A 68122-nucleotide genomic window follows, 5' to 3' on the forward strand; every position below is an offset into this window, starting at 1 on the left:
CTCTGACGAAGCGGTTCTTTGCCCAGGAAACCTTTTGTCCCACAAAAGCTCATCACCTCATAAGTTATTTTGTTAGTCTTTAAAGCGCTGCTGGACTGCTTTTTTTGTTTTGATAGTATATAGACTAGCACCCCTCCCTCTCTGTTACTATTCAATGGGGAGTTATCCAGCAGGACGAGATCACATATGGTTTGCGATTTAGGTGTGAGTTGTTCATTGCTGGGCTTTTAGGACATTCACCGTTTAGTGACAATAATCAGGAGGGGTTTTTTAAACTGTGCAATTGTAGCGTTGGGAGCTACAAAGACGTCCTTAAAGAGCCACATGCGGCTCCGGAGCTGCAGGTTGCAGACCCCTGGCTTGGCCCATATGAAATGTGCCCTAATAATGCCAGAATGACACCGTGATGAACTTTGGAGTGCTGGGTCACAGTCGGCACTTACCCCCAATCCAGGCAAAGGAGTAACAGGAAGAGAACATAAGAACGGCCATACTGGGTCAGACCAAAGGTCCATCTAGCCCAGTATCCTGCTGCCGACAGTAGCCAATGCCAGGTTCCCCAGAGGAGGTGAACCGAAGACAACGATCAAGCGATTTGTCTCCTGCCATCCATCTCCCGCCTTCGACAAAAGGCTAGGGGCACCGTACCTTACCCCTTGCTAATAGCCATCTATGGACCTAACCTCCAAATATTTATCAAGCTCTTTTTTAAACTCTGTTAGAGTCCTGGCCTTCACAGTGTCCTCTGGCAAGGAGTTCCACAGGTTGACTGTGCGCTGTGTGAAGAAAAGCTTCCTTTTATGAGTTTTGAACCTGCTGCCCATTAATTTCATTTGGTGTCCTCTAGTTCTTATATTATGCGAACAAGTAAGTAACTTTTCTGTATTCACTTTCTCCACACCATTCATGATTTTATATATCTCTATTATATCGCCCCTCAGTCTCCTCTTTTCTAAACTGAAAAGTCCCAGTCTCTCCAGCCTCTCCTCATATGGGACCTGTTCCAAACCCTTAATCATTTTAGTTGCCCTTTTCTAACACCAATATATCTTTTTTGAGGTGAGGAGACCACATCTGCACGCAGTACTCAAGATGTGGGCATACCATAGTTTTATATAGGGGAAGTAAGATATTCTTTGTCTTATTTTCTATCCCTTTTTTAATTATTCCTAACATCCTATTTGCTTCACTGACTGCCGCTGCACACTGCGTGGATGTTTTCAAACTATCCACTATAATTCCAAAATCCCTTTACTGATCTGTTGTAGCTAAATTTGCCCCCATCATAACGTATGTATAATTGGGGTTACTTTTCCCAATGTACATTACTTTACACTTACCCACATTCAATTTCATTTCCCATTTTGCTGCCCAATCACTCAGTTTGCTGAGATCCTTTTGAAGTTCTTCACAGTCTGCTTTGGTTTTGAGTATTCTGAACAGTTTGGTGTCATCTGCAAACTTTGCCACCTCACTGCTTACCCCTTTCTCTAGATCATTGACGAATAAGTTGAACAAGATTGGTCCCTGGACTAACCCTTGGGGAATCCCACTAGTTACCCGCTTCCATTGTGAAAATTTACCATCAAGAGAAGCCTCAATGTTGGCCGTACGGCACAGTGAACACGGCACAAGGAATTCTGCGTCACGTTGTATCAGAATGAAGGCAGAGCATCTATCAAGGCCATGGAAACCTGTGCTGAGAAGCAGGGCGAGTGATGAAGGGAGATGGGGGGGGGACACTGGCCACATGACCCCCAGCCCAGGGGGAAGGGCCAGAACAATACATCCCTACCCCTGCTTCGCCTTCTTCCTGGCTTTTCCCTGTTCTTGCTCTGCTCTCGCCTGCCTCTCCCCGCTCCTGGGGGACAAGCAGAGCAGGGGCTGGTGCCGGCAGCAGGGGTCCCTCCTGGGGTTCCCACTAATTTTTCCCATCCAAGGGTGGAATAAATTTTGTTCTGCGCACGGAGGCGCGTGCGGTTGTGCACCATTTGAGACACACACCGGAGGCGCTCTGCACCTGAATCCCTCCTGGGCGGCCGCCCCAGTGCTCAGCTACCTGGGAACACTGGTCCATCCCACTATACTCCCTGGCAGCTCGCTCTGCGCCCCCTGACATATGGCAGTTTCCTTTGAATGAGCCTGGGACTGTCCCGCCCTTCCCCCCAGCAATGTGGCCAGGGGAGTGGAGCGGGCTGGGGCCACTGCTCAACTTCCCTCGCCGTGCTCCAGATTACGGCTGCCGGCACCGGACATCTCTGCACTGTCAGCTTTTGGCCAGTCCTTTGCCCTTCCCACCTCTGGCGTTTGGGGCATGTGCTCTCTTCCCACACATCAACAGTGCTTCGAAGTACAGGCTGTACCTCCCTCATCCAGCCGGCATCCCCAGGACCTGACTGGTGCCGGACGAGAAAATTTGCCAGACCATGGCAGGTCAATATTGCCAAGCAGCATTACCAACACTTCCGCTGCTTACTGGGCTCTTGGGCAACATTTGGGGCAAATTACAGCTAAATAAGAGCACTGACCACTGAGAGCCGGGACTGGTGGCTGTACACAAACTTCCTGGGACCACGGGAAACTTGGCCACATCCCTGATATGTGGTCGTCCGGCGAACTAACATCACGCCGGATTACGGAGGTCACCAGACGAGGGAGTTCCGGATTCGAGAGGTTCCACCCCATAACAATCCCCGTCTCCGAGTGCCACAAATGAACTCCCCGCAGAGTGACATTTGCTCTCCCGGGTGGGGCTGACCTACACAAAAGGAAGGTCTCATCAGTCTTCAGTTACCAAGCGCGTGGGCCAGGAGGACTCGCATGTTGCCAAAAGTCCGAAGTGGCACAGGGTGTTGCAGGAATGCACAACTGCTGTGGGGATGTGGATTCTCTGGGGAGAGGTAACAGCAAAAGCATACGCCCAGTTCCCTCCAAAGCCTCTTAAAGAGGGTCCTGCAGATACAAAGGCGATGTCCGCGTTCTCCTCTGCGCTGCAAATCTGACCCACAGATGTGGGCCCCTGTGGATATCAAGCTGACACCTGTGAATGTGCAGGTTCTAGATCAGGGGTAGGCAAGAACTGGGGGGGTGGGGGTGCTCCAAGATTTTGGAAATGACACTTTTCTCCAGAGGGGGCGTGGGGCCTGGGATGGAGTGTGGGTGCAGAGAAGAACTGGGGATCGGGGACTGGGGCGCAGGAGAGGGTGTGGGATGGAGCCTGGGTGAAGAAGAGGGCTGTGACCTTGGGCAAGGGATGGGGGTGCAGGGGAGGGTTCTGGCAGGGGAGCGGGAGATTGCAGGAGGAGGTGCAGAGTCCAGGAGGGAGTTGTGACCTGGGAGGTGGGGAGGGGAGAGGGTTTGGGTGGTGACCTGGGGCTGGAGTACCGGAAACAGGCTCTGGCAGGGAGGTGCTTATTGAGGTGGGTCCTGGCCACATCCCAGCAGGACGCTGAAGTAGGCTCCCTGCTTACTCCACCCTCCACGTGCCTCTGTGTGCTACACATCCCTGCCCGCCAGGGTGAGAGGAGACTGCAGGCTGTCCCCGCCCCCAGGCCAACCACGGCAGCTCCCATTGGCTGGAAACTGGCCAATGGGGTGCAGAGCATCTCAAAGGCACTACCAGCTGGTTTGAGCAGCCTGGGGGTCCTGGCAAGGCAGGTTGGCTTTGACCCTCAGGTTGTATCTCGCCAGCTCCTGTTCTAGATCCCAAATTTGCACGCAGAGCCACACACGTAGCTGCAAAGATGAGCTGCGTCTTGCCCGCCCGTGGGAAGGGTTATTTCTGTACCCCTGGATTTGCAGGGCTCCACTCTTAAAGCCAAGGGCGGATTCAAAGACCCCAGAATGAACCTGTTTATTGACATCTCTCCTGCTTAAGGTTACGCTCAGGGGCTTGCGGCTGTCAGTCCAGCTGGGGGTTGTATCACCAGTGAAACTGGCGGGAGAAAGCTCCCCTTGAGAATGGCTTAGCACGAGACAGGTGGGTGCCTAAGGGCACCCAGTCGGCGCTGCAGCAGCCTCCAGGAAAGGGGTGGGGCCTGGGGGAAGGGACGGGGGTGGGGCCTGGAGGGGGGAGGGAAGGGGGTGGAGCTTGGGGATTGGAAGAGGGGGCAGGAGGTGGGGCCTGCCCCTGTGCTTTTAAGCCCCTGTGTGGGGGGTGACTCAGCACATTGCCAGCTCCTGTTCGCTCAGGATAAACTCTTGCTGGTGCTGCAGCTGCAGGGGGAGCAAAGAGTGAGTGTGAGCCTGGAGTGCTGGTCTCTCCCCCCCCCCCCCGCCCCACACCTGCCCCCCATGTCCCAGAGCGCTAACTCTGTTCTCTCCGCAGTGCCCGGGCCCTTCACCATCACCTACTTCCCCGTGCGCGGTGAGTGTCGGGGACCCCTGGGCACAGCCGGCTGGGGCTGCCCCTCACTCCCGACCCGCAGCCCCTGCTAGCCCAGCCCTGCCCCCTCCCCGCTGCTCTGCCAGTGCCCCTCACTCCCTACCTGTAGCCTCCTGCAGCGCTTGGGGTCCCCCTTAGCCCCTGTCCCACTTAGCTCTGGGGTTGCCCAGGGGGCATGGGCGGTGGGGGGCTGTCCTGTCCTGTCCGTGCTCTAGGGGGGCTGGGCGCCCGGGGGCTGCCTGTGGGGGTCGCCCGGGTGTGTAGGGGCTGGAGACGGGGGGCTGGGTGGTGGAGGACGATGGGGATGCGTGTGCCCGAGCAGCTGCGGGGGTGTGTGTGCTGGAGGGGGTCTTTCTGCACCCTGGGGAGCTGTGTTGGGGGCTGTCCCTGCCTTGGGGACGTGGGGGGGGGGCGCTGGCCGTGCCCGGGGAGCTGGTGGGGGGGGCGCTGGCCGTGCCCGAGGAGCTGCGGGGGTGTGTGTGCTGGAGGGGGTCTTTCTGCACCCTGGGGAGCTGTGTTGGGGGCTGTCCCTGCCTTGGGGACGTGGGGGGGGGGCGCTGGCCGTGCCCGGGGAGCTGGTGGGGGGGGCGCTGGCCGTGCCCGGGGAGCTGCGGGGGTGATGGGGTGGCCGTGCCCGGAGTGCAGCGAACGAGGGCCGTCCCTTGGCACAGGGCGCTGCGAGGCCGTGCGGATGCTGCTGGCCGACCAGGGCCAGGAGTGGAAGGAGGACGTGGTGACCATGGAGGTGTGGCAGAAGGGAGAGCTCAAGAAATCCTGTGTGAGTGAAGCCATGTGCGATGGGGCGAGGGGACCCCACTGAGGGAAGAGATCCCCGGCTGGGGGAGTTGAGGCCTGTGACCTTGTGGGGTGGGGGGACCCCAGAGGATGTGGGGGGCCACAGCCCCATGACTGGTGGGGAGCAGCTTGGGGACCGGACCCATGAGGCCTGGGGAGGGGCATCCCGGCAGGGGGCTGGAGCGCTGGGTCCAAGTCCCCCCCCCCCAGGGCTGTCTGGTCCAGCAGGCTGTTGCCCCATGGCCTGTGTCAGTCAGAGACTCAGGACCCCTCACTCAGACCTCCTGCTCCCTGCAGGTGTTCGGGCAGCTGCCCAAGTTTCAGGACGGAGACTTAACCCTGTACCAGTCCAACGCCATCCTGCGGCACCTGGCCAGGAGCCACGGTAGGGCTGGGGGAGGGGTGGCCACACGGGGGGGGAGGGGGGGGCAGGCCGCTGGGGGGTGGCTGCCTGCACAGGAGGTGGCGCTTCTGTAGCAGTGCTATGGGGAAAGGAAGCCAGGGGGCAGGGCTGGGTGTGTGGGTCGGGGGGACTCACGCCTGTGGGCGGTGCTCTCGCTCCAGCAGGGCTGTATGGGGGGTGGGCAGGGCTGGGTGTGTGGGTCCGGGAGCGGGTTTCACCCCTGTGGGCGGTGCTCTCGCTCCGGCAGGGCTGTATGGAGGGGGTGGGGGCAGGGCTGGGTGTGTGGGTTCGGGGGGGCTCACCCCTGTGGGCAGTGCTCTCGCTCCGGCAGGGCTGTAAGGAGGGGGTGGGGGCAGGGCTGGGGGTGTGGGTCCAGGGGGGCTCACCCCTGTGGGCGGTGCTCTCGCTCCGGCAGGGCTGTAGGGAGGGGGTGGGGGCAGGGCTGGGGGTGTGGGTTGGGTGGGGCTCACCCCTGTGGGTGGTGCTCTTGCTCCGGCAGGGCTGTAGGGAGGGGGTGGGGGCAGGGCTGGGTGTGTGGGTTGGGGGGGGCTCTCCCCTGTGGGCGGTGCTCTCGCTCTGGCAGGGCTGTAGGGAGGGGGTGGGGGCAGGGCTGGGTGTGTGGGTTCCGGGGGGGCTCACCCCTGTGGGCGGTGCTCTCGCTCCGGCAGGGCTGTAGGGAGGGGGTGGGGGCAGGGCTGGGGGTGTGGGTTGGGGGGGGCTCACCCCTGTGGGTGGTGCTCTTGCTCCGGCAGGGCTGTAGGGAGGGGGTGGGGGCAGGGCTGGGTGTGTGGGTTGGGGGGGGCTCTCCCCTGTGGGCGGTGCTCTCGCTCTGGCAGGGCTGTAGGGAGGGGGTGGGGGCAGGGCTGGGTGTGTGGGTTCCGGGGGGGCTCACCCCTGTGGGCGGTGCTCTCGCTCCGGCAGGGCTGTAGGGAGGGGGTGGGGGCAGGGCTGGGTGTGTGGGTTCCGGGGGGGCTCACCCCTGTGGGCGGTGGTCTCGCTCCGGCAGGGCTGTAGGGAGGGGGTGGGGGCAGGGCTGGGTGTGTGGGTTCCGGGGGGGCTCACCCCTGTGGGCGGTGGTCTCGCTCCGGCAGGGCTGTACGGGAAGGACCAGCGGCAGGCGGCGTTGCTGGACATGGTGAACGATGGGGTGGAGGATCTGCGCCTCAAATATGCCCAGCTCATCTACCAGAACTACGTGAGCCAAAGGCCAAGTCTGCCTCGGGAGGGGGGTGGAGGTGGGGCAGCTCGTGCATGGGGACAGGCCTGGCCGGGAGGACGGGAGTGGCGCCTCTAGGATGCAGCCTGGGCCCTGTAGCTGTGAGGACAGCGTGAGTTTGCTGCTCAGAGGGCGAATGGGGATGTGGGTCCCCAGCACTGGGGCGGACCCCCCCTGTGGTGTCAGGAGGTCTAGCACTAGGATGGGGGGCTGATGGATGGGCCTGGTCATAGTAGGGGAAGCGCAAGGCCCTGACACCCTGTCTCCTGCAGGAGAACGGTAAGGCAGCCTACATAGAGGCGCTGCCAACCCACCTGCGCCCCTTTGAGACCCTGCTGTCCCAGAACCACGCCGGCAAGGCCTTCATCATCGGAGATCAGGTGGGTGTGTTTGGGGGCCCCCCAAAGTGGCTGGGGTGTCTGTCCGTCATGCTGCTTCTAGCCCAGGATCTCACTGTCCCTCGCCCCACAACAGATGGGTCTCAGCAGCAGCCTGGGGGCATGGCTGTGTGCTGACCCCGCCCCCTCTCCCCAGATCTCTTTTGCAGACTATAACCTGGTGGAGCTGTTGCGGAACCATCTGGTGCTGGCACCCGGCTGCCTGGCCTCCTTCCCTCTGCTGGCCGCCTATGTGGAGCGGGTGAGCGCCCGGCCCCGCCTGCGCACCTACCTGGAGTCAGCCGCCCACCGTGACCGGCCCATCAATGGCAATGGCAAGCAGTGACCCTCCTGCACGGCTGGAGGGGGTGTGGCCTGTGGCACAATAAACAGCGCCTGGACCAGCTTCCTGCCTACTGTTATGGGGGGCATTGTGGGTGTGGGTGAGTGGGGAACGGGAAGGTGCGCTTAAGGATGAGAGAGGAAACCCAGCTCATCACTGCAGTAACCTTAGGGCTCTGGGTGCTGTCCCGGCTTGAGGGTCATGCTGGAAGCTGGGTTTTGTGGGTAACAATGGCTGCTGTCCAAGGCGAGGTGGCGGGGGGGAAGGGTGTTACCCAGGCACATGGGCTACCTCATCCCAAAGCCCCTGGGCTGCTCTGCTCTGCGGTGTCCCAAGAGGGGTGCTGCACCTGGGGGAGCTGCAACCACCTTTGGGGTGGGACAAGCAGGAGTCACGGGGGACAGCATAGGGGTGCGGCCATGTGCTGACCCTGCCCCCTCTGCACGCAGGGGTGTGGCCATATGCTGGGCCCTCTCTCTCAGTGCAGGGGTGTGGCTGTGTGCTGACCTTGCCCCCTCTCACATCATGGGAGAGTGATATCCACCACCTGCCCCATTTTATCAGGCTTGACTTGATTGGGGGGGGGGGGACAGGCTGTGCTGCCAGGTGTGTGCCCACAAGCACCGAGACACCAGCCCTGAGGCCTGGCAAACTCACCTTGACAGGGGAGCCCTGGCTACTCTGTGGGGCTCAGGCCCCCAGCCTGTCCGCAGAGATATGTAGCAGCATTTTCACACCTGTATCACAGCCCTGGCAGGCCCCAGGGCAGCTGGCCGAACTGAGGCTTAAAGCATCAGTGGTGCTGGTCAAGTCACAAATAACAAGCCTGTCCCAAACCTGTCCCTGACTTCACCCCAAACTCCTTCACCCGACAGCTGTGTCTCTCACTTCCTTCTGTCCGCACTCCCCCACTACCTCCCAGCCCAGTCCTTCCTTCAGCCTTGTGGCTGCGAGGCTGAGAGAGCCTCCCTGGGGGCGCTGCCTGGTCGGGGCTGTGCCCTGCTAACTGGATTGCCCAGCGCTTCCCACGGTTTTGTTTTCCACTGATATGGGTTTGCCTGGATGGTCTTGAATGAACTGCTCAGGCAGGTAAGGGCCCTCCCTTCCATGCCTGCAAGGGGAGCAAACTCAAGCCTGTTCCCCCAAAAAAAGGGCAGCCTGGAAAATCTAGGGGAAACTGAGGCACACAGGGGCCTCATGGAAAAAAAAATTACAGAGAATTCTAACTTGGTCCCGTCTCTCTGTTTTCACGGTGAGCTGCCCCTGGGCAGGGCTGAGCCAGGCTGGACACCCGGGGGAGGGTGGGGAAGGGTAATGGTGACAGATGTAACCTGGGCAGTCTCTCTCTATGTGAGCGGGGCCCCTGCTGGGACAGGCCGGCCCCCACTCCCTGGGCACGTGGTCAGTGCTGGGAGCATGGGGGGAACAATTTCCATAGCAGGGCTGGTGCCTCCCCACCAGGATCCCATCAGCCCGGCCGTGCCCTGTGGCCCAGTCTGTAGGGTGCTGTATCTCCCCCAGCCAAATACGGGACATTGGGAATGACCACCATCCCAGCCAAAACGGGCTGGATGGTCGCCCTGTCTGGTGTGCCAGGAATAGGGCTGCTGCCCCGCCAGCGAAGCTCCTGGCTTCCCCGAACTGGGGGTGGCAACATGTTCCGCCGGTCCAGCTCCCGGCTGCCCCAGCTGGGGGAAGCCAGGTAACTCCAGCTCCAACTCCCCTGTGGCCACGGTTCATCCTCCCCAGCTCCAACCCCCCAGTGGCTCCATATCCAGCCCACCCAGCTCCGGCTCCAGCATCACCTGGGGAGCGGAGCATGAGCAGCGGTCGCACCCTGGGCTGACTCTGGAGCACGAGCTGCACAGCAGAAGTGTCCTGGGCAATGCTAGCAACTTGCTGCGGAAATCACAGACGCCTGCCCGTGCCTGACTGGCAGAGCTGCGTCCCAGCCCAGGCCAACGCTCCTCCCAACCGCACTGGCCTGGAGACCTGCCGTGGGCCATGCTGGGTGAAGGCGCTTGCGCCGTCCCGGCTGGGCTGGGGCAGTGGGAACGTACCCAGGAGACTCATGTGCTGCTGGGTGGGGCGTACATTAAACAGACCTGCTGGCAGCTTGGGCAAGGGGCAGGAAGGAGGCTGCAAGTGGGCACAGAAGAGCTGCAGGGGGGGCGGGGAGGGCAGCCTCCATATTGCAGCTGCTGAACCCTGCTCTGCCGTGTAAGGGCCTGGCTGGCCCTGGAGGACTCTGCTCCAGGGCAGGAATGTGCTGAGCAGGGAGGACACTGAGGCAGGGAAATGCACCTTAGGGTTGTGGCCAAGCCTGGGCCGGGCAGTTGTGCTACTGAACAGCAGGCCTGGTGGAGACAAGTACGCAGGGGCTGCGGGTCTCTCTGGAGACAATTTACCAGGAGCCCGGATGGCCCAGCCCTTCAGCGAGTTGGGTGTAAGCTATGGGGTGCAGGGGCTGTTATGAGCCCTGGGGCTGGAGTGCTGGACAGGACAGGCTTCTAGGGCCGGGGGACCCCCAGACTGACACAGGGCTGGGACTCTCCTTGGGTTCCAGAGGCTTAAGCTGCCTGGGACCCCTGCAAGTGGACCCCTGTGATGGAGTGGGGAGAGGGGGGGTGTGACAGGCAGAGCAGCTCCAAGCGGGTAAGGACGACCCCCTGGGGCTGTAACCTAAGCTGGCAGGTAACACCTCTGACCTGACCAAAGCGCAGGGAGGAGCTGAGCTGAGTTTGAACGGGAGGCGGCAGGTAGAAGCTGCGGGGGGAGAGAGTTGGAAGGAGCCAGCCTGGCTGGGGGGAAGCTACACCCCAGATGGGGCACCCCTCAGGCTGCTCTCCCCAGGATGGGTTGGAATGACTGTCTCTGCCTGCTGTACTGACACCTCTGTGCTGAGCTGTGCCTCTGGCACCTAATAAACTTCCTGTTCTGCCTGCAGATGGGGTGCAGAGCTTGGGGACCCCTGAACCCCATCACACCCCCAGGACTCCAGTGCGTGGCCCAGAGGCAGAGGTGGATTAGGATCCTGGGCTGGAGCAAATAGGGGGACCAGGCCCTGTCCTTCAGCACCACAACCTGTGCCTCTATGGCCCTGTCCGTGGCCCCACTCCCATTCCACCCCTTCCCCAAAGCTCTGCCCCCAGGACCACCCCCTATTACTCCTTTCTGCCCCCCTCCCCCAGGTCACCCCCGAAGCCAAGAGCTCCTCCAGCTCCAGGGCCACAGTGGGAGGATATTTTTCCAGGGGCCCCAAATGGGCCGGGACTGGGCTAGCTGCCCCCTAAATCTCCTTCCGCCTCCCTGCCGTCCAGGCATGGGCTGCGGGCTTTGCTCCGCCGCATCTGGCTGGGTTAAAACACATTTTACCAAGAGCTCTTGATGGCAGACACAGAAGACCAGCTTCAGAAGCTGCTGGATCGGTTCTCCAAAGTGTGCAAGGACTTCGGGCTCTCCATCAGCCTAAAGAACACAAATGTACTTGCTCAGGACGTTGCTGAACCTCCATCAATCAGCATCGACAACTATACGTTAGAGGTCGTCCACGAGTTCGTTTACCTCGGGTCCACCATCGCTGACACCCTGTCGTTGGAGTCTGAGCTAAATAGGAGGATCAGTAAAGCGGCCACAACTCTGTCCAGACTCAGCAAGAGAGTGTGGAATAACAAGCTGTACGCTCACACCAAAATGCAAGTCTACAGAGCCTGCATCCTCAGCACCCTCCTTTATGGCAGCGAGACTTGGACCCTGTACGCCCGCCAGGAAAAGAGGCTGAACGTCTTCCACTTGCGCTGCCTCAGGCGCATCCTTGGAATATCGTGGAAGGACAGAGTGACCAACACCACCGTCCTTGAGCAAGCTGGAATCCCAACCATGCACACCCTCCTCAGGCAGCGGCGGCTCCGCTGGCTTTGCCACGTCCACAGGATGAATGATGGAAGGATCCCAAAAGACATCCTGTATGGCGAGCTAGCCTCTGGCAAAAGACCTCCCGGACGCCCCCAGCTGTGCTTCAAAGATGTTTGCAAGAGAGACCTCAGGGAAGTAGACATCAAGCCAGACAGCTGGGAGGAGCTGGCAGACGATCGCAGCAGATGGAGGCAGGAACTATACAAGGGCCTTCAGAAGGGTGAGTTGAGGATCAGACAGCTAGCAAAGGAGAAGCAAGTGCACAGAAAGCACAGCAAGGACCTGCCAGACACCCATTACATATGCAACAGATGCAGCAAGGACTGTCACTCTCGTGTGGGTCTTCACAGTCACAGCCGATGCTGCAAATGAGGATGCCAAACGGAACTACGAAGGGCGCAATCCACAGTCTACATAGACTGAAGGATGATGCTGCTGCTGCTACTACTACTTGATGGCACCAGCTCAGGGTCCCAACCGCCTCACTGGTTGCCATGCCCCCAGCAGTGCCAGCTGTGTAGCTCCTCTGCCATGGTTCAATATTTGCTGCCAGGTCAACAGAGGGGTCAGAACCATGCTGAACCCCCAGAAACGCATCTGTTGGAGGGTGATTTCTCCCTGAGCTCCTTCCATCCAACTCTTAATCCATTTAACAGGGGCGTTTTGGATAGCGCTAATGAGTGAATCTGGAGCCGAAGGAAAGCCAGGCTCTGGTGCAGAGCTGCAGAAGAGAATGGGGAGGGTTACAGGGGACATCAGGGGCTTAGAGGCAGGGCTGGCAGAGCGAGATGAAAAGGGATCATAGAATCCCAGGGCTGGAAGGGGCCTCAGGAGGTCATCGAGTCCAGCCCCCTGCCCAAAGCAGGACCAACCCCAACTAAGTCATCCCAGCCAGGACTTTGCCAAGCCGGGACTTGAAAACCTCTAGGTATGGAGATTCCACCCCCTCTCTAGGCAACGCATTCCAGTGCTTCACCACCCGCCTGGGGAAACAGTTTTTCTCAATATCCAACCAACACCTCCAACTCTGTAACTTGAGACCATTGCTCCTTGTTCTGCATCTGCCACGCTGAGAACAGCCTCTCTCTGTCCTCTTTAGAGCCCCCTTTCAGGAAGTTGAAGGCTGCTAGCAAATCCCCCCTGGCTCTTCTCTTCTGCAGACTAAGTAAGCCCAAATCCCTCAGCTGCTCCTCATATGTCGTGTGTTCCAGCCCCTTAATCATTTTTGTTACTCTCTGCTGAACCTTCTCCAATGCATCCACATCCTTTCTACACTGGGGGGCCCAGAACTGGATTCAATACTCCAGATGTGGCCTCACCAGTGCGAAGTAGAAGGGAATAACAACTTCTCTAGATCTGTAAGAGAGACACAGCCGTGCTAGTCTATATACTATTAAAACAAAAAAGCAGTCCAGTAGCACTTTAAAGACTAACAAAATAATTTATTAGGTGATGAGCTTTCGTGGGACAGACCCACTTCTTTAGCCCATAGCCAGACCAGAACAAACTCAATATTTAAGGCACAGAGAACCAAAAATAGTAATCAAAGTTGACAAATCAGAAAAAGATTACCAAGGTGATCAAATCAGAGAGTAGAGGGGCAGAAGGCAGGGGGGAGGGGAGTCAAGAATTAGATTAAGCCAAGTAGGCAAAGGAGCCCCCCTAATAAATTTTCACAACACTTTGGAAAGAGAGGCTGCTGAACTCTCTTTTATATTCAGTTTGGACACATTAACACGTGGTTTGAACTGGGATGGGAATTTTTTAGGCCTTGAGCACCGAGCAAATTCATCCTGCCCCTGGGGAACGCCGGAGATAGGGGCAGGAGCTGGGGGCGGGGCAGGAGCCGGGGGACGGGCAGGAGCTGGGCGCGGGGCAGGAGCCGGGGGACGGGCAGGAGCTGGGGGCGGGGCTGGGCAGGAAGAGGGGAGGGTGAGGGGCTGGGCAGGGACGGGGGAGGGGCAGGAGCTGGGGGGCAGGGTAGGAATAGGGGAGGGGGAAGGGCAGGAATTGGGGGGGAAGGGAAGGCGCAGGAGGACCCCCACGGGGTGACGGGGCAGGAGCGGCGCGCCCAGCCCCACATGGAACCGAGACACCCGTCGCCCGCCCCAGCACTAAGCGTGATCCCGCCTCTCCCGCTCCAGCCCCTTTCCGAACTACCTCTCCCAGCAGGCTCCGCGCGGGACCGCTTCTTCCGGGCACGTGACGCCCGCCCGCCGCGCCGGAAGTGGATCCCGGGTACGTGACGTTATTTGAGTGCGACGCCGTTCCCCCGGCGGCTGAAGGTGACGGGACGGGGAGCGCCGTTCGGACGGACTCGGCCCCGCCCGCCATGGCCGCGCGGCAGCTGCTGAGCCCCCGCGGGGCCGCCGCTCTGCGCCGCTTCTCTGCCGCCGCCGACTCGGTGTGTGCGGGGCCTGCGCCTCCCCCTCCCCCCGCGGGATCTCTCAGGAGCCGAGTGACGTCGCCCTCGGGACTCCCCCCCCCGCCCCCGGGCTCCTGCCCCGCCCACGTCACGTTGTCCCTGCTCCGCCCCGTGGGGCCCAGGCAGCTGGGCTGGCTGGGGCTGGTGTCGGTGCCAGGGCGGCTCTGGGCGCATTGGAGCGATGCTGGGGGCCGGGGCAGCTCGGGGCGGGGCTGGGGGGCTGCAGGGGACAGACCAGGGTTGGAGGGTTCTGGGGTGAGGGGGGCTCTGGGGGAATGGGGGCGGTGCTGAGGGGGCAGATCAGCAGCGGGAGGGGGGAAGTGCTGGATGCTAGTATGGTTCTGAGCAGGGCTAGGGTGGAGCTGGATGACAGCGCAGGAAGCCAGGTAGTTCTGGGTGGCATTGGAGCAATGCTGGGAGCGGGGGCAGCTCTAGGTGAGGTTGGGGGCCTGCAGGGGAGCAAATCAGGATGGGGGGGTGGGCAGCTCTGAGGGAATTGGGAGGTGCTGTAGGGCAGATCAGCAGCAGGGGATCAGTGTAGGGCTGGGGCACTGCTGGGTTGAGTAGTACCAGCTTAGTGCCTGAGGATGAGAGAGGCGCTGTTTGCGGTGGGGCTGCTTTCAAGTCACATTGGCAATGCATCTTCTGCAGACAGCTCCTAAGAAAACCCAGTTTGGTCCCCTGAAGGACGAGGACCGGATCTTCACCAATCTCTATGGACGCCACGACTGGAGGTGAGATCCAAGCTGCATGGCCTAGAGTGTCAATGCTCACCCTGGGACCAATGCACTGGCATCCGCTCTGACTCTGGTTGCAGCTGGCATGTGGACCAGTGGAAACTAGCTCCCAGAGAGTTCCCATGTCCCAGCCACTGTCTGCTTTCAGCTCTCGGGCTGGATAAGCAATAGCTCTGTCGAAAGCGCAAATGCCCCATAGCTCATTCTGTGTCCCCTGAGGAAGCTAGTTCTCTGCTTTGGGGCTGTATCAGAGCAGTGCCCCCGCCCCCGCCCCCCCCCCCCGAGGTGACAGGCCCCATGTCATGTTCCCCCACCTCCATGGAGCTGGGTCAGAGTTAGTATGTCCTACAACTGAAAGAACCTGCGTAATGTTCCTCACCCCCCTGAGGCAGTCAATTTCCTGGCCTAGGATGAGATTGGAGCCAGTGCCCCAGCAGGAAAAAGTCCTGCATTCCATTCCCTAGCTCTGAACCTACCAGTCCTCCTTCCCCATCCTGGGGCAGAGTTGGAGCTGGGGGTAGAAAAGGCTGTATCTGACTGGTTTGTGCTCTACACTTGGTCCTCCCCATCCCCGTAACGCAGCCAGCTGATTTGCTGCTTCCTTTGCCCAGGCTGCAGGGTGCACTGAGACGGGGTGACTGGTACAAAACCAAGGAGATCCTGCTGAAGGGGGTCGACTGGATCTTGAACGAGATCAAGATCTCAGGCCTGCGAGGGCGGGGCGGGGCTGGCTTCCCCACAGGCCTCAAATGGAGCTTCATGAACAAGCCTTCAGATGGCAGGTGGGTGCGCGAGGGCTGCTACTCTTCGGGCGCTCTGCTGTGTGGGGTGGGCAAAGGTCCAGGTCGATGAAGCTCCTTATCTGAAACAACCCTGTTGGAGGAGGGTTTTAGGGTGGGCAGTGCCGGAGCCTGCATAGGACCTGGTGGCAAGACCTCCACTCTGAGTGTTATAATTAACTTCTTCCCTGGGAGGGCAGGGCCATTGCAGGGTGTAGGGCTGCTGAGCTGCAGCATGCCTGGGCCCCTTCGGCTCCCTGCGGGAGGGGCTGCTGGCTGTGCTAAGCAGATAGGCTTTCTTTGCCCATAGCAGAGGCTTGTTGGTGGAGCTGGGTTGAATGTGGGACGGTAGCTCAGGCGGGAGGGCTGCTGTGGCTGGTGCCATGGGCTCTGTGTTCCAGGCCCAAGTACCTGGTGGTGAACGCAGATGAAGGGGAGCCGGGAACCTGTAAAGACCGCGAGATCATGCGCCATGACCCACACAAGCTGGTGGAGGGCTGCCTGGTGGCAGGGCGCTCCATGGGGGCCCGGGCTGCCTATATCTACATCCGTGGGGAGTTCTACAATGAAGCCTCCAACCTGCAGGTGGGTTGGGGCAATAGGGGGACCTGGGGGCTCCCCTCCCCCCAGAGCCTGGGGAGTGGTGGGGGGATGGGTGGAGGAGTAACTGCTGCTTTGTTGCATTTCATCCTGTGGCAGGGCCAGGTTGTACCAGCAGGAGCGTCCTCTGCAGGACGCAGGGCAGGCGGGTGTGGGGCGGCAGGGCCGGGGGCAGGAGGGGAGCAGCTGTCCTGACCTGTCTCCCGGCAGGTGGCGATCCGAGAGGCCTATGAGGCTGGCCTGCTGGGCAAAGATGCCTGCAACTCAGGCTACGACTTCGACGTGTTTGTGGTGAGGGGCGCCGGGGCCTACATCTGCGGGGAGGAGACAGCACTGATCGAGTCCATTGAGGGCAAGCAGGGCAAGCCACGCCTCAAACCCCCCTTCCCGGCTGACGTTGGTACGACCCACTGGCGAGCTGTGGGGTTTGGGGGGTGGGTACCGTAATAGGGGGTGTCTCATTCTTTAAGGGGCTGGGGGATTGTGGGTGTTCCAGCAAAACTTCCTTTGTCCTGCTACGTGGGGGGACAGGGTGGTTCGTGCTATGTAGGGGGCGATAGGACCCCAGCCTGCTCTGTCTCCGTGCCTGTGCCCCCTCCTTCCCCAGGCGTCTTCGGCTGCCCCACCACTGTGGCCAACGTGGAGACGGTGGCAGTGGCGCCCACCATCTGCCGGCGCGGGGGAACCTGGTTTGCCAGCTTCGGGCGGGAGCGCAACTCGGGCACCAAGCTCTTCAACATCTCTGGGCACGTGAACACGCCCTGCACGGTGGAGGAAGAGATGTCGGTGCCGCTCAAGGAGCTGATCGAGAAGCACGCGGGTGAGATGCTGAATGCTGGCCCCTGCTGGGATGGCTGTGGGGTGAGCGACAGGGCTGCCTCATGCGTCTAGCTCCAGCTGTCCTGGCCGTGGGGGGCTCATTACAAAAGGCAGGTGGTGGTGGGACGGGGGGAAGGACCGGGGCAGGTACTGTGCTGCTAATCTTGCTGGTGGCCTGCAGGCAGGGGCTGAGCTGAGGCTTCCGCCCAGAGCTGGCAGGGCAGGTGGCACTGGGAGCTGGCTCGTGGGGGAAGGGAGGGCGCTGGGACCTGTGGCTCTGGTCCGCCAGGAGGGGCGAGGGGGAGAGCTGAGACCTACCTCCGCCCACAGGAGGCGTGCGCGGCGGCTGGGACAACTTGCTGGCCGTCATCCCAGGAGGCTCCTCCACCCCCCTCATCCCCAAGTCTGTGTGCGAGACGGTGCCCATGGACTTCGACGGGCTGGTGCAGGCGCAGACCGGGCTGGGAACAGCTGCCGTCATCGTCATGGACAAATCGGTAAGGCCCCAGCCGGCTGCACGCTCCTCCTGCTCCCTGAGCCCGCCCGGCTCCGGCAGGGGCACTCACCCTCCCCTCCTCCCCCAGACAGACATCGTCCGGGCCATTGCCCGCCTCATCGAGTTCTACAAGCACGAGAGCTGTGGGCAGTGCACGCCCTGCCGGGAGGGTGAGTGCTGGACCGGGGAGCTGGCAGTCGGCCCGTGGGTGGGATGTAGGGCGGGCTGGATCCTGGAGGCGTGGGGGAGGGCTGCCCAGCTGTCCAGGCCTGTGGGTGGGATCAGGGCAGTGAGGGTGTAGGCCAGCCCCTCTCCCTGGCTGGGCTGTGATTGGCTGTGGTATCTCCACCCCCAGGTGTGGATTGGATGAACAAGGTGATGTGGCGGTTCGTGCGCGGCAACGCGCAGGTAGCCGAGATCGATGCACTCTGGGAGATCAGCAAGCAGATCGAGGGCCACACCATCTGCGCCCTGGGCGACGGGGCCGCCTGGCCTGTGCAGGTAGCCGGCGGGGCCTGGCGGGTGGGCTGCGCCAGCTGGCCTGGCACAAAGGGGCCCTGGGTGGGTCGGGGGAAGAGGCTGCTGCAGTTGGGGGGGGGGGGGGGGGGGGGGGCGACACCTGGGCAGGTTCCCGCCTGTGTGATGGAAGGCGGGTGTCGCAGATGCTGCAGGGGGTCGGTTGCTACGGTGCCGGCCCTGCACACGCTCTCCTCGCCGCAGGGGCTGATCCGGCACTTCCGCCCGGAGCTGGAGCAGCGGATGCGGCACCACGAGGAGGCTCAGGCTCGTCAAGCGTCCGCCTGAGGGCTGGACAGTTAAGGAAGGGCCTATCCTGCCGCGGGGTGGTCAGCGCTCTCCCACCACATCCGCATGCGCCAGGGACTCAGCCTGTGATGTATTTCCTGGGCTCTGGGGCAGCCTTCCGTGCTGGGTGTGGGTGGATTTTTCATGTGCCGGGGGGGTGACTTACCTGTGTGTAGACTAGGGTTCCTCTTGCATGTGGGGGAGACCCCCTTGCTGGGCTGTTTCCTCACCCCCCTGCTGGGTGAGCACCCCAATAAACATGCTGTGGTGGCAGCTGGCTTCTCCTGGTGTGATGTTGCGGAGTTGCTAGGTGCCGTGTCAGAGGCTGCTGTCCTTGCGTGGATGCTGCTTCTGCCTCGGCTCCAAGGGGCTCCTGCCTTCCCTGGCCGGCCTGCGTCAGTCTGAGGGGAGCTGCCGTCTGAGCCGGGTGGGACACAGCAGCCCAGCCTTGCCCCAGGGCTCTCTGCAGCTAGGGGCAGGGAGAGGAAAAGGGCCAGAGCCAAGACCCCCTCCCCCAAGCAAGGGCAGCTCCTGGGTGGCACTGGGGAGGGCAGTCTGAGCTGCACCGAGTGTGCTGGAGCTCAGCTCTCCTTGTAGAGGTGCAGCAGCTTGGCTTTTCTTGGGGGGAGTGGTTACCACTGCACCCTTAGGGCCGGGCCATGGGGCTGCCCTAGCTCTGCTGCGGCTCTGGCAGGCTCGTGCCACAACACACACAGCGTGGCCACAGGGGCGGCTGGTAGGGGGCAGCTGCTGGGACACGGAGCCGATCCTCTGCCCAGCCGAAGGGTTGGGGGGATTTCTGAGCTCCCCCAAACCGCAGCCTGGTGGGCAAGGCCCTGTGGGGGTAGCAGGGCCCTTGTGAGAAGGGGCTGAGCTGGAGCCTCAGGTGGGGCAAGGATGAAAGGCCAGGCTGTTTGCGAGTCCCTGTTTCTTCACAAGCAGCAGCCCAGGGCTGGTGAGGGGGGCAGCACCTGGCCACTCTCCCCCCACCCCCAGCAGTGAGATGCACGCAGCTCGGGGAGGTTCGTTTATGTGTAGGCCCTACAAGAAATACAGCAGGGGCAGCAGCTCACACAGGCCTCCTCAGCCTCCCGTCCTGCTACCTGGAAACTCGCCGCACCCCCCTAAGTACTAGCACTGTGGCAGGGGATTCCCCCCTGGGGTCACGCCCCCCCCCCCCAGCCCTGTCCCATGCCCCTGGGGCGGTGCACATGTGCACCCAGTCTGCTTCCCAGTCCTCCTCCCCTGGGACAGGGGAGCACCTAGCCCTGCCCACCCCATGGCGCACTCTGCCTCCAGGGTCCCCGGCCCGCTGGCTGCATGTGCCCTGCCAGGGCGGTCCATCCCTGGGGCTCAGCGGGCACTGGGCGGGCGTGTTCTTTGGCGGTAGGCACTGGGCGCCAGCAGCTCCAGCGTGAGGTCTGTGATGATGGCTGTCAGCCCCCACACGCGGTAGCGGCCGTTGAGGAAGACAGGCAGCGTGTAGCTGTAGCGGCCCTGATGGCGGAAGTGGGTGTAGCCCTGGTTCTGGGCCTGCAGCAGGTGAGCCAGGGGGATGGTGAAAACGTCCTCGACCTGGGGGTGAAGACACAAAGGACCTGTGGGTGCCGCCAGCCCTGCCCTGGGCCGGGAAAGCAGCACCGCCCCCCTCCCCAGGTCTGGGCTGGGGGCTGCACTCCAAGCCACTTGCAGGGTACTTCTGACAGTGGAGCAGGGCCCAAGGGGCATCCCAGCTGCTGTGGACTTGCCTCAGCCAGGTGAGGGCTGTCCCTGGCCTGGCCCCTACCCAGCCTACCCCAGCCAAGCGGGTGTGTGGCATATCTCCCCGGCCAGGCCTCCGTGGAGCAGCTGCCCCTGAACTCTGCCAAGAGCAAGAGCTGGGGGTAGTTCTCTCTTCCTGGGGCAGCTTGTGCCCCACCCCTCCCTCCCAGGCCTAGGCTGGAGCACCCCCCCCAGCGGGAGTACTCAGCACCCCCCCGTCTCAGGCTGCCCAGGGCAGGGCAGATTCCCCAGGGTGCTTCAGGGAAGACTCAGGCTGTGCCTGCATGAAAGAGGCTGGGGGCCAGTACCGCTGCTGGCGCGAGCTGCTTCCTTCTCTGAGCAGCAGCAGCAGAGGCCACTGAAGGGGCCTGCAGCTGCCCTAGTGCTGGCCGCTCTGGGGGGTGAGGCTGGCGCAGCTGTAGTGCTGCACAGGGGTTCTTCACACCCCCGTGAGCCATAACCTGGCCATGGTAACACTTCAGTGTAGACCACGCCCCCCCGGCCTCAGGGTGCTGCAGGAGATGGGCTCTTCTCCAGAGGCGCTGCTGGAGGGCAGCTGCTGGGCAGGGGTGGAGGGAGTCCAAGTCCAGAGCACTGGGCTGGGTTTGGGGTGCTAGAGTAAGGCTCAGGGGTTGGGGCAGGGCTGGGCCTTGACCTGGGGGGTTGGGAAGATCCACTCTGGCCTGCCCATGAGTGATCCTCTAGGAGGAGACTGGTGGAGGGAGCCAGGTCCATGGTGACTCTAGGCCCAGCTGCCTGTGGGGCAGGGGCGCTCTCCCTGCAGGAGGCCAATGGGCTAACCAGGCTGGGGGGGGCCTCCCTCCAGCCAGACCCCCGAAGGGCAGCAGGAGTTCTGTACAGGGTCAGGGCAGCCCCAGGTGGCATGGCTGGGAGGGTTGGCGTGGGGCTCACCTCCTGCGGGTTGGGGCTCAGACACACGTGCTCCAAGGGGCCCAGGTTTGCCAAGACAGGAGCAACCATCAGTCCCTTCTGGAAGGAAACCAGAGTGAGCCCCATGGATGTGAGCATCCATAGGGAACCCCCCCCCAATCACCCTGCATCCCCCACACCCACCGTTGCCTCCCCTCCACCCTGCAGCACCACTGCCTGGATTTCTCCCTGAGAAACCTCTTTGCCTGACGGAACCACTCCCCGCACTCCCAGAGACGTCGCCGCCTCGGACGACACCCCCCCACCCCCCAGAGAGATGCCCTCCCATAGACACACTGCCCCTAGTGTCCCTTATCCCCTGACTGCAAGAACCGCCCCCCCCCATGGACCCGCTGTCCCTCACTGTGCAATGACCACCCCCCAGACCCTGCCTCACTGTGCCTCCAATCCTCCCTCCTCAGACACTCCCTCCCATGGACCCGCTGTCCCTCAGCACCCGTAACTCCCCTCCTCTGATAACTGCCTCAAGGACTCTCCACTCTGAATTAGCCCCTCCATGGGACTTGCCCCACTTCAGAGACCTCCCCCATGGGCCTTACAGAGCCTCCCCAGATCCCTCCAGCACCCCCCACCTCACTGAATCCCCAGCTGATGCCTCAAGGGGACCCCAACTCAAACACTGCTCCCCCCAGGACTCCATTCCACAGCAACTCCGCACCCTTCCAGCTGCTCACACCACAGCGACCCATGGAGATCTGCCCTCACTCTGCTCCCTGCCCCACAGAGTGCCCTGCCCACAACCCAGAGATTTGCCTCCCCACAGGCCCCTCCACCATTGACACCCCTCCAGTCCTCCCTGGCTTGTCCGTGCAGCCCTGCCCCAGGGGTTCCCCTCCCCGGTGCTGCTAGGGGAGCTGCATAGTGTTACCCCACTGGGGAGGGGTTTCATAACCCCCCAGACGCGCTCAGCCTCCAGGCGCAGGCCAAGCTCTTCCTGTGTCTCCCTCAGCGCTGTGACAACCACGTCCTGGTCAGAGCTGTCGCACTTGCCCCCCGGGAAACTGCAAGGGGAAAGCCAGAGTCTCCTTGGAGGGAGGGCCAGGCCCCTTGACCCTGCTGCCTGCCAAGCACCTGGGGCATCTTCCACCCTGGTCCCCCCGTGCTCTGGGACCGCTGGAGGGGGCACAGACACCTCACAGGACTGCAGAGGAGAGCTGCTGTGAACAGAAACACCAAGGAGGACTCGCCAGCAGAGCTGGGTTTGAGGGCAGCCCAGGGCAGGGGGCTGGAGGTTGGGGCTGAGGGGTCTGGGGTTGGAGAGAATGTGAACGGTCCCCAAGGAGCTACCAGCAGGGACTGAGGGGCACCAGCAGAGCTGGGGCAGTGGGGAGAGCCCAGGGCAGGGATAGCAGGAGCTGGGCACGCGGCGGGGGCAGCGCTGGGAAAGCAGAGCAGCCGTGCTGTTCCCGAGTCCAGCGCAGGGGTACCTGACGTCTCCCTTGTGGCCCGTCAGCGTGCTGGAGCGCAGGGTGTAGAGCAGCGCAGGGAACCCGCCCACCGAGCACAGCGTCACCAACACCGCCGCCCCCACTGCCTCCTGCCGGTAGCGTCGGGTGGAGGCCTCCAGCAGCCTTCGGCACCGCTGCTCGTTCTCCTGCGACAGGTACCCCCGGGCCGAGCCACCTGCCCTCGTGATGCCGGGGGTGGGGCGCACACCTGGGCAGAGATGGTGCAGGGCAGGGAACATCGCGCCTTGGGGGTGTAGCCAAAATGTAGTGGTTTAGCATTTTATATAAGCTCTAATACCTCTAATGAAGGTACAGGAAACTCTTTCATATCCTGGAGCGGGAGGTTACCAGACATTCCAATGTTCTGGGTAACAGAGGTGTGTACCTAGCACTGCCTAACACTAAAGAAAAACAAGATCAGCTCTTAAGAAACAAACACAAATGCATGCAGAGCACTTTGTGCCAACGACAGTAGCACTGCACACTGCAAACTTACGCTGTGTTGGCTGCATTTATTTGCATTGGCTTTCGCTCTATTGTACTTATGGCAACCGTTAACGAAAATTGACTCATGGTTAAAGTGGCAGTTCCGGATGATAGAATGCTGGATATGAAAGAGTTTCCTACATGTTTTTGCTTATACATTCTGTATGGTTCTGTTTCACCCGGCCTGCTACGCTTTCCCATTACCTGCAAGAACTGGCTTATGCCATTGGTAGAGATGCATTGGATAAGATAAGCGCATATCCCACTGGTAAGGCAGGAAGCAACCATTAACTTACTATGGTCGTTTATCTAAGGGCAAGGTTGCATGACAGCGTTTGCTCTGAGGTCTTGCTTTTTGTAGGAATTACAAATTAAGTTGTGTTTCACGTCTGCCAGGCAAATTAAGTTGCAGAAGGTTCTTTTGTCACCTCTTTCGCAACCACATCAGCCTTTCGCTAATGTCATCCTGTAAAAGTGTTTGGGGCCCTGTGAGGAAGGGAAGTCTAGAAGAATGAGGTTGAAAGCCATCATGGCAGTTCAGATGGTCAAGAAGTGAGATTTAGGAGACACGGAGAAAACATCCATGGGGCCTGATGTGGTGAAAGCACAATATGGAGATGTACTAACAGAGAGGGAGCTGTGCTAGTCTATATACTATCAAAACAAAAAAAAACTTGACTGCTTTTTGTTTTGACAGTATGGAGATATACCTATCTCATAGAGCTGGGAGGGACCTGCAGAGGTCATTGAGTTCCATCCCCTGCCCTCACAGCAGGACCTATCACCATCCCTGACAGACTTTTTAATCTTCTTTTGCCCTAGATCCTTAAAGAGCCCCCTCAAGGGTTGAACTCACAATGCCAATGTTCCAACCACTGAGCTGTCCTACACCGTATCCCCATCAACTAATAAACCACCTGTTCTACACACTGTCCACCAATCACACCTGGCTGTGGATTAGGGTTCAGGACTCAGTGATCCCCTACACGCTGTGACAGCACCTGTTTTCCATTGACGGATTAAGTTCTTTGCTTCTTGATAAATCCCCTGCGTATTGATGATACTGATCGCTGGCTTCAGTTTTGGCCTCAGGATTGCTCACAGTCCCGAGATAATGTGGCTGATTTTTAACATATTTCCCCATGTTGTTTGATTGTTCCATTGTGTCACTGAGGGTTTGGGGCTTTCCCGATCCTTGGACTTCTCAGTCATAATCCACCTCCAGCCTGGTTCCCAAAATATTTTTGTAAATCTACAACCTTTCATCAAAGCACTCCGTGTAGGTTCCCATCCAAGCAGAGTGAGTCAAAGGTGATGCACGCCCAGACCTAGGCCCAAATGTCAACATCTTGTTCCACATCACCCCTCCCACTTGGCACCTTTCTCTTGTTGTGAGTCACAGCTTGTTACAAGGCAACTGTACAGTCTGCTTGCTGATGATCTGGTTTCTCTTGTCGAGGGAGCACAGCACTGGCCAGACTTCTTGCATGCAGCATCAACCACTGATGCACGAACCACAGTCTTCCCTATTCGCACACAATTATCAGTCACTGGTTGTACGCAATACTCCGGGCATAAAGCAACTGCTTATCCGTGTAAACTGTTACACACATCCACTCCTCAAGCCATTATAACTGCAGTTCCCTGGTCACAGCTGATCTGCTTTTGACCACGGGTGGGAAAAGTACCCAAAAAGTTACATAAGTACCTTTCCCAGCAGCTGTACTTTTACTTAAGTACAAATCACTGGAGAGCCTATGGAAAACTACTTGCATAAAAGTTCACACACACAACATCTAGATCAGGCGTGTCCAGCCCGCGGGCCGCATGCGGCCCTGGACAGCTAGTAATGCGGCCCCACAAGATCATAAACTTTTAACATTATTATGTGATTTATATACATTAACTATATTATATATTTTATATGTGGCCCAAGACAATTCCTCTTCACTCAGTGCAGCCCAGGCAAGCCAACAGGTTGGACACCCATGATCTAGATTATACACAAGTATCCAGAAGTGAAAGCAGCTGTGCTTTTAGTCAAGTAACTTTTTGGGTACCTTTTCCACATCTGGATCTGTGTGCGTGCTTTTACTCAAGTAGTTTTCCAGAGGGACACCAGTAACTTGTACTTAAGTACATCCCCACCCAAAAAGCAAGTGTACTTATACTCAAGTAATGTCTGGGGTACTTTTTCCACCTCTGGTTTTGATTGGGTGCTTCGTAGTCTGTTCTTAAGTAGCAGACCCTTGCTTGAAAAGTCGGATGCTCAGTAATATAAGGACTATTATAGCTACATTTTTGGGGGAAAAAAGCTGTTATTTTCCAGTCCCTCTTTTGTCTCCATTCTGGAATTGTTTTGGTACAAAACCCTTTGTGATTTAAAAAACAAAAAACCAAAGAAACAGGATGCTTCCTTCTCTGTCCTTAGCTGACCTGGATCTGGTTTCTTCCTGCTGGATTTGGCAGCGGTAATGCAATATCAGTGCCTTCATTCTCAGAGTCTGAGTCTAACTCTCGCAGATGTTTAGTCAAAGTTGGCAGTTCTGGGCATCTCTGTCCGTTGCATTCAGCTGCAACTGCTTGTTTGCAATTTCTGGAGCTCAGCCTCTTCTTCGCCTTCACAAACTTTCCCACACTAGCCGTGCATTGGGCTGAGTGATAGTTCCACCTTTATTCCCGCTGAAATATTTGGACTCGGAGTCCAGCTGTGGAGGTTGTGCTCCAGGCACACTGAGCCAGGAGCAGAGGCCAGGCTGGGCAGCTCCCCACCAACAGGCTCCAACTGGCTTTGTCCCCTGCTGGGTTTAGGAAGGCGCTCAGGAAATTCCCTGCACCCAGTAGGGTTGGGTCTGTCTTAGACTCGGACCTTTCCCTTTTCGTTGGAGGCAGCCAAGGCAACAGTGTACACAGCTCATACACTCCCGTGCAAATCCCATTCCCCCACCCTCACCCCATCGCCTCGCACAATCTCATTAGGGCACCACCACCCCATAATCCGCTCTGCTGCACTGCACTCTAACCTGCACCCTCAAACTCATCCCAAACCCTCACCATCTCCTGCACCCCCCATGTCCCATCCACCCCATAATTCCTGCACTCCCCCCTTGCATCTGCATCCCCACCCCACGCCCTCCCCACCCTCGCTATCTCCATGCACCCCTACCTGAACCCCCCCAGCCACACCCTCCACCCCATAAACCCTGCACTCCCCACTCCAACCTGCATCCCCACCATCTCCATGCACCCCCATTTCCATGCACCCTCACTCCATGGACCCCCCCATCTCCATGCACCTCTGCCTGCACCGCCACCCTCTGGACTCCCCATTTCCAGGCACTCCTACCTCACAGACCGCCCCCCCCTGCGCTGCACCCCCACCTCGTGCACCCCCACCCCATGGATCCCCTACTTGCACCCCCACCTCGTGCACCCCCCTCCAACGCTCCTGCCAGCCCCGGGGCTCGCACGGCCCCACGCGCTGCGGGGGTGGCTCTGGCCCCGCCCCCCGGAGGTGCCGTAGGACCGAGTCTCACCGACAGTTGCTCGGACACCGCGAGGGCCAACGGCCCGATCTGCCCTCATCAAAGATGGCGCCGGAGCCGTCCGCTCGGCCCAACGGCGACTTCCGCCCCGGACCAACTTAAGGCAAAGCTCCCGCCCCTCCCAGCAGCCAATCAGATCACTGGGGTGGGGAGAGTTGAGGCGCTGGCCCCGCCCCCTGGGGGAGTTGAGTGGGGTTTCCCCCGATGACCCCTGGCGGGGTGGGCGGAGCATGGGGGACATAACCTCTCCCCCAGGCACGTGATTGCTTAACGTCGCCCCCGGCTTCTTCTGGGGCCCCCTCACTTCCCCCCCCACCGGAAATACCCCCAGCCGCTCATCTCCCCCGCCCCACTGCCGGCCCCTGAGACCCCCTCATCTCCCCCGCCCCACTGCCGGCCCCTGAGACCCCCTCATCTTCCTCGCCCCACTGCCGGCCACTGGGAATCCCCCCCTCACCTCCCCCCACCCCACTGCCACCCCCTGGGAGCCCCCATGCCCCTCACCTCCCCCTGCCGGCCCCTGAGACTCCCCAGCTCCCCCCAAGTCCCCTCACCTCCCCCTGCCCTCCTGCTACCTCCTGGGAATCCCCATCTTCCCCCACCCCACTGCCACCCCCTGGGAGCCCCCATGCCCCTCACCTCCCCCTGCCCCATTGCTGGTGCCTGGGAAGCCCCCAGCTCCCCACCTCTGCCCCCCCACTGCCACCCCCTGGGAGCCCCCAGGCCCTCCACCTCCCCTCTGCCCCATTGCTGGCACCTGGGAACCCCCCAGCCCCCCCCCACCCCACTGCTACCCCCTGGGAGCCCCCATGCCCCCCACCTCCCCCTGCCTCACTGCCCGCCCCTGGAAACCTCCCCAGCTCCCTATTTCCCCTCCCTGCCCCACTGCTGGCCCCTGGGACACCTCAACTCCCCTCTCCTTGCTACTGGCCCCTGGGAACCCCTCCTCTGCCAAACTCTCCTTACAGCCTTCCCCTACCCTGCTGCTGGCCTATGGCAACCCCCCCAGCCCTCCTTGAGCCCTCTCACCTCCCCTCACTGCCAGCCTCTGGGAACCCTCAGTTTGTCCCAAGCCCCTTCATCTCCCCTAGCCCCACTGCCAAGCCCTGGGAACCCCCCAGCCCCTTTCACCCCTTCACCTCCCCGCACCCCACTTCCTGCCCCTTGGAATTCCCCAGCCTCCCCTGAGCCCCCTCACACACACACACCTGCTGGCCATGCTACTGGTCCCTGGGAATCCCCCTGCAGGAGCTGATCTTAACATCTGTCTCCACTAATTCCTGCATCAGCAACCCCAAATCTTCAAAATCCAGCATCAGCCCCTCAGAATCATACTGGCAATGAATGTGTCAGTAATACCTTGGGTTCTGGTTATTCTCCCTCTGCGCTGTGAGCTGGAGAGTGTGTCCAGCTCTTCTCCCCAACCTCAGGGCTGGAAATTGCCTTGTTCTTAAGCATAAGCCAAGATTCCTCCCACAGTTGGATCTTTAAGCAACAGCCAAGTCTCACAAGACTTGTGGTTGAAATTGCTGGAATCTGTGATATTAGTGGAGGGGTGGGAAAAACATGCAGAAAATCAATATTCATCTCCTCCCCTGCCCTACCTCAGTCCATGTTGCACACACTGTGAAGGCAAAAAGCAAGACCTCCATGACCTCAATCATGGAGCTCCAATATGTGGATGACAACACGGTTGCTGATTTTTCTCTTGGAGCCTTTCAAACCATCTTCAGCACCCTCACCAAAGCCTGGGAGAATCTCAGCCTTACACTGAAAGTCAAAAAAACCCAGGTGCTCCATCAACCTTGCAGAGAGGACAATCTCATGTACCTTCTCCCAAAGCCAACGAAGAACGGCCAGAAAATGTGGAGCATTTCCATTACCTTGGAAGGAACTTTTCCACTACAGTAGACAGAAATCTAGTGGCGTCTGAGCTGTGCAAGCTCTGCTACTACCCACCTGAGTCAAAGGGTCTTTGAAAAATTGGACATCTATGCCAAGGCAAAGCTCTTTGTGTACTGTACAGTAGGTATTCCAATGCTACTGTATTCATGTGAAACCTGGATAACATACAAGCATCATTTGAAGACACTTAGAATCATACAATACTAGGACTGGAAGGGACCTCAAGAAGCCATCGAGTCCAACCCCCTGCCCCAATGGCAGGACCAATTACTGTCTAAACCATCCCTGATAGACATCTATCTAACCTGTTCTTAAATATCTCCAGCAATGGAGATTCCACAACCTCCCCAGGCAATTTATTCCACTGTTTGACCACCCTGACAGTTAGGAACTTTTTCCTAATGTCCAACCTAAACCTCCCTTTCTACAGTTTAAGTCCATTGCCTCTTGTTCTATCCTTAGAGGCCAAGAAGAACAAGTTTTCTCCCTCCTCATGACACACTTGAACGATATCATCAACGTTGCCTCAGGAGAACCCTAAATCTCTCTTGGGAGGAAGGCACATGAACACTAATGTCCTAGAAGAGTCAAACATGACCAGCATTGAATCCATTATCATTCACCAACAACTGCATTGGATTGGTCATGTGGTTCGGATGCCTGATCAGCACCTCCAAACAGATTCTGTTCTCCAAGTTAGGGGAAGGACAGGGGAGCATTGGGGGGCAACAGAAGTGCTTTAAGGACACGCTGAAGGCACACGTGAAAAAGTGCAGCATCGGTGTTGACACTTTGGAGAAACCTGACCCAGGACCGTCGCCATGGAGAGCGGTGATCCTTGAGGGGGTGGCGCCATTCGAGAGATCCCACCACATTGCAGACGAGGGGAGGCAGAGAAGAAGAGTGTCAAAAACTGCCCGGCGCCCCTCCAACAGCTCCTAACACCTACCCCTTCTGTGATAAGACCGGCAGCTCCAAAACTGGGCTGATCAGCCATCAACGGATTCACAAATAGGAGGGTGACGCAAAGACGTCCTACTTCATGATCGAGTGGCTGCTGAGAGAAGATGCCCAGAACTTAATGGGGGTGAAGATTCAGAATGAGCTTTTACGTCTGCAGCCCATTGTGCCTACGCCTGGGCCAGTTCTGGTTCTCATAAGTCAGCGTAAGTGACGCTGTGGTGCTCCTTGCTAACGTGATGCAGTAGAGATACCGACACACCAAGAAGAAACTTCTTCTTTTGCTTCAGGTTTGTTCCTCTTTGTTTTGCTTCGTACACATCTGGCGTATCACTTCTGCTTTTATCTTAGTGGCCCGGCCTTGGAAGGAGGGGAACGCCCTCCGTTGGGGTAACAGTCACGGCTCACTGAGTAGCTAGCTCCACGAGAAAAGAATTCCTTTTTGTTTAATGGGGGAATGGTGTAAATGTGGGGATGCTGCAAGAAGGGGCCCCTTTATTCAAAATAAGCAAATGTGGGGGGCGATATTGAGATTTGTTCAGGATAAAGTTGAGACCGGAAAAATGGAATAAGCAGTTGTGTGAGGCTTAGTCGCCACATACCGACCAGACCTCTCTGTGCAGATGGCAGGCCAGCACTGAGCTTCCCCTGGATTGCACCTCTCAAGAGGGTCAAGCCAAGGTTGTGACCCTCTGAATATACCAGCTAGGAGTAGCCAAAAGAGGGAGGGAACCACCCCAACCCCTGCTAGGAATTTTAAGGCCAATGACACGTGTTGAGAGTTTTAAGGACATGAAGTATGCTGGGATTGATTCAGAAATGTAAGAGTTAAGTTAAGATGACTGTGGGAAGGGTTGCATTATGCAATGGAGGGTGGGAGAGCTTAGTGGTTTGTTCATCTGCCTGGTGAACCTGGAGTTATGAGTTCAGTCCTTGAGGAGGCCATTCTGGGGCAAATAGATTAGAGAAAAAATCTGTTAGGGATGGTGCTTGGTCCTGCCTAGAGGGCAGGGGACTGGACTTAACAACCTCCCAAGGTCCCTTCTGGCTCTCTGAGAGGTATATCTCCATATGTTATGTTAAAACCTGGAAATCAGCAAGTATTATGCAAGCTGGGTGTGAGGGAATACTTCCATTCCATCCCATCTTGCAGGGATGGGAGAGAGCCCCTTTCTGCGTGTCTGTTCCTGTGTGCTTAAATCTGATAGACATTCGACCGATGCAGCAGTGCTTGGCCTATTGTAATCCGTTTGGTTATGGTGGGACCACAAACTCTGTTAATGCTAACCACAGGAATTGTGAAATGCACTCACCCACACTTGCAATTATTGTGGGAACACAGCAAACGCAGACTGTGTTTAACCTGTGCTTTCAAAAGGAAAAAGACACTCTCAAGCTCCGTTTACATGACAGAGTTATTCCAAAATACCCGTGCTAGCATCTACATTATGCACACGCTATTGCAAAACAAATTCAAAGCGTGTTATTTCAGAGTCGGTAAACCTCACTGCGGGAGGAATAATGCTTATTTCAGAACAGGCACTGTTAAGACACGGACTAGTGCTATTCTGAAATAAATCACAATGGCGTCCTATTTAAAAATAGCACTGTGGCCTGGCTACGCAAGGCCCCTTCTTCCTCAAAACAATTCATATCAGCTCCTTATTAACATTTGGGACCTGCTTCATTTACATGCCCCTTCTGAAAGGGCAGGGCGGTGCAGAGGTAGCCAAAACGTAGTTAGAAACAGCACCCAGATATTTCAAAATAGCATTTCCAGACACACAGGCTGTGGCTATGCCAGCCCCCGCCTTTTGAAAGGGGGATGCTAATGAGCCACTTTGGCATATGCTAATGAGGTGCTTTCATGAATATGCAGCAGCTCATTAGCATAACAGCAGCCACGCGCGTTTTGAAAGTGCCACTTTCAAAGCACACGCTGCCGGTGTAGACAGGGGCCTTTCAAAAGGACCCCCTGGACTTCCAAAGCCCCTTCTTCCCAAAACCAAATGGGAACAAGGGCTTTTGAAATCTCGGGATGCTTTCGAAAGGCTCCCGTCTCCATGGGCCACGTGTGTTTCGAAAGCGGCACTTTCGAAATGTGCGCGGCTGCCATTATGCTAATGAGGCGCTGCAGATTCATGGCAGCGCCTCATTAGCATCTGCCAAAGTAACTCATTAGCATCCCCCTTTTGAAAGGCGGGGGCTGGCGTAGCCACAGCCTGTGTGTCTGGAAATGCTATTTAGAAATAGCTGGGTGCTGTTTCTAACTACCTTTTGGCTACCTCTGCGCTGCCCCGCCCTGTCAGAAGGGGCATGTAAATGAAGCAGGTCCCAAATGTTAATAAGGAGCTGATATGAATTGTTCTGAGGAAGAAGGGGGCTTTCGAAATCCGGGTTCCCTTTCGAAGGAGCCCTGTCTAGACAGCTAGTTTGCAATTCGATGCACCGGGTGGCTGCCATTATGCAAACGAGACACTGAATATTCACGTCAGTGCCTCATTAGCATTTTCAACCCGCTTCATTTACATGCCCCTGCCGAAAGGGAGGGGCACGTGTAGATGAGGCCTGTGTGTGTAGCTGTGTTATTTCAAAATAAGCTGTTTCAAAAGAACTCTGTAGGGTAGACGTGGCCTCGGTTTAAACAACCCTCCCCCCCACCACAGGCACCACCTCTGCAGCTCCCATTGGCCACGGCTCCCAGCCAATGTGAGCTGTGGTGGCAGAACTCAGGGTGGGGGAACTTCATGGCCACCCTCTATCCAGGAGCAGGGGCACGTCATTACTTCCAGGAGTTGTGTGGAGCTGGGCAGGGAGACTGCCTGAAACTCTGTACCACAAGTGGCCTTTGAACAGCCTGCTCCGCAGTGCTGACTGGAGCCTCCAGGGTCTCCTTCCGACTGGGCATTCGTGTTGCAAAGGGGATGCCTGGCAAGTTTACTAGCAGGGCTGTTCCTAGCGGGATGTGGAGTCCAGGAAGTAAGACTCTTCTGTGCACACCCTGCCTGGCCCTGGCCCACCTCTGCCCACACCCCACACGCCATTCCTTCCCCCAAACCTGCACCCCTGCTCTGCCCCACCTCTTCCCACCCCTTCTCCATCCCCCCCACCCTGATCCCACCCATTCCCAACACTCCCCCCGCCCCCGCACCAAATTTCTCCTCTCCTGAGTGACACTGGGAGCCAGCAAGGTGGGGCAAAGTGGAGTAGGGCCGGTAGCTCAGCCCCTGCACTGCCCAAGCCCCATGTCCAGAATTCCCCCTAATTTTTTCCATCCGTGGGTGGAGTAAATTTTGTTCTGTGCACAGAGGCAGCTGTGCACCACCCATAGAAACACAGGCTGCTGGCTGTGGGTGCTCTGCTAATCAGCAGGGCAGCACCTGAATCTCTCCTGGGGGGGCTGCCCCAGCGCTCAGCTTACAGGGACCACTGCCCATGTCCCTTGAAGCAGGTGGTGGGGTGGAATGGGGCCTGTTGTGCTTCCCCGGACCCCGTGTCACCCAAGCCCCCCATCTCCATAAAGCATGGGGCCCTCTCCGAACCACTTATGGCTGTGCCTTCTGGAGCTACAGGTAGCAGCCAGGCCTAGAAAGCCCGAGTCCTCTCGTGGCACACAATGGGCCCATGGACCTGCCCAGTGGTCCACTGAGTCGTCTCAGCGACTTTCCGTAGCTCAAGCCCTGGGCATGGGTGCTGCTCGCTGGCCTCAGGGGTTCCAGAAACCGGCGCCAGCCCATAGTCGTGCCCTCAAGGGAGACGACATCCCCTGCAGCTCATTGTCAGGCACGCGTGTCAAAACCGCTGTCTGAAAAAAAACCAATCAACTCTGGAAACTCCTAGCCTGCTCGTTAGTCACAAACCCCCTCACCAGCAGTGGTCTCTGGACGCTGCGCACTGGGGCGGTCGTCCAGCAGAGTTGGGTGCCACCCAGCTGCTCTGCAGAGCCCCCCGTGGGCAGCAGTGCGTGTTGCTGTGGGTGGTGCACAGCTGCACATGCATCGGTGCACGGCATAAAATTTATTCCACCCATGGATGGAAAGCTTGAGGACACGCCTGCTCAGAACATCCCCTGCGAGGCTGGGAATGACACTGGAAGCGGCCTGGGCCACGCATTATTCCAAAGTCTGGCCTGGGATATAATGATTTCAGCTGCTGGTTACTTCCGTGGGTAGCCCAGAGAAGCACTTTGATGGCTGACCTGCGTTGTTCAAAGACTGACCTGGTGAAAGCCGTCCCCCAACAGCACAAGCAGTTGGTGAATATAGCTTATATATAGGGCCTTCCTGCACTTGGGGCCACAGCCAACGTATCAGACTGTGAAATCTGGTCTCCTCTGTGAAAGCTGCTCTTATCACTGGCTCAGCAGCAGTGCAGCAGACAGGGACTCAGGGATTATGGTGGATGAAAGGCTGCATATGACTCAACAGTGTGCCCTTGTAGCCAAGAAGGCTGACAGCATATTAGGATGCTTTAGAGGGAGCATTTTGACAGATCGAGAGAAATGGTTGTTCCCCTCTATCAGCATTGGTGAGGCCACATTTGGAGTATTGTGTCCAGTTTTGGGCCCCCCAATATAAAAAGGATGTAGATGTGCTGCAGGAGGTTCTGCAGAGGGCAATGAAAATGATTACAGGGCTGGAGCACAAGACCTATGAGGAGAGGCTGAGAGATTTGGGCTTATTTAGTTTGCAGAAGAGAAGACTGAGGGGTGATTTAACAGCAGCCTTCAACTTCCAGAAGGGGAGCTCTAAAGAGGATGGAGAGAGACTGTTCTCAGTGGTGACAGATGGCAGAACAAGGAGCAATGGGCTGAAGTTACAGAAGGAGAATAGGTTGGATATTAGGAAGAAACTACTTCCCCAGGCGGGTGGTGACGCACTGGAATGCGTTGCCTAGGGAGGTGGTGCAATCTCCATCCCTAGAGGGTTTTAAGCCTTGGCGTCACCAAGCCCTGGCTGGATGACTTAGTTGTTGTTGGTCCTGCTTGAAGCAGAGGGCTGGGCTTGATGACCTCTTGAGGTCCCTTCCAGCCCTAGGATTATGTCCTTGTTTACCCTATGCCTGTGGGGCCCTACACACTGGCTCCCAGAGGCTATTCGGCCGGTTGATTGTGGCTAGTTGGCTTCAACAGTAAATATATTTTCAGAACAATGCGGCTCATTTGCTATAGGGGTCACGGCTGTTCCTTGGCTACGGCTGTGCTGTGCTTCAGAACTGCTTGGCCACCTGTGCTACAAAAGGAGGATACAATAAAATGCCACCAAACCACCCCGCCCACTGCCACCGTTCTGCAGGCGCGAGCTTTCCTAAGTCCCCCAACTCTGGGGGCGCACGGCAACCCCTCGCATCCATTTCACCCTCAAGCCTCAACCGGGGCTCAGCGTATGCAGGCGTGAGGCTATGTTTGCTTTGCTTGTAACACGGCTTCCCCTCCTCTCTCCCCGCCTTTATCAGGGCCCCGCCCCTGAAAGCTCCCAAACGCCCTTTGGAAACTCATGAGATTTAATACAAATAAATTAGTAGGCATCCTTCAGTCTGCACAGACTATGGATCGCGCCCTTTATAGTTTCCATTGAGGACTTCATTTACAGCATCTACTGTGACTATGAAGACCCACACGAGAGTGACAGTCCTTGCTGCATCTCTTGCAGATGTGGTGGGTGTCTGGCAAGTCCTTAGTGTGCTTTCTGTGCGCTCGCTTCTCCTCTGCTAGCTGTCTGATCCTCATCTCGCCCTTCTGAAGGCCCTTGTGTAGCCCCTGCCTCCATCTGCTGCGGTCGTCTGCTAGATCTTCCCAGTTGTCCAGCTCGCTGTCTACCTCGCTGAGGTCTCTCTTGCAGACAAATAAATTAGCCCGGAGGGATTCGCCCTTTGGCATCGGCGCTAAGAGGGGTTGAGCGTTCCTGATTTTTCTCCCGTCGCCGGGGCTAGGCACAGATATTCTTTTCTATCTTGAACACAGAGCGGAGGGTTTTGAAGAGATGCTCTACGGCTCAGGAGACCTGGGTCTGCCCCCCGCATTCCACGCAGAGGGAGAGGCCCAAGGGTTCTTTTAGACCCCCTCCGTTCAGAGTCCAATTGGAAAGTTTAAAATTCATCAGCGTCGCCTGCCGTTGCCAGCTGAGATTTCAGCCCCTCCGCAGGCAGGGATAAGGTACCGGCAGGCGCAAGTGGCAGCCGCTCGCCCCGCAGTGGGGGAGATGCCCGGCCGTGTCAGCCCTGCCTGCCCATTGCTTTCTGTCCGCGCTGCGAGCACATCTCTGCTCAGCCCGGCTCCTGCGAACCTGCCGCAGCGCAGGGCTCAGGCATTGCTGTCTTCTGGCACATTGATGGGGTTCCACACATCCACCCAAGCCAGCCCCTGCCCTACTGTGCAGTGTGGGGGCTCCCACGGGAGCCATTCCTGCCCCTGGCGCGCAGCGACATGAGAGGTCCCCCCTGAAGTCTGCGTTCCCCAGGGCCTGACTTGCGTCTGGGGCTAGATCTGCCCTGCCCTGTGGCCAATGCATGTTTGTATCTGGCTCTCCCCTTCCCCGTGGCTAGGGTGTGTTTAGGGTCAGGTCTCCTCTTCCCTGTAGCCTGCAGCTGTTTGGGGTTACTTCTTCCCTTCCCCTGGGCCAGTGCAGGTTTGGGGTCCCCTGTCCCCTTTCCTGTGGCCAGCACGTGGTTGGGGTCAGCTTTCCCCTCCCCTGTGGCCTGCAGCTGCTTGGGATCAGCCCTCCCTGTCCCCAGGGCCAGTGTGTGGTTGGCATCTGGTTTACCCTTCCCTGGGGCCTGAAGCTGTTTGGGGTCAGCTCTCTCATTCCCTACGGTCAGTGCACTTTGGGGGTCCACTTTCCCCTTTCCCCTGGCCAGCGTGTGGTTGGGCTCCACTGTCTCCTTCCCTGTGGCCAGCACAGGGTTGCGCTCAGCTTGCCTCTTCCCTGTGGTCAGCGTGTGGTTAGGCTCAGCTCGCCCCTTCCCCGTGGCCTGCACGTGGTTGGGGTCAGCTTGCCCGTTCCCCGAGTCCAGCGGGTGGTTGGAGGCCACTGTCCCCATCTCCACCGCTGCTGGGTGTTTCATGGCTGCTTTGCCCTTCCCAGCCCCCTGGGCCTCTTTCAGAGCCGCTCCCCCCTCCTGCATGGCTGGCGCATCCTGCCCCGACGCTCTCCCCTCCCCAACCCCTGGCCTGGCTTTGGGAGCAGCTCTCCCCTCTCTTGCACCCAGCCTGTTCCGGGGGGCAGCTCGCGCCTCACGTGGCCCCATGGCGAGGGTCCTCCTTTCCTTCCCTGCAGCCCAGATATCTTTGATGGTCGCCTTCTCCAGGCCCACGGTCAGCGTGTACTTGGGGGCAGCTCTCACCCCTGGGGCCAAAGCAACTTTCGGAGCTGCTCTCTCCTCCCCCGGTGCCGCACCCCCGTTTTGGGGGGCGCCCTCCTTCTCCGGGAAGGGCGTACCCTCCAGGGCTGCTCTCAACTTCTCCACCATCAGCGAGTCTTTGGGGGCCACGCGCCTGTGGGAGGCCAAGCCCTGGGCGGCGGCAGCTCCCGCCTGCCCCGTGGCCGCCCCATGGAGGGTGGCGCTTCCCCGCAGCCCGTTCCCAGGGGCGGCTCTGCTCTGGGCGCCGGGGCCGGCGTGGGTGCGCCGGTGCTTGTTGAGGTGCGAGGTCTGGCTGAAGGCCTTGCCGCACTGGGCGCACTGGTAGGGCCGCTCGCCGGTGTGGATGCGCCGGTGCTGCACCAGGGTGGAGCGGTCGCCGAAGCGCTTGCCGCAGATGTTGCACTCGAAGGGGCGCTCGCCGGTGTGGGTGCGCTGGTGGATGATGAGGTTGGAGCTGTGGTGGAAGCTCTTGCCGCACTCGAAGCAGGAGAAGGACTTCTGGCCCCGGTGGATCTTGCTGTGGGTCAGGAGGTTGGAGCTCTGGCTGAAGGCCTTGCCGCAGTCGGCGCACTGGTAGGGCCGCTCCCCGGTGTGCGTGCGCTGGTGCACGATCAGGTTGGACTGCAGCCGAAAGCGCTTCTCGCACACCGGGCAGGTGAAGGGCTTCTGCCCCGTGTGGATGCGCTGGTGCCGCAGCAGGTCCGAGCTCTGCCGGAAGGCCTGGCCGCACTGGGCACACTGGTTGCACTTCTCCGAGGGGGACAGGCTCTTGCTGGGAGAGGGAGCCCCGGCCGCTGCTTCCTTGCGGCCGGACTGAGGCAGGGCTGGCCGGTGTGGTGGCTGGGTAGGAGGCGGCTGTGTGCTGGGCACAGGAGCGGGCGGCTGTACCCTGCTCAGGACAGGGGGCGGCTGTGCTATGGGCATGAGTGGAGGCGGCTGTACCCTGCTCAGGACAGGTGGTAGCTCTTCCGTGGGCATGGGAGGGGGCGGCTGTACCCTGCTCAGGGCAGGAGGCGACTGTTTCTTGGGTGTGGCAGGGGGCGGCTGTACTCTGCTCAGGACAGGAGGTGGCTGTGCCATGGGCATGGGTGGGGGCAGCTGTACCCTGCTCAGGGCGGGAGGTGGCTGTGCCGTGGGCTTGGCAGGGGGCGGCTGTACCCTGCTCAGGACAGGAGGTGGCTGTGCCGTGGGCTTGGCAGGGGGCGGCTGTGCCGTGGGCATGAGTGGGGGCGGCTGTGCCCTGCTCAGGGCAGGAGGTGGCTGTGCCATGGGCATGGGTGGGGGTCTCCGTACCCTGCTCAGGACAGGAGGCAGCTGTGCCGTGGGCGTGGGTGGGAGCGGCTGTTCCTTGGACCCGGGATGGGGCGGCTGTTTTCTGCCTACGGAAGGAGGCGTCTGTATCCTGTGCACAGGACAGGTAGGGAGCTGCTGTTTCCCACCCCACAGGTGGGCTGCTGGCTTTACACTCGAAGAAGGTTTCTTCCTCTCCCGGCCTGGGCTCTGTGGCGCTCTCCTCTTGGGCCGTCTGGATGAGGCCTTTAGCATCAGCGCTGCCCTGAGAGGTGCTGCTCTCTGCTTGGGGCGCAGCCTGGACGTGTGCCGCGCCCTGCCAGAGCCTGCAGGGACCGAGAGAGACACGGCGCGTGAGCCGGGCTGCAGGGACCCACCAGAGAGCAATTGCGTGCAAACGTTTGAGCTTTTGGGAAGTGGAACGTTCCCCTGTGTGAAACAAAAGGTGCTCCCTGGCATTCCTGGCTAGTTTCTGAGTTCTTCCAGGCTCCTAGTTCAGAAACCCACCGGCCAGGGATTGCGCTGTTGCCCCCAGTTCACAGCTGGGAACTGACCTGCAGAGGGACTAAGTGACTTGCCCAGTGTCACACAGGGAGTCTGTGGCAGAGCTCAAAACAGGACAGAGCCTGTCTTGGGGAACCAGGACATTGTGGATCTGCCTTCCCCATGGCTCAGTGGAGCTGGCGGGGGGGCTGCAGGAGCTCCACCCGCCCCACAACTGGGGGCGTTGCCCTGGGAGCTTGTGGCTGGGATCCCAGGCTTTTATTTTCTGAGTTGGCTGCTTCACCCATCACCTGTTGGGACGTCCCTCTGGGTCTGCTGCTCCTGAGGGGCCAGGGGATCTGGGCTGCATGGTTCCTCCCCTCGCTCCAGCTGCGAGATCAGGGCCGGTTTGCGAACTGGGAAACCTGCCCACACCAAGGAGGAAAGAAGCCATCAGGGCACGTTCAGGCGGCCCCCAGGCCTGGTACAAAGGCCCCTCTCGACTCAGGAGGGGGCCACAGGGAAGCGGGGTGAGCCGGGGGAGGAAGGGCAGGCGCAGGGTAACTCTGAACCCGCAAGAGCAGACAACAGCTCTCTGTGTCGGAGCAGGAATCCGCCCCAGCTCACCAGCAGGACCGTCCCTGCAGTGCTGCAGGGCCTGGGGCAACCTGCCTCTTCCTGTCCCCTCCCCCACATACTGCTCCCATCCCCTCCCCCCAAGCCTCACAGCCTGGGGGGAGCTAGCAGGGGGCCTGAGGCCAGCTGCAGGGGTCAGGCCCCCTCCTGCATTCACGGCAGTGGCAGGAAGCTGAGTGACCCTGCCCCCGCCCACAGCACTGCCCCCAAACTCATCCGTGTGTCCCCAGAAGGGGTGGGGCCAATGGCAGAGAGGGCGGAGCTTGGGGCAGTCAGCCCTGGCCCCTCCCTCACGCTCTCTGAGCTGCCTGCAGAGAAGCCCACAGCAGGGTCTGAAACTTTAGCTGCGGTGGTGGCCGGGCTTCGGGGGTGTTCATTGAAATAAATCCTATTTCCATAAAAAAAGATGTTTGACGGGAAAGTCTGTAGCAGATGTAGCTGGGGATAAGGGGGAGTAATTACACAGGTCCCGTCTCTGCTCCTCCCTCAGAACAAGAGGGGAGGGCTAGCTCAGTGGTTTGAGCATTGGCCTGCTAAACCCAGGGCTGTGAGTTCAATCTTTGGGGGGGGGGGGGGGTCATTTAGGAGTCTGGGGCAAACAGATTTAAGGCAAAAGAGGGGAGGGCGCTTGGTCCTGCTAAGAGGACTGGACTTAATGATCTCCCAAGGTCCCTTCCAGCTCTATGGGATGTGTATCTCCATTTATTTCTATTTAGGTGCAGGGAACCCCAGCATCACCCCCCCATGGGGAACACCCTGGGACTGGGAACAGCAGAGAGGCCTGGCTGAAAGTTTTCCATCAGAGCAATGTAACTTTTGGTGCAAACTGCAGAGAGGTTAGAAGCCTAGAAGTGGCGCTTTTGCGCTGCACAGGAAGGGGTGAACTGCCCCTCAAGCAACATACCATTCAGAGTTGGGGGGGGGTCTGCCCCCCTGCGGCCCCACCCCCAGGTGGCCCACAGTTAACGAAATGGAATTCCGTGGATGAAAAGACTGACGCGTTCTGGGCAGTTCACCCAGAGCTCCCGCCACAGGCAGGAAGTCCGAGTAATGACCCAGCTCACCCAGCGCGCTGATGCTCCGGTAATTCTCATACATAGTCTCCCGATAAAGCTGCTTCTCATCCTCGTCCAACAGCACCCACTCGGCCTCGGCCAGAGTCACAGCCACATCCGAGAACTGCACCGGCACCTGCAACCACAAACGCCTCCTCCTCAGCCCAGGCCGCCAGGGCTTGTGCCAGGGACCGGTCCTCCCCTAAGTCCTCCTGCCATCCCTCGCCCTGGCGGCTGTTCCAGGGCCAGTCCCTGAAGTCAGGGGAACCAGGCACAGAAGTAGGCTGGCACCAAGTGCGGAGGAAACAGGACCGACAGAATTAAGGTGTGCATGGAAGGGTGAGGGGGCTGCTGATGCAGGGGGACAAAAAAGGGGAGCTGCCCCAGGGCCCAGTAATTCCAAAAGGGCCCAGGGCTCCCAGCTGCTGCTACCTCACTAGGCTCTTCAAATTGCCGCCAGAACCCCAGGCAGTGTGCACCAGCAGTGCTGAAAGGCTGGCTGGGGAAGGCTAACCCCCTGCGCTGTCCCAACAAAGTCTGTTCTGCCCGGGGTGATGGTCAGAATCCCGACAGTGGTTCTGGTCCACTACTGGATGGAAATGGTGAACGTCTCAATAATCACGTCAAAAAAGATGGAAGCATTCAGTAAATATTTCTGTTCTGTACTGGGAAAAGAAAAGCAGAGGATTTAGTCTCAGCACACCATTATGATAACACTCCTTCTCGGTTCCCTTTGTGTTTCTGGAGGGCATTAAACAGAAGCCACTAAAGTCAGATATTTGTAAATCAGCAGGCCTGGATAATCTGCAACCAAGAGTTTTAAAAGAGTGGGCCGAGGAGCTCCCTGGAACATTAGTTTTGCTATTCAATAAGTCTTGGACCACTGAGGAAATACCAGAAAACTGGAAGAAAGTTAAGGTGCCAATTTATAAAAGAGATAAATGGATTGACCTGAGTAATTATTGGCATATCAGCCTGACCTCAGTTCAAGGTAACAGGGAGGTCATTACAGGACTCGATTTATAAATACTTAGAGCAGGGTAATGTAATTAATGGCAAGAAACATGAGTTTATGGAAAATAGAACTGGTCAAACTATCTTGTCTTTTGTTTTAAGAGATTACAGGTTTGACCAACAAAGGTAATAATGTTGATGTAGCCTGCTTAGACTTCTGTAAAGCTTTACATTTAGTACCGCACAACATTTTGATTAAAAAAACAGAACATTATCAAATTAACATGTTTCCCTATTCAAATGGATTAAAAACTGACTAACTGCTAGGTCTCAAAATAAAACTGTAGATGGAGAAGCAGCAGCCAGCAGGTGTGTTTTCAGTGGGGACCAGAGGATTTGGCTTCTAGGTTTTTATCAGTGACCTGGGAAAAAAAAACAAAACAACTATCCTCAATAGTGAAGTTTTCAGCTAACCAAAAACTGTGGGGGTGGTAATAACGAAGAGGATAGGTCACTGAGACAGAGCGATCCAGTGCCGGTGCTCACAATTCAAGAAGGATGTCAAGAAATTGGAGTGGATGCAGAGAGGTCCATGACATGGATTGAAGGAACACCAAACCGGTTGTACAGCGTCAGACTCCAGGAGCTCAATCTAAGTTATCTTAACAAAGAGACAGTTAAGGGGCAACTACTCCAGGAGATCGTTTTGGGGCAGCATTATACTTTCTGCTCTCCCTCAGGGCACCTTAGGACATTTCTGAGATGCCACCTGTGGGGAATTCACTCTGGCAGGACCCTCCACTTAACAGCAGTGGCAGCTCTCGTGGGCTCAGAACTGTCCCGTTGGTCCTTCTAAGTTGACAGGAGCCCACAAGTTCTCAGATGCCCACAGGTGGCCTCCGATTTGGAGCACAACTTCAGCTGTCCACCTGAGAGAGGTGTGGAGCCTGGTTTCAGGGTGGGGGGAAAAGGATGTGCTAAAAATAACACAGCTGTGCAACATCTCAACCACCTGGGCCCGGCTGTCTTGTGTTGAGCACCCAAAGTCTGAAGCACCCGAACTCCACGGAGATTCCTGAGCACGACTTTAGAGGCACAGACACCCCCATTCTTGATCCCTTGTGGGTTCTGCGGTTCATCTCCCCTTCCCACCCCAGTCCCTTACGGATAGAACCCGAGTTAAACTCTCTCACCTGCAGCTCCGCCTGGAACTCCTCAACCAGGGCCACCACCTGGGCACAGGTCTCAGGGCCACGTTCCCAGACCCAGCTCTGCATTTCCTCCGGCAGGATGGTCAGGAACTGCTCCAGGATCAGCAGCTCCAGGATCTGCTCCTTGGTGCGGCTCTGCGGCTCCAGCCAGCGAAGGCAGAGCTCCCGGAGGCGGCCGTAAGCCTCTCGGGGCCCCTCGGCCTCTTGGTAGCGGAACTGCCGGAAGCGCCGACGCCGTGTCTCCGGGCTGAGGCCGTAGCGACGCAGGATGGTCGCCTTCACCTTCCCATAGTCACTGGTCTCGGTGACATCCAGGCTGCCAAAGGCCAGCTGGGCTTTCCCAGTGAGGTTCGGCTCCAGTCGGGCAGCCCACTCCCTTCTCGGCCACTGGCAGGCCTCAGCCACCTGCTCATAGGTGGCCAGATAGGCCTCAATATCATCCTCCGGTGCCAGCTGGGGTGGCTGCAGAGGTCCCCGTGGCGGTGCTGGAGCTGAATTAACCTCCCTGTCAGACAGCTGCTCCTCCTTGCACGGGGCCGTCGCCTCCCTGGGCTGCATCCCAGCCTGGTCCAGGCCCCTGGGGGACTCGCTGCCCTCCTGGGAGACGGGGATTTCACACCCGTGTGCACAAGTGGGTGCTGGCCCAGCCATGGGAGCAGGAGGCTCTTCTGGCAACAGCTCCTCTCGAGGCAACGCTGGTTCCCGCTGTTGGTCGCTCTGGTGCTGCTCTGGGCCTGTCGGGGGCTCGCCGCCCCCCTGGGACGCCGGCTCTCCCTGCCCGAGGGCGCTGGCCGGAGCTGGCCCCACCTCCGGGAGGGGGCTCAGGGCCTGCAGCACCTCCTGCCAGGCGTCCTCCCAGTGCTGCAGCATCTCCTTCTGGGACACGTACCGGGCCTGCTGAGGCGCCACCCACCTGAGCAGCTCCCCGATGGTGCCGGACTGCACCACCACGGGCAGCGCGCCCGACCGCTCCACTCCCGCCTCGGGATCAGGCTCGGGCCCGGCCGAGTTCGGCTGCTCCGGCAGCTCAGCAGGGAGCACCGACTGCTCCAGCTGGATCTGCAACTGCACGTCCAGGGCCCCCTCGGGCCCCGGCCCCGCAGCCATTGCGGCTGCCCCAGGCGGTCCCTGTCCCAGCAGGGACCGAGCCCAGGCCCCAGGTCTTCCAGGCTCATTCGCGCCCCTGGCAGGAAGCATCCAGCCCCCGGCTTCGGACCCCACTGCCCCGTTTCTGACACCGCCCAAGCCAGGTTGGGGGGATGCGGCTCAAGGGCCCAGACGTACGAACTGTCCAGCAGCTCCAGAGCCGCCTCCTGCAGCCGGCGACGCTGCTCTCTGGGACAGGCCGTCTCCCGCAGCTCCTGTGGGGGCGAACACGCAGACAGTGAGGGGCAGCCCTATGGTACTGAGGACCGGAGTGCTCAGCTCCCCCACTCAGAACCACAAGAGCCGAGCGCTGCCTGGGCTCGTGCCTCAGGTTTGCTGACCCGCCTGTTCTCCTAGCGCGGACACCCCCTTCCTTGCTGGAAAAGCCCCGTGGACTCCCAGCCAGCCGGAGACCCCCTCCCCCTCTTCGAGAGCCGGCCCAGAGGCAGGAGGGAGCAATTAGGGGCATGAACTTGGGACGTAGGAGAACTGCATTCAGCTCCCTGCGCCGTCACGCTCTCTGGGCTGTCCCTCGGGCAGCGTCTGCCTCGGTGGGGTTAGTGAGGGTGGATACACCAGCAGCACGTGGTGGTGGGGGCTGCCGTGAGGCTGGCGTAAAAGCGCTAGCACTCGGACAGCTTATTTGGTGTCTGGTACAAGCTCTCCGAGGACGACTGTGTCTCCACTAGAGTATTTGCTGTCGTAGGGTAACGCGCGCACCTGGGTGTGGGTCACTCCCCTCTGGAGCAGCACTCGACCACTTACAGAACAAGTTTCCTCTGTAGCCTTGGCCGAGAGCCAGCCAGCTCTTAGCGGCTCCTTCACTAAGCTCCAAAGGTCCCAGGTTCGAACCTGCCTGTAGGCAGTTGCAAGAGCTCTTCAGTAACATTATCACATACTGTCCTTGCCCCCCAAGCTCTGAAAGGCAGAGCAGGCCTCAATAGTGCTGTGCCTCAGTTTCCCCTCCTGTACCAGGAGACCCTAGCACTGTCCTGGCTCACAGGATGCGGGAAGATAACTGCAGGAGGGGCTGTGGGATGCTCGTACGCGACAGTAACAGCCAGGGAGTGTATTTTGGCCTCACTGACCTGGGAGCGAGTGAAAGTTCCCAACGCCAGCAGAACTTGCCAGGTTTGGATATTGGGCCTACTGGTGGACAATATAATGATGTAATGGACTATTCCACCCATCCTTCCCCTCCTGGAGTCTGTGGTAGAGTGTGCATACCCCACCCAGGGCAAGAAAGGGTTAACCCAACAGTGTGGGTGGAGGAAGTCCCACCCCCTCAGGCCACCCTGGGCACTGTGGTATAAAAGGGAGCAGCCCAGTTCATTCTTGGCTGACCTCGGGAGAGGAAGGAGGTCTATTACCAACAGAATCTCAGGGACGGACCTGATGGATCCCAGCTTCAGGAGGGCTGTGTCTACACTTGTCAAAATGGCCAGCTTGATGAATGCTAATGAGGCACTGAAATGCATATTCAGTGCCTCATTAGCATGCCGCTTCAAAATTGCCGCCTTTCACTCCCATACGGCTCGGCTACACATGGGTCCCCTTAAGGGGATTTCGATGTTGGCGGGGTTCTTTCACAAAGGACCCACGTGTAGCCGAGCCGCCCGGGAGCAAAACGCGGCAGTTTTGAAGCGCTGTGGCTGGCAGCATGCTTATGAGGCACTGAATATGCATTCCAGCGCCTCATTAGTATTCGTCGAGCTGGCCGTTTCCAAGTTTTTGATAAGTGTAGACACAGCCGAGATGAGGTAGGAAGTGGCTCTGGGGGTGGAGTGAGGGCCATTTCCTGCCTGTGAAGCCCAACTGACTGGGTCACGGCCACAGTCTGCCAGCAGGGTCCAGGCCCAGGCCCTCCATCCCACCTGGTGGCCCCTGACTGTGGCTATCAAGCTAAACAGCCAGCGTGGGTCTACATGTGGGTTTGAAAGATGCTAATAAAGGTGCTGCAATGAATATGCAGTGCCTCATTAGCATAATAGTGGCCAGGGCGATTCAAAAGTGCGGCTTTTTGAATCCCGTGGAGACGGGACCTTCCAAAAGGACCCCCCAAGGGCTTTCGAAAACTGGGGGGTGGGGGGGGTGTCCTTTTGGAAGGTCCTGTTGCCACGGGCAGCGCACGATTCAAAAAGCCACACTCCTGAATCGCCGCGGCTGCCATTATGCAAATGAGGTGCTGCATATTCACTGAAGTGCCTCATTAGCATCTTTCGAACCTGCTCATTAACATGCCCCTTTCGAAAGGAAGGGGCACACGTAGACACAGGGCCCAGGACTCCAGGACAGCTGCACTCGCTAGCCAGTAGGTGATGCAGCCTTGCAGCTGAACTCAGCCGTATTGCCCCCGAGGATTGGGCAAGGAACTCAAGCTGCCCTATTGGCCCCAGCCTGCAAGCTGTGCTGTCCTCAGCCTGAGGGCCATCGAGGGGACTGTAACCACACTTCCACCAGCCCAAGAGGGAGAGGAGGGTGGGCACATGTGACAGGAGGAACTTAAAAACAAGACTCTGGGGCAGGCCTCCCTGTCAGCTGTGCAGCTGGGTGGCTGCCCAGGAGAAATTCAGGTACCCCCAGCTGATTAACAGAGTGCCCACAGCCAGCACTATGGATTCCTGTGGTAGTGCACATCTACAGATGCCTTGATGCACCGAAGAAAATTTATTCCACACACAGATGGAAAAAGACGGAATAATGCCACCTGTTCTAGCTAAATCCCAGCCCCAGTCTGGGGTGTGAGATGCTTCCCTACCTCCCTATGTTTTCTCTTCCCTAACCTGCTTCTTTTACTCCCAGTTTAGCGAGGGTCAACTTGGGTTTGTTAAATGGCCCCAGAGGGGTAGTCATCAGTCTGTAGTACCACAAAAAAAAATCATGTGGCTTTAAGTGCGAGTAAATGTGTTAATTAGGTAATAAGCTCATCTGATATGCATCTTACTCACGAAAGCTTAAGCAGCATTTCATCAGATGAGCTCCCTACCTAATTAATACATTTGTTCATTGTTCAGGCACTACCAGACTGCATGCGTGTTAAGTTTGCTAAGTCTTGGTGGGAATGATGGGGCCAGGCAAGGGGCCAGCTGTGTTCCCCCCCCCCCCCCCAACCGTGAAACTGCAAGTGAAAGTCATGGAGGGCAAGGATGGCTGTTCTCTCCTGTAGGTGGCTGACTTGGTCTGGTTCAGTAACAAACCAAAACTTCATTAATAGTTCCCACCCTTCTCTCTCAGCTTTCTCTTCCCCCACACCACCATTACCACTCTCCCATGAGGAGCAGGGGCCTTTTCAAAAAGGCCATTTTTAGTGGCTATACTAAAACCCCTATTGGTGCTTTACCTCTCAAACCTTGACCTGGTTTTAATGTTTTGTGCCTTTAAAGGAGGCGTTAGAAGAAAGTTTAACCTTGTTCGCCCTTGTCAGAGGCCAGGGAACCCCTGAGCCTGGTTTTGAAATATCTAATGCTGGGCACCCTTGATTCCAAGTCCCTCTATTCCAGGAAATTCATGCACCAGAACTCCTACCCCCTCGGAGGGGGGGGGGGGCACACCTGCTAGCTCCCTGTCACTCACTGCCTGTCTTGCACGCACGTGTGCTCTTTCCCTGTCACACGCCCGCCCACTGGCCTGCTCCCTGCCTGTCAGTCACACCCTGGTCTGCTCTCTTGCCCTGCGCGTGCTTTCCCTAGGTCCCCCTTTCCGCCCCCCCACCCCCGTCTGTGTTGTTCCACGGAGCCAGGGAAAAAACCAACAGATCTTCCCACGAGGTCATGTTAAAGAAGCCGAGCGCGTCCCCCGCTCCCCCGGCAGTCCCAGATCGGGGCCTTAAGGAACCGCCCAGGATGCTGGGGGCTGGCGCCAGCACCCCTCCCCCACGCCTTGTCACTTTCACCGCCACGTGTGGTCGCTGCCCGGCCGGCACCCCGGGGCTCTCCGCCTGCCGAGCGCAGCTGCCGCGGGGCGGGGCGGGGCCGGGCCGGGCCGAGCCGAGCCGGGAAGGGGAGGGGCCGGCTGGGAGCCGAGGACGCTTTCAGCTCCCGGACAATGACAGAGCCAGAGCCGGAGCCGCGGGCTGGGAAGAAGGGGCCCGGGCTTACCTGGGCGGGGGAGTCCCCGTGAGAACGGCTCTGCCCGGCTCTAGCTCAGCCACGAGTTATTGAGCCGGATGGGGGAGGGGGACTTTTCCCGTCATGCAACTGCGGCTCCTCCCCCCCATGACTCTCTTCCTCCCCTTCCCCCCGGCTCTTGGGCAGGGCTGGTTCAGCCGAGATGCAGCCGCTTCTGGGGTGGGGCCAGCCTAGCGGCTGTCTGCAGAGGGAGCGCTCAGCTAGCACTGACCTGCAGCTGCTGCTGGGGTGGGGCCAGCCCGGAGGCTGTTTGCACAGAGCTGGTGCTGAGATGCAGCTGGTTTTGGGCCGGGTAACCCTGGAGGGCTGTTTGCGCAGGGAGCCCTCACCGGGTGCTAAGATACAGCTGCGTTTGGAGTGGGGTCAGCCTGGAGGCTGCTTATACCAGGGAGCCCTCCCCTGGCGCTGAGATGCGGCTGGCTCTGGTGGTGCTTGATGCAGAGTCTTTCAGCGCAGCCAAAGATGCAGGCGCCTGTCACAGAGTTTCCTTTGCCTGGTGCTGAGATGCAGCTGATTCTGAGGTGTGTTGCTAAGATATTTACAGAGGGTCCATCCAGGGTGGGCGGCAGGGGCTGTTAACACGGGGATCCCTAGTCTTCTAACGAGATGGACTCATCTCTGGGATGGGGCCTGACACCTGTTCCCCCAGGGAGGCCTGGTGTGGTGCAACAATGTAGCTGGCTCTAGGGTGGGGAGTGGGAGCTGTTTATGCAGAGATACAGAGGCTGAAGTAGTGATTCAGCCACCTCTGGGGCATTGAGGGGAGCACAGTTCCCTCTGCCCTGGGATCTCCTGGGGTGGGCGCCACTGTTGCATTGACTCCTACGCTTGTGTTTACAGTGGTCGTATGTGAGTGGGATGTACTGGCGATGCATGACCGGGGTGTATCTCCCCCCCTGTCCCACAGTGACAGGCCAGCTCTAAACCTGCTGAGTCGTGACCAGGTCTCCCTGGGGACTGGAGGTTTGAGTGGTGCCAACTGCTCCCAGCCACTGGGGTTAGGAATAAAACCATCCTCATAATATCAGCTGGATAGTGCTGTGGCTGAGCCACTGCTGGCTCAGGACCCAGCACAGACTAAAATCGAGAACCAAGACCCCATGGGTGTAGGAGCTACCTCCGACATCCTGCCCTCTCCCACTGGGTGCTCGCAGGTCCAGGCCAGCACCAGGTGGCTAGTTCAAGTCCCTGGTTCCCCAACACCACAGCTCAATGGCTGTCAGTGTCTCTGGAGCCCTCCTTGCATTGATGGGGTCTCCAGCATCGCAAGAGGTGGGGGCTAACTCACCTGCCCTCATGCCCCCTCCTCAGTGTGAATATTGATGGGTTCTCAGCCCCCCACTGTCTGGCTCTGCCCTACTGCCAGCATATTAGCAGGGTCTCTCCCCAGTGCAGGGGGCTGTGAGTGCTATAAAGGCAGGGTTATGGTAGACCTTAAAGTCAATCGTCGATGTGTCCATTCCAGCGATGCAATTGCGTCGCTGGAATCAATGTATCTATGATCGACGTATCTGACTGCCCTCACTGGGCGGGGAGTTGATGGGAGAAACATGCCCGTCAACCCCCCCGAACTCCTCACGAGATTGAGGAGTTACAGGGCTGACGATCAACCCCGATCATTCGATTTTGCGCGTCCCCCCAAGGGGCACAAAACTGAACCCGGTGGCTCTGCTGGTGAGCGTAGCCGCCCCCTAAGAGAGGCTGCTCCTCGGGGTTAATGTTTAGGAACGCAGAGAATTCTACATCCGGCACCTACTGAATGACAGAGCGCGGTAAGCATGGGGGAAGGACTGTTCTTAGGTTCGACCAGTGATTCCCAGCTTTTTCAGTAACACGACACACTTCAATGAGACGAACCATTCCCCGGCACACCCGCTCTTTTCAGCTGACTCGATTGCTCATGCACATCCCATTTACTACGGTTAGGGCTCTGCTGGAGAGGTTTGCAACACCGTACAGTAAACCCTCAATTTTATGGACCCCGATTTACTGGACTTTGGGAACAATGAACATCCCACCTCCTGTTGCTTCCAAAGCCTTCTGGGGTCTGTAAAGTCATCCCCCCCTCACTAAAAAAAAAAAAATTAAGTCTTAATGCTGGTGCAACCTGGAGACGCCTCCACCTCCTGCACCAGAGCCACCGTGGGTACATGGTGGTAGTTCCTCCAGGCCATGCGGTGGAGCTTCTGGCAGCGCGTGGGGGGGTGCACATCTCCTCCATTGGCAACGGCACTGGTGGGTGGCAGGGTTTTACTTTTTTGTGGGGTGGGGGAGGCTGGGGCTGGGGGAGCCTGGCAGGGGTGGGTGAGTGGTGAACCCTCACATGAGTCCATTATAGTGAGGGCTTACTGCCGTGCATACAAGCTAAACAAGGATCGAATGCATTAATGCTTCAAAGCCACCATGGAATACACAGTCTTGGACAGCGAGCACAGGCGCATTTTGAAAATTTGCTCAGTGCCGTCCTGGGGATGTTGAGTAAGCGAGTAACCACTGACAATTTCAGCAGCCACTCAATGACTCATGGGTAGGGGAGAGAGCGCCAGAAAGAGGCTCCACTCTCCGCCAGCCCATTGGAGGCGGGACGTGGCATTTAAACCACATCCCAGCCCCAACAGTCTCCTGCCCTCCCTCCCCTTTGCCACAGCAGGGAGCGGGGGTGAGCTCACTGCCAGCTTGTTGGAACCAGGAAGCAGCATTTCAGCTGGCAGCCTCCCAGCACAAATGGGATCCTGCAGGGTTGCCATTTCCCTGCACAGCCTCCCGGTGGCCTTGGCGTGGTGTCCTCAATCCCCTCCCACTACCCCCATGCCCTGCAAAGAGCCTAGGTGAGGGGAATTGATGCAATGTTATGGCACACTTGGACAGTTCTCACGGCACACCAGTGTGCCCTGGCACACTGGTTGAAAACCAGAAGGTTAGACCACTGAGTAAGGTGTGGGAAACAATTCAACTTCTGCAGCTCCGTGTGATTCAAAGCCAAGACTACTGCAGAAAAACGAAACTCAGACAATCCTTCGACAGGTCAGAATTCCAATTTATGTATTTATTTATTTTTTTAATTTCACTGGATAAGATCTCCTTCTCTTACAGCTCTTTTTAAAATAATTTTGTTGATTTAAGTTTCCGCTGTTGCACAAGTATATGGGTTTTAATATTTTCCCCTATTTTTATCTGTTGACGTTTTCATAATGGCAAGCAATGGTACGCGTGTGTCTGGAAAAGAGGCAATAATTATGTAATGACAGATTCAGAGATTCAAAAATGAAAGATTTTTATAACCATGAAGACACAAATTGACAATATAAATATCCTAAAACTCCAATAAGTTCTCAAGCAGCATATTTCCTACTCTGCCTGTCTGTAAATTTCAGTTATTAGTAATAGCAAAAACCTGTCATTGAGATTTTTATCTGTACATGTCAGTAAACATTGATTGTTTTTCGTGTGTTTGTGGTGGGGGAGAATTCTCCCAAACCTAACAAAAATCCTCATGGCATGTCAAATCACTGACCTTGAACAGGCAGACACAAAAGTGGATACCTCCAGTCATAAGCCATTCAGATCACAAAGGATTTGGAAAACTACAAAATTACAAGGAAGCTAGATAAAAAATAAAATAAAATAAAATAAAAAGCAGCCACAATATTTGGCTGTAATGATCCAGGGCTCCAACAGCATCTGGATTATAATAGCAGACCAGGCTGACCAACAGTAAATGCTGCAAGCACTCCAAAAGCATGTTTAACCTACCAGAATGTTGCGTACAAGAGAGATCTTTCCGATAAGAATAATCCAGCTTTCAGCAGCAAAAGAATTGCTTCAGACAGAGTGGAGAGAGCTTGGTTGTTTGCCCTTTCAGAATGCTGAGTTGAGCAAAATTCAGAGACCTGGGAACCAGGCAATGAAGAATTAAGGTTTCCCAGATAACCTTAACTGTGCCCCTTTTCCATTGGGCAACTTTGTTTCTTCCTTTGTCCTTTACGAGTGTTGGAATTCCTCTTTCTGCTAAAGTTAACATTGATGTGGAAATCCCCAAACAGATTCTATTTTCCAAGTTGGAGGAAGGACAGAGGAACATTGGGTGCCAATGGAAGTGATACAAGAACGTGCTGAAGGTTGGGACCTGGCCCAGGAGGGGACCTTACCACAGTGGACAATGGTAATCTGTGAGGGGGTGGTGCAGTTTGAGAGGTCCAGCTGCAGTGCAGATGAGGAGAGGTGGAGAAGAAGCAAAGAGCATCAAAAGGTGCCCTATGCCCCTCCACCAGCTACCAACCCCTGCCCCTTCTGTGATAAGATCTGTGACCCCTGACTCAGGCTGCTCAGCCATCATTGGACTCCCAAAGAGGAAGGTGACGTGAAGACATCCTCTTCATTACCGAGTGACCACCAAGAAAACTAGTGTCAGCTGGAATTCCATGAACGAGCTGTAAAAGGAGGTGAAGTGCATTTCAGCAACCTATGAGGTGGACCAATTAAGAGCCCTCCTAACACGGTGCCTTGGGGCACCGCTCACAGAGGACAGAGCTGCTTGGACCATCGACTGAGTATTCCACTGGGGTCGCAGTACCACTCCCTGGAAAAGAAAGACATTTTATTCTCCAGCAGACACGACGTGGGTTGCTAAAGTCTTTGATGCCCTGGGTATACAAAGGTTCAGATGAGATTCATCAGTGCCAGCTGTTCACCGGGGGGGGGCGGGGGGTTGGCATCAGCACGGATGGCATTTCTTGGTGTCTTGAGGCCTCTTCCACTCGGCCTTCTGCCAGGGGGGGCCGTGCCACCACAGAAACATAGCTCTGGGTTAATAAGGCTTGTTTTGGTCCTTGCATTTCTTAGTGCTTGGAGAAGGCCAAGGTATTGTTTAGACAGGCCTTAGGAGTCTCTGAGGCAATTGTGCATATCCCAGCCTGCAGTTTGCAGGCCGAGCCAGCCAGCCCTTCGCTATGCATCTGCTGGGCCCTTCTCTAGCACTTCTCTGCACCCTTCCCCTGGGGCATGATTTGTTGCTTTCCCTCACTCCAACCTAATTTCCTCCCCACCGTATCACATCCAGCCCCCCCCCCCCCCCGCCAACACACACACACAGAGCAAGGAGGGAACATATTTCCTTAGAACACTCACTCCCTGATTGCCAATGTTTCTATTACCCGTACTTACCCCCTCTGACCACGCAGCTCACTGGCTGTGCCTGGGAGGAAGGACAGCTCTAGTACAAGGGTGTTCCTGGTCGTGCCTCACGCTGCTTGAAAGCGGTGCTCTAATTCTTCCCATCCATGGGCAGAATAAATTTTATGTGCACTAGGGCACAGGTGGATGCGCACCACCGCTAGACGCACACGCTGTCGGCTGTGGCCGCTCTGCTAATCAGCTGGTCAGGCCCTGCATCTCTCCTGTGTGGCTGCCCGAGTGCTCAGCTTACAGGGAACACTGGTTGCAAGGTGGAGTTGATAGGAGGGCTGGTGAGAGAAATCCCAGCCGCTGGTGACATGGGGAGGGGGTGGCTGCAGGGCCACAGGCCCCCTCCACTGTTGCAGTTGGGGAGTGGGGGTGGACAAGGAGCCAGAGTCCCTAGGAGGCCCAAGGGATTAGTGGAGCAGTCTGATGCCCTCACCGGGGGGGTCAAGACTCCTGACCCCCTCCCCCTTGCACTCGCCAGTGGCCCTGGTGGAAAGCAGCGTCGTGCAGCTCTGCTCCCCAGTGGCTGGTGATTTACCTCCACATGGGCCTGGGTGCACATTAAATTTATTCCACACCTGGATGGAAAAAATGAGAGGGAACCCCAAAGACCATCTCTGTCCACCCAAATCTGCCCTGGTCAGCAACCCCTGTGTCACGCCAGGCTCCTTGCTCCCCCCGCAAACTTCTGCAACCTCCTGGGCCAGGGAAGCAGCTGTCAGTAACCTAGCAGTGCCCACGTTTCCGTCTTGTGGGCTAGAGCAGCATGTGTGGTGACGGTGCCTGCTGGTTAATCCCCTGTGTTCACAGGAAAGCTCCCCAGAAAATGAAATCCCATTAGAACGGAGACCAACGCCAGTTCTGAGCTCTTTGTTGCACAGCCGCACAAATGCAAATTGATTAAAAACCTGCAAAGGGCAGGGGTGGCTCTGGGGCCCTCCTGAGATGACAGAGACCCCGCTGGGCCTGCAGGCTTTGATGGGGGACGAGGAAGGACAAGCCCAATGTTTTATGTAGTGGTGGCTGTTGAGAAAAAGCAGCTCTGGAGGTTCTGTTCTCCCTGCCCCGTAATGCAAGCAGGGCCGCGTGGATCTGGCTGGGGGCTTCCCTTGTCCCTCCCTTACCCCCTGGTTTACTGGGACGTTGGGGCTTCCTTGGGGCTGGAGTGGAGGCTGGGGGCTCAGAGCCCTCTGCTGGCTGCCAGCAGCACGTGCGGGAGGAGGCACAGAGGTGCAGGCAGGTAAGCCCTTCAACCCCCTCTGCAGAGAGGCACCCGAAAATTTGGTGCCCCAGATTTTTGGGTGCCCTGTGCAGCTGCATGTTTCCCGTATGCGTAGGGCTGGCCCTGAATGCAGGAGCCAGTGGAAACAAAATGAAATTGTATGAAACTAATTGTAGGAAATTCAAAGCTGTTCCCACTCGATACTTTCCCACGAAACACATCGTTATCCTGTGGAACTCACTGCTGCAGGATGCCACAGAGCAGGAAATCTTAGTGTGTTTCAAAGAGGAGCTGGGCATTTCTGTGGCTAACATGACGAGGCAGGGCTGGAGTAATGCGAACAGCACCTGACAAGCCGTCGTGCTTCAGGGCTCTGAGGTGGGGATTATGCACCACCTGCTGCTGCCGAGTTCTTATACCTCCCTCTGTCACATCTGGGCTTGGAGCTGGGCCACTGAACTGGATGGAACTTGGCTCAGGCCTGCTGCAGCAGCAGGGGGTGATGGGTAGAGGATGCACAATGGGTCAGCTCTTCCCACAAGCACCCACCCCATACTTGCCCTCAGCAGTGGCTGCTTCGGGTGGGGGGGATGTCCCACGCGGTCCCGCAAGTGGCATAGCCTGAGAACAGCACTAGCTAGAGGGGGAGAGACTGGACCACCTCCGCACTCAGAGGCTGTGCAGACCTTTTGGAGGGAAGAGCTCGGGGGGCGGGGGAGATGTTCAGGGGCCATATGGCCAGTGTCCCCTCTGGAGCACCCCCTGCCAGTCATTACAGCAATGGCAGCAGCCAGAGCCCCAGGCTCTTTAATTCAGTGGGTGGTGTGCGCTGCTGAAGGGCTGCCTGGGGGAGAGGCTAGCCCCCAGCCCCACCTCATCTGCCTGAGGCCCTGCCCCTTCTGGGGAGCCAGAGGTAGGTCCTCTGCCAACCACCCTGTCCTCTTCCTGCCCCCGATCTCTTGTCCCCGCAGCCCTCGAGCCCAGCCTCCAGCACAGCAGCTGAGGTCTCACCAGCCCTGTGCTAACCCTCTATTAACCCAGCCTCAAACTGCACTCGCCTCTGTTTTTGCAACAGCCTCTCATTGCTGACTCACACTGCGGTGACGGCCGCCCACGACTGCCAGCTCCTTCCCAGCAGTGCCACTGCCAGGCCAGGTGCCACCACGCCGCAGTTTTGCACCTGTTTCTGTTTCCCCGAAGTGCAATGCCCGATGTTTGCCTCTGCTGAATTTCGTCGAGTTGGCTGCAGGCCAGCACTCCCATTTCTTACCATCTGAACTTCTCTGACCCCTTTCCCCAGCTTTGTGTCGTCTTACGAGGAGAGGCTGAGTGATTTGAGCTTATTTAGTTTGCAGAAGAGAAGACTGAGGGGTGATTTAATAGCAGCCTTCGACTTCCTGCAGGGGGCTCTATAGAGGATGGAGAGAGACTGTTCTCAGCCATGACAGATGGCAGAACAAGGAGCAATGGGTGGAGTTACAGGAGAGGTGCAGGTTGGATATGAGATTGCCCCTCACTGTCTGCGTGTTCGCCCCCACAGGAGCTGCGGGAGACGGCCTGTCCCAGAGAGCAGCGTCGCCGGCTGCAGGAGGCGGCTCCGGTGCTGCTGGACAGTTCGTACGTCTGGGCCCTTGAGCCGCATCCCCCCAACCCGGCTCGGGCGGTGTCAGAAACGGGGCAGTGGGGTCCGAAGCCGGGGGCTGGATGCTTCCTGCCAGGGGCGCGAATGAGCCTGGAAGACCTGGGGCCTGGGCTCGGTCCCTGCTGGGACAGGGACCGCCTGGGGCAGCCGCAATGGCTGCGGGGCCGGGGCCCGAGGGGGCCCTGGACGTGCAGTTGCAGATCCAGCTGGAGCAGTCGGTGCTCCCCGCTGAGCTGCCGGAGCAGCCGAACTCGGCCGGGCCCGAGCCTGATCCCGAGGCGGGAGTGGAGCGGTCGGGCGCGCTGCCCGTGGTGGTGCAGTCCGGCACCATCGGGGAGCTGCTCAGGTGGGTGGCGCCTCAGCAGGCCCGGTACGTGTCCCAGAAGGAGATGCTGCAGCACTGGGAGGACGCCTGGCAGGAGGTGCTGCAGGCCCTGAGCCCCCTCCCGGAGGTGGGGCCAGCTCCGGCCAGCGCCCTCGGGCAGGGAGAGCCGGCGTCCCAGGGGGGCGGTGGAGACCCTGGGGCTGGGGGAAACAAGCCCCCAGACTGTCCCTTCTGCATGAGGCATCGCCCAGCTGCCCAGTGCCCTCTACGGGGAGCCTGCCCCTCCCCACTGCAGGTGGTGCGTAGCCCCAGCTGGGGCCTGCGGGCTGGGGAGGGTGCACAATGCTCAGTCTTTACCTTCCCAGCCCCCGCTGGAGCCCAGAGAAGGGACGGATGAGGCACCTTCCACGGAGCCAGGGTTCTCGCTAATGTTTTCCGCCCATGGGTGGAATAAATTTTATGTGCACTGAGGCCTGTGCGGATGTGCACCGCCAGTAGTAACACAGGCTACCGGCTGTGGGCGCTTCGCTAATCAGCTGGGCTGCACCTGAATCTCTCCCGGGTGGCTGCCCCAGTGCTCAGCTTCCAGGGAACGCAGGGGAGAGCAGCCTGCTCTGGCCCCAGAGTGTGGGTGGCACCCAGCTCCAGCCCCCAAAGGGTCCCAGTCTCGGTGGGGCTGACAGCCCCAGGAGACTGGAGAAGATGCACTGAAAAAGGCCGGGGTGGGGATCTCGTCCATCCGCGGCATGGGCCAGGCATTGGATGTGGTGATGCCACTGAGCTTGTGATAGTCCACGCAAATCTGGACGGTTCCACCCTTTTTAAGGACCAACAATGCAGGAGAGGCCCTGGGGCTGCAGGATGGCTGGATCACTCCTAACAGCAGGGTGCCTCTCACCTCTTTCTCCAGGTCTTGGGCAGCCTTCCCAGTGACCTGGAATGGGAGACACCTGATGGGGCAGTTGGCCCCTGTCTCCACTTGGTGGACAGTCAGGTTATTGAGTCCCAGTGGGTTGGAAAACAGCTGCAGAGACAAACACAGCACTGCCGTGATCTCTGTCTGCTGTGCTGGACTTAGCGGTTCAGAAAGGGACAGAGTCCAGTGAGGGCTCAGCCTCTGGGAAGAGATCCACCAGCAAATCCTCCCCCACTTGCCCACACACGGCCTGCACCAACTTCTCCCTGTCCCACTACAGCTTCCTCCGGCTGACACGGTACACCTGCGGCTGCGGACCCACGTGGACAATTCCCCTACATAGTGCTACTCCACCTGTCTAACCTCGACAGGACTGTCCCCGGCTGCTTTCAGCACGTTCTTCTTCACGACAATGAGAGGCATCACCTGATCCCCAGGGGAACAGGAGCAGGCACAGGGGTAGTGGTTGCACCAGACTTTCTGCTTCTCGCGTGCCCTGGCTAGGTTCTCCCTGGCCAGGCCCATGAACTCAGCAAACTTCTCCCAGAGAGTCCGTACGTATTCCACCCGATTCTGCAGCTGGTGAGGCCTTCAGCTCCCATTCATCACCTGGTGAGGTCCTCACCCTCCTCCCACACAGCGACTCAGAGGGGGAGAACCCTGTGGCTTCCTGGGCTGTTTCCCTGCAAACAGCAGGTGCGGTAAATAGTTATTCCCCTCCTGCAGAGGCTCATTCATCAAGATTTTCAGCATCATCTTTTAGTGTCCCCCGACCCTTCCCACCAGCCCACTGGACTGAGGGCAATATGCTGAGGCCCATGGATGCCAGACCACGCACTTCCCCTGCAAGCTGCAAGGCAGGATTGACTCGAAGCTGGACCCCTGGTGTACAAGGACCTCCTTGGGGAAACCCACCCTGCTGAAACTGGTCAGAAGCCCGTCTGCTAGAGTATCTGCCTCAGTGGGGGACAGAGCCACTGCCTCAGGGTAATTGGCTGCAACAGCTAGCGGCCCCAGAATGCATTTCTTCCCCGGCGGGGCCGCCTTGCTGAGGGGCCCCCTTATGTCTAAAGCCGCTTTCTGGAAAGGCTCCTCTATGGCAGACGGGAGCCGTACGGCTGCTTTACGCTTATCCTGAGCCTTCCCCACCCTCTGGCAGGAGCCACGGGCCCTGCGGTGCAGTTGGACTATGTCAAAGACCCCAGGCCAGTCAAAGCTCTGCAGCAGGGCCATTGTCCCCCGTCTCAATCCCACCCATATGCCTCTATGGCTTTGGGGGGCGGGGGCAGGGGGGGTCAAAGAGTGGAGCCTGTCTGGGGGTTAATGTGGTGCAGATCCCAAACACTCTCAAAGCGTGGGAGGGAGGCATTGACATTGCTCGGGGCCCAGAGCACCAGCCACTCTTGCAACAGCAGCGGTGACAGCCAGAGCTCCAGGCCCCTTTTAAACACCCCAGCGGGCTGTGTCACCACACCGTGCCCGCTAGCGGGGGAGCAGAGCTCACTGCCCTTGGCCCCCGCCTCTCCCACCATTGGCCCCGCCCCTTCCACCATGTACCCTGCACACTTCTGTCATCACAACCCCCTCTCCAGCTCCAAACCCCCTTCTATCATCACTTTGTCCCTGGACCTGCAGGGGTTGTCAGCGCTGCTGCCTCAAAGCCACCCAGTATTTGCTGCACCTTGCCGGGGGCACAGCCCTTCCCAGCAGGAGGTGATTAATGGCCCTGCGCACTTCTATCATCACAACCCCCTCTCCAGCTCCAAATCGGCTTGCGACTGACTGGCAGCGGCCTGACGTTGCCAACTTCCAGACAGCGATTGCCACTCGCTTGTCCACAGCGTGTCCCAGTGTCCTTCCGCCGCAGGGCTGATCTCCTCACGCTGGCGTCCTTGGGCCCCGGTGCTGGGGCAAGCCCTGCGCACAGCTCTAGGGAGGCGGATCTGCACATCCGAAAGCCCTGCAGCTGATGCTCCTCATCGCGACGCAATTCCCCAGCGTGGTACTTCCTTCCCAGCCCAGTGCTGCCCGTCCACCCTGCGCAGCTGCTCCGTGCCGGCCAGCAGCCATTCTGAATTACTGCTTTCCACGGCAAGTAGCGAAACGGCCGCCACTGATTCACTCTGTAGGACCCACCCCGGTGTGTTCATAACACTCGCCACCTTCCTGGGCAGCAGCGCAGGTGCCGTGGCACCAGGCAGAGATGGAGGATATGCCTACACGAGACGTGACACGAAGTTTGGGAGTCTCTGGAGGTGCTCTGCCAACACAAGAAGCATTGTGTGGATGTGCACCTCCGATGAAATTAAAGTGGTTTATGGTCATTGACGTAAGTGAGGTCGACTGAACCCTGCGGTGGGCGTGACCTAACCATTTTCCATCCCTCCAGCGCTATGCCAGTGTTTGTGTTGCTAATACACGTGTTCATTATCCTGTCCAGCGCCTGCTCAAACAGCAGCAGAGACGAAATGCAGCCCCACTTCGTGCCAGTATCGGCAGCGAATTCATGGAATCACAGAATGCTCAAACTGGAAGACCCTCGAGAGGTCATCAAGTCCAGTTCCCTGCCCTCATGGCAGGGCCAAGCACCATCTAGACCATCCCTTGTAGATGTCTATCTAACCTGCTCTTCCATAGCTTCAGTGATGGTGATTCCACAACTGTCCTAGGCAATTTCTTGCTACAGTGTTGCACTGTTATCTCGCCATTGCTTTGTTATCCGACCATTCATCCTCACAGAGCACTTTGCTCATGATGTTCATGACTGCGGTTGGAGTTCTGTAAGCTCACAGACCTTCGCTGTGGCGTCGTCTTGTTGGGCTGTCAAAAGCCTTTTCAAGCGTCATGCAACTGGTGAAGAGGGGAGCTTGTCATTCTGCGCTTTCTTCTATTATGGCCCTTTGTGTGACTATTTAGGTCAGTTCTCTCGAGCCTGGAGCCAACCTCGTCTTCTCTAATGCATCGTCTGCAGAAGCACTTCTGCCAGAAAAGTTTTTGTTGCTCGGCAGTGTGAGAAGAACCCATCTCTGGCCAACATAAGTTTCACTGGCCAAAGCTATGATGCAGAAGCACGACTCAGGACTTCTTTCCCAAGCCCCATGCTGACTGCCCACCATGCACAGCTGCTCCAGGAGTTCAGCCTCCCCCCAGGTGTGGGACCAGTGGTGGAGGCTTGGATGGCAGCTTGGATTTTGGACGCAGGACTGGTGGCAGAGCCCAGGACAGTAGCCAGGACTTTGCCCATGGGGCTGGCAGCAGCTGGGAACCCATATAAAATGTGGGGGTGCTGCACAGTGTTCCCTGAAATTTTTTCCATCAGGGCAGAATAAATTTTGTTATGTGCACCCAGGCAAGTGTGGGTGTGCACCGCCCATAGAAACACACACTGTGCCCGGCTGTGGGCGCTCTGTTAATCAGCTGCACGGCAGCTGAATCTCTCCTGCGCAGCTGCTCAAGCTCTCAACTTGCAGAGAACACTGGTGCTGCAGCACCCTAGGGTTCCTGATCTATATCTTGACCCTGCTCCTGCCCACACCACCCTGAGTGCAGCTCCCACCCCACGGACCAGCTGCTCCTCTCTCCCCCACACCTCCACGTAAGACAGCATAAATCATAAGGACGGCCCTGAGCAACTTCATGGGACACCTTACAGTGGTGCAGCTGTGCTGATGTCAGGTCTGGGCTTGTCTGCTCTAATGGGAAATCAGTGCTGTGGCGATCGATCCCCTGGGAGTTGATTTAGCGGGTCTAGTGACAGTCTACTAAATAGAGTGCTGCTCGCTTGCCTGGCAACTCCAGGAGTCCACCAGAATGAGAAGCATTCGGGAAATCAATGGGAGAGTTTCTCCTCTTGATTCCCCCATGGTGGAGACTCCAGTAACTTGAGCTAAGCTATGTCGACTCCAGTCAGGTAGCTGGAGCGGCACAAATTAGGCTGATTTCTGCCCCGTAGTGTAGACATACCCTGTGTAGTGCAGACATAACCTAAGTGTTCCATCCACTGCCTCTTCCATGTGGTACAGTACCACGCTACAAAAGATTTTCTCCCACACGAGAGAGTCATATGAATTTCTCTCCAGTTATTAGTCAGTGAGACCATGGCTTCGGGATATTCTGACAAGGATTCTTTGCTTCCAGTGGTCAGAAGGGGGTGTCTCTCTCCCAGACTTCATGGAATGGTTCTGTCAGTTTCATTAGCATGATAGAATCACATGTTCTTAATATCTGTGCTGTGATTTGATTGCCTCCAGAAGCTGTGTTATTTTTCAGCTTCCTGACTGCAAATAAGGTGCAACTTTTTAACAGGGAGGGTAGTTAACCATTAGAGCAATAATTAATGGATCCTGGTGACTTCTCTATGGCTACTAGTGTTTAAATCAAGACTGGATTTCTTTTTTTCCTTTTAAAAATGTGTTCTAGTTCTCAAAGGATTTTTTTCAGGAGTATCTTATAGCCGATGCTAAACAAGAGGTCATATTAGATTGTTGTAATAATCCCTTCTGGCCTTGGAATCTATGAAGCTAGCAACGATTTTGGAAAAAGCACAGCTGAGCGCCACTAATAATTACTTGAGAGCTGGAGAAAATGTCTTACAATGAGAGAATTAAGGTGCTTGCTCCATTAACTTGATTACAGTGTATCTTCACGGGAGACCATGCTGAGTACTACAAGGGGCTTTGAATTTGGGGAAGAGAAGCAGAACAAGATGCAATGGTTGGCAGCCGGGGCTAGACACTTTTGAAGTTGAAAAAAAACCACCACTTGAACACATAACAAGCAGTCCTGTGGCAATTTAGAGACTAACACATTTATTAAATCAGGAGCTTTCATGGGTTTTATCCACAAAAACTCCTGACCTAATGAATGTGTTTGTCTCTAAGGTGCCAAAGGACCACCAGTTATTTTTGAAGCTACCGACTAACACTGGTACCCCTCTGAGACTACTGACTTTTTTAATAGTGGGAGGGACTAGCCCTTGAGATAAACTTCCAAGGGACAAGGTGGATTCACCATGTCTTGAGAATCCAGAGTGGATGCCTTCCTGGAAGAGGCATGAGCCAACCACAGGTAATTGGACTTAATATAGAAGTCACAAGTTGGAATACTATGACCTGTGATGTGCCGGGGGTCAGACTGGATGCTCTAATGGTGTCTTTTGACGTTAACCTCTATGATAGTCCCCGTGTCACCACCCCAAAAGAGGATGGGTTCTAAATCAGAGTTGGCACAGAAGCTTCCCTCACAGCCCACACATTGATGGGGTCTTTCACTCATTGGGGAATCATGGAGGGGCCCAAGTGCCACAACAGAGCTTATCCCTCAGACAAGCAGGTTGATGATGGTTTTTTCTCCCTGGTGGATCTTCACTAGACCTCCCTTTTTCTCCCTCTCCAGTTAATCAACTTCTCTCTGCTTCTTGATAAAGCCTGAGCTCAGAGAAGTGCTCCTGTTGTCTGTGCAACCCCCAGCCTTACCTCACTGGAGTCTCTCGCGGGGGATCAGGACTGGGCTCTGGACCAAAGCTTGACTCTCCACCAGGACACTGATGGGGTCTTTCCCTCTCAGCTGTATTCTTTGCTGAGTTAGTCACAGATTCTAAGGCTGGAAGGGGCAGATGCTGGGTGGAGACGGGGTCCATAGAACATCCCTGAAGCAATTCGTGCTCTGAGTTAAATACTTGTGGCTGATCTGAAGAAAAACGTTTAGGAAAATAAAATCTAATCATGATTTTAAAATGGCCAGGGAATGAAAATCCACCATAGCATTCGGTACATTGTTCCAGTGGTTAATCCCTCTCACTGTTAACACGTGTTCTTTCTTTCCAATCTCAATTTGTCTGGCTTCAACTGCCGGCTATTGGGTCTTGTTATACCCATGCCTGCTAAATCAAGGAGCTCTCTATTATCAATTTTTTGCTCCCCATATAGGGACTTAGAGCCAGGTCCTCAAAGAAAATTAGGTTACTATCAAGGCAAGGCTGATCCCCAGTCTGGCACTTGGGCTATGTCAACACCAGCAAGTCCTTTTGGAAAATCAGGCCCTCTTCCAAAAGAACAGGTGGAGCATCCACACACAAAATGTGCTCTTTCAGATTCCTTGTGAAAGAGGGCATTGCGTCTTCCAGAGGCCCTCTTCCTCTCCCAAACCAGGAAGAGTGCCTTCTTCTGAAAGAGTCTTTTGGAAAAAACTTATGAGTGCAGCAGGTCGGGGCAGGTGGGTGGGACGGCAAGAACTTTTAAGTACCCTACCGCTAATGTCTTCTGCTTAAAAAAAAAAAACTCACCAAGGTCCCAGATTCCCTCACCCTGAGTGAGAGACTACCACCACCCAAGTGCTAAAACCCCTCTGAGAACCCAAGAAGACACACTCAGGATGTCTCCCTGGGGGATAACCCCAAGCTCTTAACCTTCCCTTGGGAGAGAGCTTGAAAACTAACTGCAATCCTTGAGGGGACCATTTAGGGACTTGGGGCAAATAGATTAAAAAAAAAAGGAGGGTGTTTGTTCCTGCCAAGAGGGCAGGGGACTGGACTCAATGGCCTCTCGAGATCCCGTCCAGTTCTATGAGATGTGTATCTCCATATATTATTATCAAAACAAAAAAGCAGTTTTGTTAAAGACTAACAAAATAATTTATTAGGTGATGAGCTTTCGTGGGATAGACTCACTTCTTCAGACCATGGTCATACCAGAACAGACTTCTGAAGTGTCTATCCAATGAAAGGTCACCACCTAATAAATTGTTTTGTTCAGCTTCAGAGTGCTACTGGACTGCCTTTTGGTTTTGATAGCATATAGACTAACAAAGCTATCTCTCTGTTACTTTATATATTATTATATTATTATTTCTTAGTGGCTGAGCTTTCAGTTTCAGGTACATGCACACAGAACATCCTGCCTTCTGGGATGCAGAAATCAGACCATAGTCTGAAGTTGGTGATTTTATTAACAAAACAAAGACACACTTGGTAGGTACAAATGGCTGCTAGGTGTTACAGAGCAACCAAAACAGGTAGATGAAGACACAGAGAATTGCTTCCTTAAGATTCAGTTTAAAAGTTGCAGTGTACAGGGGGTACATAAAAGAGCCAGAGAAGTTCCACAAGCCAAATCCAAAGTACATAAAAAACCAACAATCACACCTGACTACACACACCTCCTAGAACTGGAAGGGACCTTGGGAGGTCATCTAGTCCAGTCCCCTGCCCTCTTGTCAGGACCAAGCACCATCCCTGCCATCAATTTGCCCCAGTCCCTAAATGACCTCCTCAAGCATTGAACTCACAACCCTGCATTTAGCAGGGCAATGCTCAAACCAAACAACCTCTTTTTACTTACATGTTTGTCCTCTCAGGTTTAGCACTGGAAATCCTGTGCCTGGTCCCTCGCTTAGTTCATTGCTCCCTGTTCACCTTTGTTCACGCAAAAGGCAGCAGCAGTAAATCACTACTTCAGTGCAAATCTCACTCTTCCTGCCCATTGGCTCACCTGGCTGCCTGCCAACTCTTTCTGGAGAGTTTCAGGGACCCACTACTCTTGGTTTAACCCACTGCAGGTAATTTAGTTACCTGAATGGTTGGGATGTCAAGAAAAGGGTAGTAACCCTCCCATCCAACACAGTGACCTTTGAGGAGCTGTGCATTATAGATTAAGATCAAGCCACTTCTCCACCTGCTCTTTGTTAAACTAAATAGATTGAACTCTTTGAGTTTAATACTATAAGACAGGTTTCTTAATCATTTCATTTAGAGGATTCTAAAGAGGATGGAGAGAGGCTGTTCTCTGTAGTGACAGATGGCAGAACAAGGAGCCATGGTTTCAAGTTTCAGTGGGAGAGGTCTAGGTTGGATATTACAAAAATCTATTTCACCAGGTGGGTGGTGAAGCACTGGAATGTGTTACTTAAAGAGGTGGTGGAATCTCCATCCCTAGAGGTTTTCAAGTCCTGGCTTGACAAAGCCCTGGTAGGGATGATTTAGTTGGGAGTTGGTCCTGCTTTAGGCAGGGGGCTGGACTCAATGACCTCCTGAGGTCCATTCCAGCCCTCGGATTCTACGATCATTCTTTTTAGAACCCCCTTCAATTCATCAACATCGTTCTTGAAGTGTGGGCACCAGAACTGGATGTAGCACTTTGACTGCAGTTGCACCAGTGGTCGATTATTTTCCAAGTGTAAACAACTTGAATGTTCTGTTTTCACAGAAACCATTGCAGAGAACTCAGGCTCACAGCAATAACTGGAAATGAATGCAAGGAACACTTTCACAGCTCTACCACTGAGTTTAGCAATGATTTGGGGCCATTTAAAAGGAATAGAGACCAAGACAAAGACTATCTTATTGCCTCTGTGTAAATCCATGGTAAGCCCACATCTTGAATGCTGCGTACAGGTGTGGTCGCCTCATCTCAGAAAGATATCTTGCCTGCAGAAAAGGCTTAGAAAAGGGCAACAAATGATTAAAGATTTGGAATGGTGGCATAGGAGGAGGGATTTAAAAAGATTGGGACTTTTCAGCTTAGAAAACAGGAGGCTAAGGCAGGGATATGCCAGAGGCCTATAAAGTCATGAGTGGTGTGGAGGAAGGAAATATGGCAAAGTTATTTACTTGTTCCCATAATACAAGAACTAGGGGCCACCAAATGAAATTAATGGGTAGCAGGTTGAAAACAAACAAAAGGAAGTTTTTCTTCAGGCAGCAAACAGCCAGCCTGTGGAACTCCTTACTGGAGAATGTTGTGAAGACCAGGACTTTATTAGGGTTCAGAAAAGGGCGAGCTGAATTCATGGAGGTTAGGTCCATCAATACTTTTTAGCTAGGACAGGTGTCACAGGCTGGAAATGGAGAAGTATAGTTAGAGGTGTGCACCTACTGGAACTAGAAGGTCATCTGGTTCAGAGCTAAGCACTGTTTCTGATGTCTATTTGTCCCAATCTCTAAATGGCCTCCTCAATGATGGAGCTCACAGCCCTAGGTTTAGCAGGCTCATGTTCAAACCACTGAGCCATCTCTTCTCCCTGGGAGTAGGTGCACCCAATGTGAGGTTTGAACCCACAGCTCTGGTATTAAGAGTCCCCTCTGCTACTGACTGAGCTAGCTGGATGCTGTGCAAATGGTAGGATGACAGGAGAGTGATGACTCAGTGATTCCCTGTTCTGTTCACTCCCCCCACAGGCATCTGGCACTGGCCACTGTTAGAAGACAGGACACTGTTGGAAGAAGAGGAGGGTGCCAGAGGTTGCCTCTGACTGGGAGACTTGGGCAACTCCGAGCCAGCAGCCCAGCTAGGAGCCTGTTGGGAGGGGTGCTTCAGACAGGAAGCATCTGTTGGCCTGAAGCCAGCCAATGGGATTGTGAAGCCTGTCCCCACCCCACCAGTCTCACAACTATTGTAAAACAAGCAGAGGCCCGCAGACACTTTTTTGAGTGGCATGCGGGGTGGAGCAGGCAGGGAGCAGCTGTGTAGTCCCAGCTGGATGGATGGCAGAAATCTTCCACCAGCCTAGCTACTGCCTTTGAGAGAAGTGGATTACTTTCACCAGTGGGAGAGCCCCTCCTGTTGGTGTAGATAGTGTCTACACTGAAGCGCTATAGTGGTGCAGGGGCTGCACCACAGCTGTGTGGTGGTTGTGTTTCAAGTGTATGCACACCCTGTGGCATGTTGTCCAATCCTGTAAGCATTCTTGCAGCTCTTCTCCAAAACCTCTCCCACTTATCCACATCCTTCTTGACCAGTGGACACCAGAATTGGACAGGCTATTCCAGCAGTCTTTGCACCAGGGCTAGGTAAGAAAAGATGCACAATTCTCTTCTATCAAGCCCTTTTACTTGTCTGTGTGTGTTTCTGCTAATGACATCAGTACTGGAGGTCTCTCTTTACTCTCTGCTCCGGCATGGGGCTTTCAGTCAAGGGCAGGGGCAGTGTGTGTGGGAGGGGTATATGCAAGAGGGGTCACATGCACCCCCAGCACCCCACCCCACAAACCATCAGTGGTGTAGTGCTTCTGGAGGAAGGAACAGAGCAAGGGTGTAGCAAAGGGGGGGAAGGGAGGGGCCTGGAGTAGAGGGGAGCTATGGGACACATATGGTCCACGGCCTCCCTGGAGCCCCTCACCTTGCCACTGGCTAAGGGACTTCCTCCTGATTGCTTCTATCACCATGGACTGTTTCTACTGAAAGCTCCCTGCAGGAGCAGAGGGCACAGAGAAGTTTCCAGCCCACAGAAGTCACAGACCCATAAATAAGATGCAGGTAATTTTTAAGCCTTGTTGAATAATGTCATAGTAACAAAAATTTTAAAGAGCCTGTCTACCAAAATTCCCCCCCACCCCCAACACACACACGCTTAGAACTGCCTGTCCAAGGGAGCCCCGTCTCACTGTCTGGGCCACATTCCATGGTTGTGATTTCAATTTATGCTTGCATAACAACTCCGCATTCTTACCACATGTCCACTGCAGCCTTGTCCAACCCCCTGAGCAGGATACGACTAATAAGCCACCGTGTTATTCACTTGAACCTTCTCTAGTCAGTGTTACTTATAGGGCCTCCATCATGCATGGATTTTCTAATGGCTAATCCAGGGTGAGAAGAAAGTTGAAGCTTTTCCCACACTCAGGACATTTGTAGGCTCCCTCTCCCAAGCAGGGTCCTCGGTAGGCAACAAGCTGCAAGTACACACCAAAGCTATTTCCACGTTCAGGATGTTGGCAGGTTTGCTGTCCTGTGTGGATTTTCTGGCATTCAGTGTCTCCTCTGATTGATGTTCTTCCCACATTTGGGGGAGATGTGGAGTCTCTGTCTCCTGTGATTTCCTTCTCAGATGAGAATTAAGGCTGCAGCTCACACTGAAGCTTTCCCGACACTCTGAGCAGTGATAGGGTCTCTTCTTGTGTGGACTCTCTGGTGTCTGAGAAGACATGAGTTGGTGTTGATGCTTTTCCCACATTTGGGCCATTTGGCGGGTCTTTCCTGTCCAGGGGTTCCCTGGTGCTCAATAAGCTGTGCATGGTGTTGCTTTCCCCACACTCACTGCATTTGTAGGGTTTCCCTCCCAGGTGGCTCTACTGATGTTTAGTGAGGTCTGAGCTGAGATGGAAGCTTTTCTTAGATTTGCTGAACTTGTGAGGTCTCTCCCCCATGGGGGTTCTGCGGGCTACAAAGAGGGATGATCTGTGAGTGATGATTTTTCCCACAATCATAGAATCATAAGGTTGGATGAGACCTCAGGAGGTCATCGAGTCCAATGCCTCGCTGAAAAGCAGGACCAACCCCATCTAAATGATCCCGGCCAGAGTTTTGTTAAGATGGGACTTAAAGACCTCTGGGGGTGGCGACTCTACCACCTCTCGAGGTGACCCATTCCAGAACTTCACCACCCTTCTAGTGAAATAGTTTTGCCTAATATCCAACCTAGATATCCCCCACT

At 56.8% G+C, this 68122-nt stretch overlaps 4 protein-coding genes across 5 annotated transcripts; 2 read left to right on the top strand and 2 right to left on the bottom strand.

Annotated features, from left to right (window-relative positions):
• The first annotated feature begins 4123 nt into the window (after positions 1 to 4123).
• On the top strand, positions 4124 to 7581 carry GSTP1 (glutathione S-transferase pi 1). The gene is made up of 7 exons (XM_074996091.1): positions 4124 to 4233; positions 4328 to 4366; positions 5056 to 5162; positions 5477 to 5564; positions 6674 to 6777; positions 7071 to 7178; positions 7333 to 7581. Coding segments are annotated over exons 1-7 (636 nt in total). The 5' UTR covers positions 4124 to 4232; the 3' UTR covers positions 7522 to 7581.
• Positions 7582 to 13702: 6121 nt separating this feature from the next.
• Positions 13703 to 18366, top strand: NDUFV1 (NADH:ubiquinone oxidoreductase core subunit V1). The gene is made up of 10 exons (XM_074998161.1): positions 13703 to 13837; positions 14510 to 14592; positions 15207 to 15377; positions 15776 to 15959; positions 16185 to 16374; positions 16582 to 16794; positions 17124 to 17290; positions 17378 to 17459; positions 17645 to 17790; positions 18010 to 18366. The coding sequence occupies exons 1-10, from the start codon at positions 13766 to 13768 to the stop codon at positions 18091 to 18093; spliced, it is 1392 nt and encodes a 463-aa protein (XP_074854262.1). The 5' UTR covers positions 13703 to 13765; the 3' UTR covers positions 18094 to 18366.
• A 789-nt stretch (positions 18367 to 19155) lies between these two features.
• Positions 19156 to 26357, bottom strand: NUDT8 (nudix hydrolase 8). Of its 2 annotated transcripts, none has more exons than XM_074998165.1 (5): positions 26276 to 26357; positions 22233 to 22497; positions 21674 to 21806; positions 20767 to 20844; positions 19156 to 19668 (listed from the first exon to the last, which is right to left on the bottom strand). In XM_074998165.1, exons 1-5 carry the CDS (start codon positions 26322 to 26324, stop codon positions 19447 to 19449), a joined length of 747 nt encoding a protein of 248 aa, XP_074854266.1. In that variant the 5' UTR covers positions 26325 to 26357; the 3' UTR covers positions 19156 to 19446. The 2 variants fall into 2 exon arrangements, with proteins under 2 accessions (XP_074854266.1, XP_074854268.1); XM_074998167.1 differs by lacking the exon at positions 26276 to 26357 and adding an exon at positions 23741 to 25042 and having other exon boundaries at positions 19160 to 19668.
• An 8334-nt stretch (positions 26358 to 34691) lies between these two features.
• LOC142014907 (uncharacterized) lies at positions 34692 to 47436 on the bottom strand. The gene is made up of 5 exons (XM_074998172.1): positions 47381 to 47436; positions 42120 to 43498; positions 39982 to 40108; positions 38593 to 38706; positions 34692 to 38124 (listed from the first exon to the last, which is right to left on the bottom strand). The coding sequence occupies exons 2-5, from the start codon at positions 43332 to 43334 to the stop codon at positions 35516 to 35518; spliced, it is 4065 nt and encodes a 1354-aa protein (XP_074854273.1). The 5' UTR covers positions 43335 to 43498; positions 47381 to 47436; the 3' UTR covers positions 34692 to 35515.
• Positions 47437 to 68122: the final 20686 nt, after the last annotated feature.

The sequence above is a fragment of the Carettochelys insculpta genome, chromosome 6 (assembly GCF_033958435.1).
Source record: "Carettochelys insculpta isolate YL-2023 chromosome 6, ASM3395843v1, whole genome shotgun sequence".
Taxonomy (NCBI): Eukaryota; Metazoa; Chordata; order Testudines; family Carettochelyidae; genus Carettochelys; species Carettochelys insculpta.

Coding starts and splice junctions, on each gene's coding strand:
- NUDT8 (XM_074998165.1), bottom strand. CDS start 26,324: ATGAGGGCAGATCGGGCCGTTGGCCCTCGCGGTGTCCGAGCAACTGTC. Junction 21,807..22,232: donor GGCCACAAGGGAGACGTCAG/GTACCCCTGCGC, acceptor TTCCCCTTGCAG/TTTCCCGGGGGGCAAGTGCG. Junction 20,845..21,673: donor TGAAACCCCTCCCCAGTGGG/GTAACACTATGC, acceptor GTTTCCTTCCAG/AAGGGACTGATGGTTGCTCC.
- LOC142014907 (XM_074998172.1), bottom strand. CDS start 43,334: ATGCTTCCTGCCAGGGGCGCGAATGAGCCTGGAAGACCTGGGGCCTGG. Junction 40,109..42,119: donor AGTTCCAGGCGGAGCTGCAG/GTGAGAGAGTTT, acceptor TTGTGGTTGCAG/GTGCCGGTGCAGTTCTCGGA. Junction 38,125..38,592: donor CCAGAGGGACGTCCCAACAG/GTGATGGGTGAA, acceptor CGGTCCCTGCAG/GCTCTGGCAGGGCGCGGCAC.
- GSTP1 (XM_074996091.1), top strand. Junction 4,367..5,055: donor CACCTACTTCCCCGTGCGCG/GTGAGTGTCGGG, acceptor CCCTTGGCACAG/GGCGCTGCGAGGCCGTGCGG. Junction 6,778..7,070: donor AGCTCATCTACCAGAACTAC/GTGAGCCAAAGG, acceptor TGTCTCCTGCAG/GAGAACGGTAAGGCAGCCTA.
- NDUFV1 (XM_074998161.1), top strand. CDS start 13,766: ATGGCCGCGCGGCAGCTGCTGAGCCCCCGCGGGGCCGCCGCTCTGCGC. Junction 13,838..14,509: donor TCTCTGCCGCCGCCGACTCG/GTGTGTGCGGGG, acceptor CATCTTCTGCAG/ACAGCTCCTAAGAAAACCCA. Junction 15,378..15,775: donor AACAAGCCTTCAGATGGCAG/GTGGGTGCGCGA, acceptor TCTGTGTTCCAG/GCCCAAGTACCTGGTGGTGA.